Here is a 72,089-nt window from a genome sequence, read left to right on the forward strand (position 1 = left end):
TCTTGATGCCATGGTGAAGAAGGTGAAGATTGGGATTGCCAAGAGTCAACCCAAGTACAAGTGCTATCGTCTTGATGACAAGGTTACTCTATTCTTCGAGGATCACATTGTTGTGCCCAAAGGTGACCTTCATAAAGTCATTATGAACGAGGCTCACAATTCACTCCTCTCTATTCACCTTGGAAGTACAAAGATGTACCAGGACCTCAAGCAGTCATATTGGTGGACTCGAATGAAGCGCGAGATTGCTCAGTTCATGAATGAATGTGATGTCTGTAGAAGAGTGAAAGCAGAACACCAACAACCAGCTTGTCTCCTCCAACCTCTTGCCATTCCAGAATGGATGTTTGACCATATTGAGATGGACTTCGTGACTGTATTTCCAAAGTCCAAGCGTGGCAATGATGCTATCTTTGTTGTCATCGACAAGCTCACCAAAGTGGCTCATTTTCTTCCTATCAAAGAATCTATCACAGCAGCTCAGTTGGCAAAGCTATATACCTCCAGGATTGTCTCTCTGCACGACATTCCACAGCTGATATCTTCAGATTGTGGAAGCATCTTTACCTCTAAGTTCTGGGATTCGTTTCAGAAGGCCATGGGCACCAACATTCGCTTCAGCACAGCCTTTCATCCTCAAACCAGTGGCCAAGTCGAGAGGGTCAATCAAATTCTTGAAGATATGCTCAGGGCATGTGTCATCTCTTTCGGTATGAAGTGGGAAGATTGTCTTACATATGCCAAGTTCTCCTACAACAACAGCTTTCAAGCAAGTTCGGGCAAGGCCCATTCGAGATTCTCTATGGCAGGAAGTGTCGTACTCCTCTTAACTGGTCAGAGACTAGTGAACGCCAGCTTCTTGGAAATGACTTGATCACAGAGGCTGAAGAAATGTGCAAACTCATTCGTGAAAATCTCAAAACCGCGCAATCGCGCCAGAAGAGTTACTTTGATAGCAAGCATCGTGACTTGGCTTTCGAGATCGGAGACCATGTCTACCTCCGCGTCTCTCCAATGAAAGGTACTCGTTGCTTCGGTATCAAAGGGAAGCTTGCCCCTAGATACGTGAGTCCTTTCAAGATCATTGGCAAAAGAGGCGATCTCGCCTATCAACTTGAGCTTCCATCCAACTTTGCAAATGTGCATCACGTGTTCCACGTGTCTCAACTCCGCAAGTGTCTCAAGACTCCTGACCGCACCATCAACTTTGAAGAGATTGATCTCCAGGAAGACATGTCTTATCGTGAGCACCCCATTGCTATTCTTGAAGAAACTGAGCGCAAGACTCGCAACAAATCTATCAAAGTCCTGAAAGTCAAGTGGTCACATCATTCCGACTGTGAAGCCACCTGGGAACGCGAGGACCTCCTCCATTCTGAGTACCCGGAGTTTTTCCAGTCCTAGATATCGGGACGAGATCCTTTCGTAGTGGTGGAGTGTTGTAACACCCCGTATGTAACCTTGCCATATTTGTATTCCAACTCTTGCCATTTCCGGCACTAAGTTATGTTATTTCCTCGTTGTCTGGTTTTTGTCTTCGTGTTGTTTTGTCTTTGTCATGCATCTCATATCATGTCATCATGTGCATTGCATTTGCATACGTGTTCCTCTCATGCATCCGAGCATTTTCCCTGTTGTCCGTTTTGCGTTCCGGCGCTCCTATGTCCTCCGGTGTCCCTTTCTACCTCTTTTCGTGTGCGGGTGTTAAACGTTTTTGAATTGGACCAAGACTTTCCATGCGGCCTTGGTTTACCACCGGTAGACCACCTGTCAAGTTTCGTGCCATTTGGACTTCGTTCGATACTCCAACAGTTAACCGAGGGACCGAAAAGGCCCCGTGTGTGTTGCAGCCCAACACCTCTCCAAAGTGGCCCAAAACCCACCTAAATATCCTCCATCATCTAGGCCGTTCGATCACGATCACATGGCCGCAAACCGTGCTCAATTTGGAGCCTCCTAGCTCCTCCTACCTATAAAAAGGCCCCTTCCCCGAAAATTCCGGATCATTTCGCACCCTAACCCTAGCTCCTCTTCCTCCTGTCGCGCCGGACACGTCCGGTCCAGCCGGACAAAGTCGCCACCGCTGCCCGCAGCCACTGAGGGCCCGCCACGTGTCCCGACCGGCCTCCCCACCGCTGCGGCCCGCAAAGCCCGCGGGAAGCCCTCCCGGTCCGCGCGCCTCGCCGCCCAGCTTCCTCGTCCCCGCCGCCCGAGAGCTTCGTCGTGCCGCAGCCCCGCTGCCTCGACGCGCGCCCTGCCGCCGCCGCCGTCGACCGCCTCGCCGCGTGCTCGCCGCCCCGCCGGCGACCTCCGACGCCGTGCCGCCTCGCGTATCCGGCCCGGAGCCGCCGCGCCAGCGCCGCGCCGGCCACCTCGTCGGCCTCCCAGTCCTCATCGCCGGCGTCCCGACATTCCCCCGCACCGGCGAGCTCCATCCCACTGTTCCGGCGAGTACTCCGGCGAGCACCTCGGGAAGCGTGCAGAGCTGGATCCGGTTGACCTTTTGCCCTAACCCTAGTTTTTATGCACTTTTCATCATGTTATATCTCTGCAACCGTGGTTCCGTCTTGGGCGTCTAGCATATCAAATTGTTCGTCTCGACGAGTACTTCATTTCATCTCATTGCATCATGTTCATTTGAGCTCATCTTGATGCCCTAAATGCTGTTGCAAGAGTGCTAGTTTCTGTTAGTTTCAGATTCATATCAGTAATTGGACTTTTGTCATTTTTGCCATGATTAATGTGTGCCTCCTATGAACTTGAGCCCTACATGTGTTTTGAAGTATGCCATGCCATCTTACAGGGGTGTATGCCATGTATTTTTTTGATCTCTATGGTGACTACCACAAGCATGCAAAGTAGCCCTCGTAATGTTGCTGATTTCAGGGACTTCAAAATATTCTGTCTTTGCCCTGATTATATTTTTATGACATGTATTCATGTTGATACAGAGTGATCCATGCCTCTTTTGAGCACGATCAATAAGCGTGTTTTGTAGAAATTGTTGTTCTCTATCCATCCTTGTCACTGTTTGCAATTATGGAGCACCCTAGCTTGAGTCAATCGAGCTCTACTTTTGCTATAAAATGTTCCTGGCAAAATGTTTACGTGTTAAGCATTTTTGCCGAGGTTGTTGTAGTTGATCCATGCATGCTATGTTGATGTTCTTTCCATGTTTACTTGTATGCCATGTCTACTTGCTGGGTATATGCTTAGTTTGTCATGCAATGCCTTGTGGTGAGTGCATCAAGCTCGTAAACATGCCTACTTGATATTTGTTTTGCCATGTTCCAGTTTTCTACTAAGGCTTAATCTGTTAACGATAATTGCTATGTTCACATGGTTGCCATTGTATTTTGACTTATGGTCAGTAAGGGACTTTTGTTGTATGCTTTGAGTAGCTTCATTCCATGCCTTGTTTTTCCATGATATGTTCCTGTAGCATGTTGTTATCTTGCTCTAAACATTGCTTCCTGATGTTAAATTCCTGACTTGTTATTTTCACTAAGTCTGTAACCTGATATCTTTTGCACTTTTGCCATGCTTGTTTGAGCGTGCTATTGAGTGAATTAGTCGTAGCTCAGTGTTCATCTTTTGTCAAGCATCTTGAGTGGATCCCTGCCATGTGTTTTGTTGCTATGTTAGAGTGCTGTAGCATGTTGTTCTTGATGCATTTAGATGGTCTCGTGCTGTTAATCGTAGATCGGTGCCATATTTGTTTTGCTTGTCATTTGCAAAATGTGCATCCGATTCCGGTGATCTTTATATCGATTTCGACCGAAATCAACTCCCCTTTCTAGTGGCACTCTTGGTTTTACAAGTTAAGGCCAGGTTCAATCATTCCTTTCTGAATCATGCATATGCACCGCATATCTCATCCCGCATATCATGCCATGTTTTGCATCATGTTGTTTGTGCATTGCACGTGGTTGATTGTGTCTCCCTTTGCTTGTGTTCTTGCTTTGGGTAGATCCGGGAGACGAGTACGTGATCGAGGATCCCGTTGAGTACGCTTACGAGGATCAACCTAACATCAACTAGGAGAACTTTGCAGGCAAGATGAACATACCCTCGAAATCACTTCTATCTTTGCTTGCTAGATGCTCGCTCTTTTGCTATGCCTATGCCACGACCTACCACTTGCTTATCATGCCTCCCATATTTCCATATCAAACCTCTAACCCACCTTGTCCTAGCAAACCGTTGTTTGGCTATGTTACGGCTTTGCTCAGCCCCTCTTATAGCGTTGCTAGTTGCAGGTGAAGATTGGAGTTTGTTCCTTATTGGAACATGTTTATTGTTGGGATATCATTATTATATCTTGTCTATCTAAATGCATCTATATACTTGGTAAAGGGTGGAAGGCTCAGCCTTATGCCTGGTGTTTTGTTCCACTCTTGGCGCCCTAGTTTCCGTCTTACCGGTGTTATGTTCCTTGATTTTGCGTTCCTTACACGGTTGGGTTATAATGGGAACCCCTTGACAGTTCGTCTTGAATAAAACTCCTCTAGCATGGCCCAACCTTGGTTTTACCATTCGCCACCTTGCCTTTTCCCTTGGGTTTCGTGGACTCAAGGGTCATCTTTATTTTAAACCCCCGGGCCAGTGCTCCTCTGAGTGTTGGTCCAAACTGAGCTGCCTGCGAGGCCACCTCGGGGAAACTTGAGGGTTGGTTTTACTCGTAGCTAGTCTCATCCGTTGTGCCCTGAGAACGAGATATGTGCAGCTCCTATCGAGATTTGTCGGCACATTCGGGTGGCTTTGCTGGTTTAGTTTTACCATTGTCGAGATGTCTTGTAACCGGGATTCCGAGTCTGATCAGATTGTCTTGGGAGAAGTAATATCCTTCGTTGACCATGAGTGCTTGTGATGGGCTAAGTTGGGAGTCCCCTGCAGGGATTTGAACTTTCGAAAGCCGTCCCCGTGGTTATGGGCGGATGGGAATTTGTTAATGTCTGGTTGTAGATAACCTAAAGCTTAACTTAATTAAAATGAATCAACAGAGTGTGTGGACATGATGGTCTCTTTTCAGCGGAGTCCGGAAAGAGAACACGGTCTCGGGTTATGCTTGAACATAGGTTGTTCTAGGATCACTTCTTGATCATAGTTTTCTCGACCGTGCCTTTTCCTTCTCTTCTCGCTCTCTTTTGCGTATGTTAGCCACCAAATATGCTAGTTGCTTGCTGCAGCTCCACCTCATACCTTTTACCCTTCCTATAAGCTTAAATAGTCTTGATCGCGAGGGTGTGAGATTGTTGAGTCCCCGTGACTCACGGATTACTTCCAAAACCAGATGCAGGGACCGATGATACCGCTCCAGGAGATTCGACTAAGCTCAAGTGAGAGTTTGATGAGGACTCAGGATGATACTACGTTTCCTTTCCAGACGATCAGTAGTGGTGCCAAGTTGGGGCGATCGGGGACTTTGTCGCATTTGGGGTTGTTTTTTATTTTGGTTATGTAGTCGGACCTTGATTGTATCTGGATGAATGTAATGATATTTATGCTATTGTGTGACGTGGCGAGTGTAAGCCAACTATGTACCTCTTTTCCTTATTCATTACATGGGTTGTTGTGAAGATTACCTCACTTGCGACATTGCTTACAATGCGGTTATGCCTCTAAGTCGTGCTTCGACACGTGGGAGATATAGCCGCATCATGGGCATTACAGCCTGCTAGGGGAAACTTGTTTACTTAAAACTAAAAAGGCGTTCTGCCTCGGCATGGACATATTACATGCACAAGTCCCCGATAAGGTTAATATTTTTCATTAATATGCTAATCAAACAAGTACTGACCTTACAGGACACAAACGAGGATTCAATAGATTACATAATTTGAACTAAAATTTGGCAAGTGCCTACAGGTTTAAGATTTAAAAAAGATAAGTGCCTTGTGATGTCCTTTCTTGTCCCTCTCCTCCTAGGCACTGCGGCAAGAGGTGAAGAGGGCAAAAAGATTGCCTGGGCAGAAGCCCAGCATGACCCTGTCGGGCTCCAAGAAAGGTAGCCTGGCAGGGGAAGGAGGGCACAGACAAAGGCGATGGTGAAGAGATCAGCGGAGGCGACCCGTCAACTACCACCACCAGGGCCAGCAGGGTGCGGCAGGGCTAACGGATCTACAGCCTGTGAGGAAGCCTGCTGGGGTCCAGCTGGAAGGCTGTTGGAGGAGCCGGAGGCACCACCTCCACCCCTGCTCCCAACTCCCCGACAAATCACCTTGCCAGAGAGGAGGTGCAGATGCAGATGGTGTTGCCGCCGCCTGACGGTGATGGACTGACTGATGCTCAGTTGGAGTCAGAGGCATCGCTCTCCCGGCCGCTGCCGTCGTCATCGCCATCATTGTCCTCCTCGTCGCTATCACTAAAGGAGGAGCTTTCATCATCGACCAATCTCTCCGCACAACACCCTAAGTGAGCACCCGAGCTCCCAAAAAATTTGACGGAAAGGAAACCGTCCTCCATTAACTTAAAATGGAGGACTGATGACCCACAAGTATAGGGGATCTATCGTAGTCCTTTCGATAAGTAAGAGTGTCGAACCCAACGAGGAGCAGAAGGAAATGATAAGCGGTTTTCAGCAAGGTATTCTCTGCAAGCACTGAAATTATAAGTCACAGATAGTTTTGTGATAAGATAATTGGTAACGAGCAACAAGTAACAAAAGTAAATAAAGTGCAGCAAGGTGGCCCAATCCTTTTCGTAGCAAAGGACAAGCCTGGACAAACTCTTATATGATGTAAAGCGCTCCCGAGGACACATGGGAATATCGTCAAGCTAGGTTTCATCACTATCATATGATTCGCGTTCGGGACTTTGATAATTTGGTATGTGGGTGGACCGGTGCTTGGGTACTGCCCTTACTTGGGAAAGCATCCCACTTATGATTAACCTCTATTGCAAGCATCTGCAACTACAACAAAAGTATTAAGGCAAACCTAACCATAGCATGAAACATATGGATCCAGATCAGCCCCTTACGAAGCAACGCATAAACTAGGGTTTAAGCTTCTGTCACTCTAGCAACCCATCATCTACTTATTACTTCCCAATGCCTTCCTCTAGGCTCAAATAATGGTGAAGTGTCATGTAGTCGACGTTCACATAACACCACTTGAGGAGAGACAACATACATCTCATCAAAATATCGAACGAATACCAAATTCACATGGCTACTAATAGCAAGACTTCTCCCACGTCCTCAGGAACAAACATAACTACTCACAAAGCATATTCATGTTCATAATCAGAGGGGTATTAATATGCATATAGGATCTGAACATATGATCTTCCACCAAATAAACCAACTAGCATCAACTACAAGGAGTAATTAACACTACTAGCAACCCACAGGTACCAATCCCGGACATGGAGGCAAGAATTGGATACAAGAGATGAACTAGGGTTTGAGAGGAGATGGTGCTGGTGAAGATGTCTCGTCTGGAAAGATGGCTTATCATTTTTTCCTCATCGAAAGACTCCATATAGCAGAAGATGGGCATCTGAGGGCCACCAGGGGGGCCACGAGGTAGGGGGCGTGCCCAGGGGGGTAGGGTGCGCCTCCCACCCTCGTGGGCAGGGTGTGCCCCCCTGGTGAACTTCTTGCGCTCAGTATTTTTTCTATATTTTGAAAATGACTTCTGTGATGTTTCTGGACTTTTGGAGCTGTGTAGAATAGGTCTCTAATATTTGCTCCTTTTCCAGCCCAGAATCCCAGTTGTCGGCATTCTCCCTCTTTATGTAAACCTTGTAAAATAAGAGAGAATAGGCATAAGTATTGTGACATAATGTGTAATAACAGCCCACAATGCAATAAATATTTATATAAAAGCATGATGCAAAATGGACGTATCAACTCCCCCAAGCTTAGACCTCGCTTGTCCTCAAGCGAAAGCCGAAATCGAAAAATATGTCCACATGTTTAGAGATAGAGGTGTCGATAAAAATAAAATACGGACATGAGGGCATCATGTTCATTCTTAGAACATAAACTTGTATAATTCTTGTCATATGATCTCTTATGCTAGAGTAATAATTCAATCACAATTTCAAGTATGAATCATAAACTTCATTGAAAACTAACAAACTATAATCTCAGTCATTGGAGAAATTGCAATTTGTCATAACATAGGAAAGAGTCAATATAAGAGATTTTTAGTAAGCCCACATACTCAACTATAATATAGTCTTTCACAATTGCTAATACTCACACAATACTTATGTGTATGGAGTTTTAATCGGATACAGAGAAAGATAGGGGCTTAAAGTTTTGCCTCCCAACGTTTTACCTCAAGGGTAATCTCAACAATAATAGTTCATGAAAACTCACATCCAATTAGCCATATATACCAGGATCTTTCCAACATGTTGTACTTGCCAAAAGAAAAAATGTAAAAAGGAAGGGTGAAGATCACCATGACTCTTATGTAAGGTGGGAGATAAAAGTAAAAGATAGGCCCTTAGCAGAGGGAAGCAGCAGTTGTCATGTGCTTTTATGGTTGGCTGCACAAAATCTTAATGCGAAAGAACGTCACTTTATATTGCCACTTGTGATATGGACCTTTATTATGCAGTCTGTCGCTTTTATTTCTTCCATATCACACGATCGTATAAAGCTTATTTTCTCCCACACTAATAAGTCATACATATTTAAAGAGCAATTTTTATTGCCTGCACCGATGACAACTTACTTGAGGGATCTTACTCAATCCATCGGTAGGTATGGTGGACTCTCATGGCAAAACTGGTTTAAGGGTGTTTGGAAGCACAAGTAGTATCTCTACTTGGTGCGATGAATTTGGCTAGCATGAGGGGGAAAGGCAAGCTCAATCATGTTGGATGATCCAAGACAATATAATTTATCTCAGATGCAAGAAAACACAACCCATTACGTTGTCTTCCTTGTCCAACGTCAACTCTTTAGCATGTCATATTTTAATGAGTGCTCACAATCATAAAAGATGTCCAAGATAGTATATTTATATGTGAAGACCTCCCTTTCTTTATTACTTCCTATTAATTGCAACGAGAACCAAAACCATGTTTGTCAACTCTCAACAACTTTTATTCATCACACTCTTTCTATGTGAGCTCATTACTCTCCATAAGATCCATATGATCTCTTTTATTCTTTCTCTTTTCTTTTATTCACTCAAGATCATGGAAAAATAATCAAGCCCTTGACTCAACATTAATCTCTATTATATAGCTCACGGACTCGATTACATAGAATGATCATAAAGCAAAACTCACAACTAGATCATACTAAAAACTTTATACTACTAGATCAAGATATTACCAAAAGGATCGAACTAAGAAAAACGGTAAAGATAAAAGTGATGGTAATACGATACCGGGGCACTCCCCCAAGCTTGGCAGTTTCCAAGGGGAGTGCCCATACCTATGTGATTATATCTCTTTTGTTGGTGAAGAATATGGTGGTGATGATGGATAGTCGCACATCGAGCGTAGGAGGTCTTCTAACTTGCGGATAATGCCTTTGAGTGCGATGATATGCTCCTTCAACAAAATATTTTTATGTTTGAGATACTTATTTTGTATACGAGCTAACTCAATCATCTTGAAAGCTTCGATCTTAGTTGGGGTAAGAAGATTTTGAACAAGTTGAAGGATGTCTTCTGTTGCCAGAACTTGGTCCTCCGTGGTCTTCTTGACCCCTTCATCCTTGTTGATCTCCATGGTTTCTTCTCTCTTCAGCTCTATCTTCATTAGCCAAGCATCGTTTCCCTCATTGTTGGAGGAGGAGGAAGACACCATGATGCTTGGCTTTGACAACCCTGGCAGAAAACCGCTCGAAACAAGAACAGGAGATTTTTGCGTGATACGGGAGTCAAAACCTTCGGGAAGTTATATAATGAATTTGTACCGACCAAAATACATGTCGTGTACGAAAACAGAGTCCGGAGAGCACACGAGGTGCCCACGAGGTAGAGGGGCGCGCCCAGGGGGGTAGGGCGCGCCCTCCACCCTCGTGGAGTCCTCGTGTCCTTCCCGGACTGCTTCTTATTTTTCTATTTTTCTGAATATTCCAAAACGGAAGATAATTGCCATTAGAACTGTTTTGGAGTCGGTTTACTTACCGTACCACATACCTATTCCTTTTCGGACTCTGAAACATTGCGGAAAGTGTCCCTTATGTATTCCTCCGGGGTTACGGTTTCAATAACATTGGTTTCAACATTTATAGGATTACCTGAGATATAATGTTTAATTCTTTGACTGTTTACCACCTTCGGATTTGTGCCTTCAAAGTTGTTGATTTTTATGGCACTGGAACGATAGATCTCCTCGATAACACAAGGACCTTCCCATTTAGAGAGAAGTTTTCCTACAAAAAATCTTAAACGAGAGTTGTATAACAATACATAATCACCTACATTAAACGCACGCTTTTGTATCATTTTTCATGCCATCTTTTAACTTTTTCTTTAAATAATTTGGCATTCTCATAGGCTTGGGTTCTCCATTCACCAAGGGAGCTAATGTCAAATAACCTCTTCTCAGCGGCAAGTTTGAAATCATAATTGAGATCTTTAATAGCCCAATAAGCCTTATGTTCTAGTTCGAGAGGTAAGTGACATGCTTTTCCATAAACCATTTTATACGGAGACATGCCCATAGGATTTTTATATGCAGTTCTATAGGCCCATAATGCATCATCAAGTTTCCTGGACCAATTCTTTCTAGATCTATTAACAGTCTTTTGAAAAATTAATTTGAGTTCTCTATTGCTCAATTCTACTTGACCACTAGATTGTGGGTGATAAGGAGATGCAATTCTATGATTAACATCATATTTAGCAAGCATTTTACGGAAAGCACCATGAATAAAATGTGAACCACCATCAGTCATTAAATATCTAGGGACTCCAAAACTTGGAAAAATAACTTCTTTAAGCATTTTAATAGAGGTGTTATGATCAGCACTACTAGTTGGAATAGCTTCTATCCACTTAGTAACGTAATCAATAGCAACTAAAATATGTGTATATCCATTAGAGGCACGAAAAGGTCCTGTATAATCAAAGCCCCAAACATCAAATGGTTCAATAACAAGTGATTAATTCATAGGCATTTCTTGACGTCTACTAATATTACCAATTCTTTGACATTCATCACAAGATACAACAAACTTACGGGCATCCTTGAAGAGAGTAGGCTAATAAAAACCGGATTGCAATACCTTATGTGCAGTTCTATCTCCAGCGTGGTGTCATCCATAAGCTTCGGAGTGACACTTGCATAGGATCTGTTCATGTTCATGCTCAGGTACACAACGTCTAATAACACCATCTACTCCTTCTTGATAAAGATGTGGGTCTTCCCAAAAGTAATGTCTTGAGTCATAGAAAAACTTTTTCTTTTGCTGGTATGTGAAACTAGGTGGTATAAGTTTAGCAACAATGTAATTAGCATAATCAGCATACCATGGAGCAGCATGAGAATAATTTATGACATTTAATGGTTCATCAGGAAAGCTATCATCAATAGGTAGTGGGTCATCAAGAACATTCTCTAGCCTAGACAAGTTGTCTGCAATGGGGTTCTAAGTGCCCTTTCTATCAATAATATGCAAATCAAATTCTTGTAGTAAGAGAAACCATCTAATAAGTCTAGGTTTAGTATCTTTCTTTTCCATAAGATATTTTATAGCAGCATGATCCGTGTGAATAGTTACTTTAGAGTCAACAATATAAGGTCTGAACTTATCACAAGCGAATACAACTGCCAAAAATTCTTTTTCAGTAGTAGCATAATTCCTCTGAGCATTGTCCAGAGTTTTACTAGCATATTGAATAACACTTAATTTATTATCAACTCTTTGCCCTAGAACAACACCTACAACATAATCACTAGCATCACACATAATTTCAAAGAGTAAATTCCAATCAGCTGGCTGAACAATAGGTGCAGAGATCAGTGCTTTCTTAAGTATTTCAAATGCTTCTACGCAATCATCATCAAAAACAAATGGTATATCTTTTTGTAAGAAATTAGTCAGAGGCCGAGAAATTTTTGAGAATTCCTTAATGAACCTCCTATAAAAACTGGCATGACCAAGGAAACTTCTTATATCTTTGATGTCCTTGGGACATGGCATCTTTTCAATAGGATCAACCTTAGCTTTATCAACTTCAATACCTCTTTTAGAAACTTTATGCCCCAAGACAATACCTTCATTAACCATAAAGTGGCACTTCTCCCAATTCAAGACAAGGTTAGTTTCTTCACATCTCTGCAAAACTCAATCAAGGTTGCTTAAGCAATAATCAAAAGAGGATCTATAGACGGAGAAATCGTCCATGAAAACCTCACAAATCTTTTCACAAAAGTCACAGAATATAGCCATCATGCATCTTTGGAAGGTAGCAGGTGCATTACATAAACCAAAAGGCATACGTATATAAGCAAAAGTACCAAAAGGGCAAGTAAAAGTGGTCTTAGATTGATCATCAGCTAACACAGGTATTTGAGAGAAACCAGAATAACCATCTAGAGAGCCAAAATGTGTATGTGGATAATATTACTAGCATTCGATCAATAGAAGGTAAGGGGTAATGATGTTTTTTAGTAGCCTTATTTAATTTGCAGAATTCAATTACCATCCTATAACCTGTAATAATTCTTTGAGGAATCAATTCATCTTTATCATTAGAAATGATGGTAATACCTCTCTTTTTAGGGACACAATGGACAGGACTTACCCACTGACTATCAGAAAGGGGATAAATTATACCTGCCTCAAGGAGCTTTAGTATTTCCTTTCTTACCACTTCTTTCATCTTAGGATTCAGCAGTCGTTGGTGATCACGAACTGGGTTGGCATCTTTCTCCAAATTTATTTTGTGTTGACATAGTGTGGGACTAATGCCCTTAAGGTCGTCAAGAGTATATCCAATAGCAGCACGATGCTTCTTCAGAGTTTTCAATAATCTCTCGTCTTCATGCTCAGAAAGGTTAGCACTAATAATAACATGATATATCTTTTTCTCATCAAGATAAGCATATTTAAGAGTATCAGGTAATGGTTTGAGCTCAAACACAGGATCACCCTTGGGTGGAGGAGGATCCCCTAGGATTTCAATAGGCAAATTGTGTTTCAGGATGGGTTCCTATTTAAAGAATACTTCATCAATTTCCCTTCTTTCCTTCATAAACATATCATTTTCATGGTGTAGCAAATATTGTTCTAAAGGGATCACTAGGAGGTACGACAATAGAAGCAAGACCAATAATTTCATCTTTACTAGGCAATTCCTCTTCACGGTGTTGTCTAGGAAATTTAGAGAAATTAAATTCATGAGACATATCACCTAAACCAATAGTAACAACATCCTTTTCGCAATCTATATTAGCATTAACTGTGTTCAAGAAGGGTCTACCAAATATAATGGGACAAAATCTATCTTGTGGGGAACCAAGAACAAGAAACTCAGCAGGATATTTAGTTTTCCCACACAGGACTTCAACATCTCTAACAATTCCAATTGGTGAAATAGTATCTCTATTGGCAAGTTTAATTGTGACATCAATATCTTCTATCTCAGCAGGTGCAATATCATGCAAAATTTCTTTGTATAAGTCATGAGGAATAGCACTAGCACTAGCACCCATATCACATAAGCCATGATAACAATGTTCTCCTATTTTAACAGAAATAACAGGCATGCCTACCAAAGATCTAGGTTTATCTTTAGCACAAGGTTTAGCAATTCTAGAAGTCTCATCATGGAAATGAATAACATGCCCATCAATATTGTCAGACAAGAGATCTTTAACAATAGCAATATTAGGTTCAACTTTAATTTGCTCAGGAGGTGTATAGGTTCTACTATTGCTTTTACGAACCACAGTTGAAGCTTTAGCAGGAAAAGGTTGTTTCTCAACATAAGAAGTAGGAACAATAGGATCATTATAAGTGACAATCTTTTCTTCAACTTTAATAGGTGCAGCTACTTTTACATCTATGGGAGGATGATAATTAAACCACTTCTCCCTAGGGAGATCAACATGAGTAGCAAAAGATTCACAAAAAGAAGCTACTATTTCAGAGTCAAGTCCATATTTAGTGCTAAATTTATGGAAAACATCAGTATCCATAAAAGATTTAACACAATCAAACTTAGGTTTCATACCTGACTCCTTACCTTCGTCGAGGTCCCAATCTTCAGAGTTGCGTTTAATTCTTTCCAATAAATCCCATTTGAATTCAATAGACTTCATCATAAAAGAGCCAGCATAAGAAGTATCGAGCATGGTGCGATTGCTATCAGAAAGCCGAGCATATAAATTTTGAATAATTATTTCTCTTGAGAGCTCATGATTGGGGAATGAATATAACATTGATTTAAGCCTCCCCCAAGCTTGAGCGATGCTTTCTCCTTCACGAGGCCAAAAATTATATATATAATTGTGATCACGATGAACAAGATGCATAGGATAAAACTTCTGATGAAATTCCAATTTCAATCGTTTGTAGTTCCATGATCCCATATCATCACATAGCCTATACCATGTCAATGGATCTCCCTTCAAAGATAAAGGGAAGACCTTCTTCTTAATAACATCCTCGGGCACACCTGCAAGCTTAAATAATCCACAAACTTCATCCACATATATTAGGTGCTCATCAGGATGCATTGTTCCATCTCCTGTAAAAGGATTAGCTAGTAGTTTTTCTATCATACCCGAAGGAATTTCAAAGTAGACATTTTCATTTTCATTTTCATTTTCAGTAGGTTCGGTAGGTTGAGGAGCAACTCTTTGCTCTACTGGTCGAGGTGAAGAAACCCCGAACAAGCCCCTCAAAGGATTACTTTCCATAGTAACAAGTGAAAGTAAATTTCAACACACTATATAAATTTTTCCTTACCAAATTCCACCTACCAAAGGCGCTTCACTCCTCGGCAATGGCGCCAAAAAAGAGTCTTGATGACCCACAAGTATAGGGGATCTAGCATCGTCCTATCGATAAGTAAGAGTGCCGAACCCAATGAGGAGCAGAAGGAAATGATAAGCGGTTTTCAGCAAGGTATTCTCTGCAAGCACTAAAATTATAAGTAACAGATAGTTTTGTGATAAGATAATTGGTAACGAGCAACAAGTAACAAAAGTAAATAAAGTGCAGCAAGGTGGCCCAATCCTTTTTGTAGCAAAGGACAAGCCTGGACAAACTCTTATATGATGTAAAGCTCTCCCGAGGACACATGGGAATATCGTCAAGCTAGGTTTCCTCACGATCATATGATTCGCGTTCGGTACTTTGATAATTTGGTATGTGGGTGGACCGGTGCTTGGGTACTGCCCTTACTTGGACAAGCATCCCACTTATGATTAACCTCTATTGCAAGCATCCCCAACTACAACAAAAGTATTAAGGCAAACCTAACCATAGCATGAAACATATGGATCCAAATCAGCCCCTTACATAGCAACGCATAAACTAGGGTTTAAGCTTTTGTCACTCTAGCAACCCATCATCTACTTATTACTTACCAATGCCTTCCTCTAGGCCCAAATAATGGTGAAGTGTCATGTAGTCGATGTTCACATAACACCACTAGAGGAGAGACAACATACATCTCATCAAAATATCGAACGAATACCAAATTCAGATGACTACTAATAGCAAGACTTCTCCCACGTCCTCAGGAACAAACGTAACTACTCACAAAGCATATTCATGTTCATAATCAGAGGGGTATTAATATGCATATAGTATCTTAACATATGATCTTCCACCAAGTAAACCAACTAGCATCAACTATAAGGAGTAATTAACACTACTAACAACCCACAGGTACCAATCCCGGACTTGGGGGCAAGAATTGGATACAAGAGATGAACTAGGGTTTGAGAGGAGATGGTGCTGGTGAAGATGTTGATGGACATTGACCCCCTCCCGATGAGAGGATCGTTGGTGATGACGATGGCGATGATTTTCCCCTCCCGGAGGGAAGTTTCCCTGGCAGAACAGCTCCGTCGGAGCCCTAGATTGGTTCCGCCAAGGTTCCGCGTCGTGGCGGCGGAGTCTCGTCTGGAAAGATGGCTTATCATTTTTTCCTCATCAAAAGACTCCATATAGCATAATATGGGCATCAGAGGGCCACCAGGGGGCCCACGAGGTAGGGGGCGCGCCCAGGGGGGAGGGCGCGCCCCCCACCCTCGTGGGCAGGGTGTGGCCCCCTGGTGAACTTCTTGCGCTCAGTATTTTTTCTATATTCTGAAAATGACTTCTGTCAAGTTTCAGTACTTTTGGAGCTGTGCAGAATAGGTCTCTAATATTTGTTCCTTTTCCAGCCCAGAATCCCAGCTGCCGTCATTCTCCCTCTTTATGTAAACCTTGTAAAATAAGAGAGAATAGGAGTAAGTATTGTGACATAATGTGTAATAACAACCCATAATGCAATAAATATTGGTATAAAAGCATGATGCAAAATGGACGTATCAAGGACGTGCCCTTCCTACAAGCTATGGGAACGAGCAAAAGTCTTCCAGACTCGACGGAAGTACATGACATGAGGGGCGGGGAAATCTAAATCCACCCGTATGCTGCCATTTCGGTAGCCCCTCATGTGCAGCCTCAATGCTCGCGGTTGTTCGAGCTCCATAACCCATGCGAATGGAGTAGGGAGGCGGAGGCGGCTGTGCAGAGGCTTATATAGCCTGATGACGAACTCCAGAGGCTGGTCTCCAATGTGGCCCTCCAATGGAGGAGGAGCGTCTGCCGGGGGCATGATCAGGGCACCTCCATGTCTTCCTCCCCCTCGGGCACCATGGAGACCGCGACCTTGTCCTCTCCCTCCCCCTCTCATGGCGGGTTCCTCCCCCGCATTATCAGGAGGATGAGGGATATGCTATCGAGCAGAAGCTCTCGTCGCCGCCATTGGAGCACCACCATGTCCTTGTCCTCTCGCCATGGAGAGCGCAGAAAGTTCGACGAAAGGGAGAAGGAGAGTGTGTGAAAAAACACACCGCCCCCTTTTATAGAGGGATAAGGCAGGGGCTGGCTTCTCATTTAGGAAGCAACTGCACCGCTCCCCCGATATGGCTTCCCTGCGCCTTCAAGAGCTCAGAGAATCAAACCTTCTGTGCCAACCAATGACGCATGGTTTTCTGCCATGGCACCCATCCCCGCACCCTCTGCATCCACCACCTACCCTACATAATGCATGCGGTACAGATGTCGGATGCACCCGGGGCGGGAGGCAAGTGGGATGGCAGTTTCTGCCCCGTGATCGTGGGGCGTGGGTGATCCACGGGTCATGATCTAGATTTTCCCATAACGTTCAGCACGACATGCGGGAAAAATGGAAACTGGCCCGGGCTCAAGTTAACGAAGCAAGCAAGATCTCAACGGGCCAGCCACTTCTATGCCCTGCATGTGGACTGGTTAGGGCCTACCCTGACGATGCCCGGCAGCACATTCGGGCAGGCCCGGGGGCTCCTGTGGTGCAATGAAACCTGGGTCCATTGCCCATACTGTGCATAGGCCCAAGAATAAGATTATAGCACCAAGATCAGATCAAAGTGCAAGGGATCAGTTCTTTGAACGATCAAAGTGCAGATCAAGAAGACCAAGACTAGCCAGAGAGACAAGATACCACTACAAGAAGAACCTCCCTTGTCAGGCAGGCGAGCCTAGCGAGGTTGGGGTTACCCTGGAAGCGAACCTCCAAAAATGCCTCGGCAGGCCTGCCTAGGCTCACGGAGGCAAACCACTTCACAACACCACCTCACAGCGACGCACGTCGTCGATCAGTGCAGTGTCAAGCTCCTAAGTGACTAAGTGGTTGTTGCCGGCCACATGGCAGCCACTTCCTCCAGAAAATACCTCCAAGAGACACCCATCCAGAGATGTGTCAAGCAAGAAGGCGCGAAGCTAGCAAAACAGCCCGGCAGGGCCTGCCGGGCGAGCTGTGATGTGACATTGAGCGGTGCATTTAAGGCGCTCTGTCAGCCTGTAGAGTTAGGTATGATAGCACTGTTTGCTATCTATTCAGTATGTAAAGACTGATTTACCACTATGGTGACCCCTTGACCTATAAAACGAGGCCCATGGCAACCGTAGAAAGGATTCGGACCCCCACACATTCATACACGCGTAGCCACTCTTGCCCCGAGGCAACCCTACCGGGTAAGAGCGCTGCGTTTATCCACCATTTTCCACCATCAATCCACCAAAGCAGGAGGAGGGGTTTACGCCTCGCGGCGGCCTGAACCTGGGTAAAACTGCCTGTGTGATCTTTGTCGTGCTGTGTTGCGCTTCACTGCTCTTTGTGAAACCCGCCCATCCCCTTGCCAAACCAAAATGGGGTCATGGCCCCATAGGTAGCTATGGTTTCCCATGACACCCAAGAGGCCAAGCGGCAGCGAGAGGAAGCCAATGTCCACTAGAGGGCACTCTAGGAGCAAGCCACCCTTCGGGAGCGTAGGCTCCAGATGCGGGAGGAAGATGTGGAAGCCCACAAGGGTCGACTCTCGTCCCGTGAGGCGAAACTCCAGAGGCCCGAGGAGGAGGTCTGGAAACGCCTGGAGGCAGCCGCCACCCATGAGGTGAAGACTGAGACTCGAGAGTGTGAACTTGCATCGATTGCTTCTGAGTAAGAGGCCGAGCGGGAGCACCTGCGGGCGAAGGACCATGAGCTAGCGGCCGCCTAGTCCACTCGTGACGAGTAGGAGCATGTTTCTGCGAGGCGAAATAAGCTCTAGGTCAAAGTTGAAGACCTCAAGAGGCAACTACTAGATGTGGATGCTACCATCGAGGTGGCGTGTTGTGACCTACTGCCCCAGGCGACGACGCGGCTTTTCAGCAACCTTCTCCGCCTGGAAGGCTGCTTCGACCTTTGCTAGGTTGTGGCCCCCGTCTCGGCGGACCTATGCAAGGGCCTCGAAGAGGAAGTGAGGGATCACATGGCCAGCTTCGTCTAGCTGTACGCTTTTGAGGACGAGGCCAGCGGCGCCGGCCATGGGCTACCTAACACCGACAGTAGGGGCGGCAACGGCTCCTCATCCGCCTAGGTCCTCCTCATTTTATATGTGTAATAGGGTAGATGTAGCCCCGCGCGGGCATGAAGACATTTGCACGACACTTTTTCTCTAAGTACTTGATGCTTAATGTGTTCTTGTTTTCCACCCAAGGCCTTTATTTCCCTTTTACATTACCTTTGTGCCTTGTGTCACTGGGACCCAGCCCCCAAGGTGGGCTACAACCGTCGTTGGTATGCCTGGAGCGTGTGCTCAACAATCCCGGAGCATGTAGGGCTCTTAGGGATGGTAGGAGTCCCTCATGCATGATGCTCAGCCCCCCTCCTTGAGGCGCACGCGGCTCGTGCTAGGGAAATCAAGACGCGAAGAGAGAGAAACAAGAGGAAGAGACCCCGAGGAGTGCTTTAGACTTAGCTACTTCGAGGTGCACGGCTTGGAGCGAGTCCCCCGTATGGTGCGACTCGTGTTGCGTAGCCCCTCATGAAGCCTTCTGCCCTCTGGCGCCGCTCACGAGGCCTCCCGTAGGGGGCTCCTCAGGCCTTTGATATCCTACACCGGGGAAATTGCCAAGTTTTCGCAAGTAGTGCAGCAGGGCATGCTCGCGAGGTCGCCTATGGGTGTTATGCAAAGAGAGAGAATCACGAAGGAACTGGTGAGGTGACGTACATGGGAGCAGGCCCGCGAGGCCGAGTACGGTCACTTGGATTTTTGTAGTGCTGTTGGGACAGACCCTAGCACAGACACCATGCCCAGGGGGAGATTACGATCGCACGACCCTACTGAGGCACACAAAGGTGCAAGCACACAGGGTTCTGGAGGAAATAAGCTTTATTGATGCATGAAGTGGGTTCATTGCATATTAGAAAGACACATGCTGTTATGTTCTACATGGGTCAGCTTAATGATGTGACAGTCGATGGCCTCTCAGGTAAGTAGGATGCCATCCCTAAGCATGGTGCATCCACCAGCGCTGAGCATGGGGCTTCCACGAGAATGGGAAGGAGCTCCCGCGTGCCGATGGCACCACTGGTAGAGAGAGCTTCGGAGCATTTACAACTCCATCTCGCTCGTATCCATGGAGGCATGGACAGAACTTACAATGATGGTGGGTGTTCCATATGTTTTGCACCAGAACACCCACCTCCATCACAAGTGGGGCGACGGCGGGCCAGGGAGTGCATGTGAACCACTGCGATGTGGGACTCCAGGCACATGAGCATCAGCCTTGCAAAGGTGGCCGCGGAACCCTCCAGGCCGAAAGGCATGCGCATGGGCCCGGACGAGCCCGTGGTCTGGTTGATCCGTGGGGGAGGGAAGGGGCTCGTGGGGCGAGCCTAGTTGAGGGCAATGAAGTCAATGCACATGCGCGGCTTGGTGACGTGGGTGCGGTTGACGATCCACTTGGGGTAGGTAGTTTCATGGGTGATTCCAGCCTCCATGAGCTTGTTGACCTCCTGGGTGATGACTTCCTGCTTCTCGGGCACATGATGCCTTTCCTTGTTCTTGACAGGCTGCATGCCTTGGCACACGGCTAAGTGATGCTTGACCACCTCCCTCAGTAGACTGGGCATGCTTGATGATGTCCTAGTCGACACATCAAGGCTTGCCTGAAGGAAGGTAATGAGTGTGCCTTCCTATTTTGGCGAAGGACCACCGCTAACGGCGAGGGAGGGGGCTGGTTCGCCCCCATCCGGCTACGCCTTCTTGGACTTGGCTTGCTCCTGAGAGAGTAGGGGCTTCTTCTTCACTGGTGCCTCCTGGGCAGGCTTGGGCATGTCCTTAATGGCCGGGTACGTGGTCGAGGCAGCATTGTAGGCATGCTCGAGGGTGTGCATTGAGTCCTTCTCATCGCAGCGGACAGTGAGGAGTGCCGCTGCAGCCAGGCATCTTGACAAGGTCATAGGCGTAGTGGGTCACGACCATGAACTTGGAGAGAGTCAGGTAGCCTAAGATGGCATTATTGGGCAGGCTGATTTGAGCCATATCAAACACGATGAGCTTCGTAAGGTAGTTCTTGCGGGTGCTGAAGGTGAAGGGAAGGCGCACCTATCAAAAGCGGACAGTGGAGCCGTCGGTGACCGATACGTCTCCAAAGTATCTATAATTGGTGATTGTTCCATGTTGTTATATTATCATTCTTGGATGTTTTACAATTATTTTATAGCAACTTTATATCATTTTTTGGGACTAACCTATTGACATAGTGCCCAATGCTAGTTACTATTTTTTGCTTGTTTTTTACTTCGTAGAAAATCAATACCAAACGGAGTCCAAATGCAGCAAAACTTTTTGGAGAATTTTTCTGGGCCAGAAAACACAGGACGGGCCAAACAAGTACTAGAGTGGTGCCCCGAGGGGGGCACAACCCACCTGGGCACGCCTGGGGCCCAGGTGTGCCTTGGTGGGTTGTGCCCACCTCGGTGGCCTCCCGCACCACCTCTTTGCTCTATAAATACCCCAATATTCCAACAATCCTAGGGAGGTGACGAAACACAATTCTAGCTGCCGCAAGTTCCAGAAACCACAGATCCAATCTAGACACTGATACGTCTCCAACGTATCTATAATTTTTTATTGTTCCATGCTATTATATTATCTGTTTTGGATGTTTTATATCCATTAATATGCTATTTTATATTATTTGTGGGACTAACCTATTGACCTCGAGCCTAGTGTTAGTTTCTGTTTTTACCTTGCTTTTGTGTTTCGCAGAAAATGAATACCAAACGGTGTCCAAACGGAATGAAACCTTCGCAATGATTTTTCTTGGACCAAAAGACACTTGTTGGACTTGGGGTCCAAGTTAGAAGAGCTTGGAGTAGACGACAAGCCACAGGGGCGAGCCCTAGGGGGTTGCCCCCTGCCTTGTGGCCTACTCCAACACCTCCTGACCTAATTCTTCGTCCTATATATTCACATATATCCCCAAACCTCTAGAGGCATCCACCAAAGCACTTTTCCACCGCTGCAACGTTCTGTAACCATGATATTCCATCTAGGGATCTTTTTCGGCGTCCTATCGGAGGGGGATTCAATCATGGAGGGCTTCTACATCAACACCATTGCTTCTCTGTTGAAGCGTGAGTAGTTTACATAGACCTACGGGTCCATAGCTAGTAGCTAGATGGCTTTTTCTCTCTCTCTCTTTGATTCTCAATACAAAGTTCTCCCTGATGTTCGTGGAGATCTATTCAATGTAATACTTTTTTGCGGTGTGTTTGCCGAGATCTGATGAATTGTGGATTTATGATCAGCTTATCTATGAATATTCTTTGCATCTCCTTTGAATTCTTATATGCTTGATTTGATATCTATGCAAGTCTCTTCGAACTATCGATTTGGTTTGGCCAACTAGATTGGTTTTTCTTGCAATGTGAGAAGTGCTTAGCTTTGGGTTCAATCTTGCACTACTCGATCCTAGTGACAGACGGGGAACCGACACGTATTGTATTGTTGCCATCGAGGATAAAAAGATGGGGGTTTCCTCATATTGTTTGAGTTAATTCCTCTACATCATATCATCTTTCTTAATGCATTACTATGTTCTTTACGAACTTAATACTCTAGATGCATGCTGGATAGCCGTCGATGTGTGGAGTAATAGCAGTAGATGCAGAATTGTTTGGGTCTACTTGACACAGACGTGATGCCTATATTCATGATCATTGCCTTAGATATCGTCATAACTTTGCACATTTCTATCAATTGCTCGGCAGTAATTTGTTCACCCACCGTATTTTTTGCTATCATGAGTGAAGCCTCTAGTGAAACCTATGGCCCCCAGGTCTATTTTCCATCATACAAGTTTCCGATCTACAATATTAGTTTCCGATCTACTATTTTCGCAATCTTTTACTCTCCGATCTATAAACCAAAAATATTTACCTTACCGTTTATTTATCTCCATCATATCTCACTTCTGCAAGTAACCATGAAGGGATTTAAAACCCCTTTATCGTGTTGGGTGCAAGTTGGTTGATTGTTTGTGCAGGTATTAGGTGATTTGTGCGTTGTCTCCTACTGGATTGACACCTTGGTTCTCAAACTAAGGGAAATACTTATCTCTACATTGCTGCATCACCATTTCCTCTTCAAGGGAAAAACTAACGCAAGCTCAAGAAGTAACGGGAAGAATTTTTGGCACCGTTCTCGGGGAGATCTACGCCAAGTCAAGACATACCAAGTAGCCATCATAAACTCTCATCACTTGCATTACATTATTCACCATTCGCCTCTCATTTTCCTCTCCCCCACTTCTAAAATGATTTTCAAAAAGATTTGCCTTTTCTTCGCCCCTCTTCCATTCTTCTTCTTCGTTCTCTTTCGGTTTGCTCGTTTGCTAGATTGGGTTGTTGCCATAATGTCTGAAATTGGTGAGGTTATCACTAAAAAAGATAGTAGTAATGATGGGGAAAAATTTATGCTTTTGCTAATACCAATCCTCATGAAGAATCTACTATTTTACACACTAAAAAACTTTACACAGGTAGCGGCAATATTTTTGGAAATGGTTTTATTCAAGATTTCTTTACTTGTGCCGGTGCGCTTCCCACTTTAGGTGGATCTATTCTCCATAAAACTTGTAGTCTTGCGGATTCTATATCTTTGCTTGTGGTTGAACTTGAAAGACAATTTGTTCATATGCATCCATCCGTCCAAAGGATTTTTCTAGAGTTTTCTAATATTGAGCATTCTTCTGTTAAGCGTGCCGCCACTATATTTCTAGCCCATGAGTTTAGATTATTATGAAAGAAGCTAGTGAAATTTTCGCCCATTATAAAGTAGATGCTGGTCTTCCTCCCATTGAGGGAATTCTCTTTAACCAAGCACTACTAGGAAACGGCCTACTAGTGGCGCACCAGTTTTGCCTACTAATGGCGCACTACTGGTGCGCCACTAGTACCACGCCACTGGTATTTTTTACTAATGGCGCACCACTGGTGCGCCATTAGTATACTAGATACTAATGGCGCACCTGTAGTGCGCCATTAGTATGCCTAGAGGTGCGCCATTACTATCTGACTTAGTAATGGTGCACCACATAGAAGTGCGCCATTAGTAATATTTTTTTTCAATTTTTTTATTTTAAAAAAAACGCACCACTGGTGCGCCATTAGTATACTAGATACTAATGGCACTGGTGCGCCATTAGTATACTAGATACTAATGGCGCACCTGTAGTGCGTCATTAGTATGCCTAGAGGTGCGCCATTACTATCTGACTTAGTAATGGTGCACCACATAGAAGTGCGCCATTAGTAATATTTTTTTCAATTTTTTTATTTTAAAAAAAAAAATCAATTTTTTTATTTTTGTCCTTAATCTCGGGTAACTATGGCTTAATCTCGGGTCAATATGCTTCATCTCAGGTCAAATCACACTCCATGGTCAAACTTCCCAAAAGGTCACCCATCCTAACACTACTCTAGCCCATAGAAGTGCGCCATTAGTAATATTTTTTTCAATTTTTTTATTTAAAAAAAACGCACCACTGGTGCGCCATTAGTATCCTAGATACTAATGGCGCACCTGTAGTGCGTCATTAGTATGCCTAGAGGTGCGCCATTACTATCTGACTTAGTAATGGTGCACCACATAGAAGTGCGCCATTAGTAATATTGTTTTCAATTTTTTTATTTTAAAAAAAAATCAATTTTTTTATTTTTTTTCCTTAATCTCGGGTAACTATGGCTTAATCTCGGGTCAATATGCTTCATCTCAGGTCAAATCGCACTCCATGGTCAAACTTCCCAAAAGGCCACCCATCCTCACACTACTCTAGCCCAAGCACGCTTAACTTCAAAGTTCTATCCAACCCCAGCACCAGCTCACTTCACACACACTTGTTCATATATCTAGCATATCAATCCTATTAAACCTTGTTGATGTTTAGGACTTTGTTCATATTCATGAGTGTGATGAAATTTTGAAAAAATATTTCAAACTTCAGTTCATATTACGTATCATATTTTGAAAAAAAAACCCGAAAAAAATCGAAACTAATTTTTTTTCTGTTACTAGTGGCGCACCTAGCATACGGTGCGCCACTAGTAAGTTTGAAATTTTTTGAATGTTTTTGCCTCTAGATCTTAAAAGCCCCGTAACTTTTTTTCTGTTAGGTTTTTGAGGATTTTGAAAATGTTTAACGGGGTTCCCCCATGTTAAATTCGGATGTAACTTTTCGAGTTGATGATTTTTCATATAGAAAACTTTTTAATCCGAGTTCGTATTCAAAAGTTATGCCCATTTTACAAATTCCAGAGAGATTTTGGAAATAAAGTCGAAATTCATATTTGTAAATTTTCCCAGCAACTAGACCACATATCACATGGGAAACTTATTTTTTTTTTTGACATTTCCATCATTTTCTTTTATTTTTTTAAAGTGAAAAGGCGGCCCGGGGGGGTGTGTGTGCATGCGAGGGAATTTTTGGGACAAGTTAGTAATGGCGCACCGTGGGAGTGGTGCGCCAAGTAATGGCGCACCACTCCCACGGTGCTCCATTATAGTTTTCAAAAAATATAAAAAAATTGGAAAAAATTGGAAAAAAATTACTAGTGGCGCACCATGGATGTGGTGCGCCATTACTAGTTTAACTAGTAATGGCGCACTATCCCCTGGTGCGCCATTACTAGTTTTGAAATAAAAAATAAAAAAATTGAAAAAAATTTACTAATGGCGCACCATGGATGTGGTGCGCCATTACTAGTTTAACTAGTAATGGTGCACTATCCTGTGGTGCGCCATTACTAGTTTTGAAAAAAAAAACTTGTTACTAATGGCGCACCTTGGATGTGGTGCGCCATTAGTATTTGGACACTAATGGCGCACCAACACATGGTGCGCCATTAGTATATAGTAGTGGCGCACCACATGTCTGTTGCGCCATTAGTGTCAATTTCATCTATAGCCCTTTTCCTAGTAGTGAAGAGGACATAATGCGTTTACGATCTCTAGATCATGTTGCTTACAATGAAAATTTAAGAAAGAGGGTCCCTACCGATGTTTTAGTTGATAAGATCTCTAAACTTAATGATAATTTTGCTCTAAAAATAACGGATTGGGCTTCTCTGTTGGACACAAGCTCATGACTTTTTTCCAAAAGAACGCTTATAATGATGAGTTGGTCATACAATATGAGGGGTCGAATGAGGAACCAATTCCTCCTGAGCTTGATCTTGGGGATTCTTACCCCATTAAATCTAGCCCTTTTGATTACTTTTGCTTACCACAAAGAAAACTTGCTGCTAAACGAAGGAAGTATGAGATGAGTTTTCGAGATTTGCCTTAACATTACTACGAGTATACCTAGATCTATTCGTGCTTTTATGCCTAGCTAAGGGTGTTAAACAATAGCGCTTATTGGGAGGCATCCCAATTTTATTGTTGTTGTTGCTTTTAGTTCCTGTTTTGCAATAAGTAATTCATCTAGCCTCTGCTTAGATGTGGTGTTGTGTTTTAATTAGTGTTTGTGCCAAGTAAGACCTTTAGGATGGCTTACAATGACAGTTGATTTGATCTTGCTGAAAAACAGAAACTTTTGCGCTCAGGAAAACAATTCTCATTTTTAACAGAAGCGTGATAAAATACAGATTCTTTTTGCAGAAGATTAATAAATAAATTGCTTAGGTTGTCCTAATGTTTCAGAATTTTTGGAGTTACAGAAGTATTCGAGAGTTACAGATTACTACAGACTATTCTATTTTTGACAAATTCTGTTTTCTATGTGTTGTTTACGTATTTTGATGAATCTATGGGTAGTATTGGTGGCTATGAACTATGGAAAAGTTAGAATACAGTAGATATTCCACCAATATAAATAAATAATGAGTTCACAATAGTACTAAAAGTGGTGATTTATTTTCTTATACTAACGGAGCTTATGAGATTTTCTGTTGAGTTTTGTGTTGTGAAGTTTTCAAGTTTTGGGTAAGGATTTGATGGACTATGGAATAAGGAGTGGCAAGAGCCTAAGCTTGGGGATTCCCAAGGCACCCCAAGGTAATATTCAAGGACAAACAAGAGCCTAAGCTTGGGGATGCCTCGGAAGGCATCCCCTCTTTCGTCTTCGTCTATCGGTAACTTTACTTGAGGCTATATTTTCATTCACCACATGATATGTGTTTTGCTTGGAGCATCTTGTATGATATGAGTGTTTGCTTTTTAATTTGCAACAATCATCCTTGCTGTACACACCTTTTGAGAGGGACACGTGTGAATCGTGATTTATTAGAATACTTTATGTGCTTCACTTATATCTTTTGAGCTAGGCAATTTTCCTCTAGTGCTTCACTTGTATATTTTTAGAGCACGGCGATGGCTTTATTTATAGAAATTGTTCATCTCTCTTGCTTCACTTATATTATTTTTAGAGTCTCTCTAAACAGCATGGTAATTTGCTTTGTTTATGAATTTAGTCCTAATATGATGGCCATCCAAGAGGGATATAATAAAAACTTTCATATAAAGTGCATTGAATATTTTAGAGATTTTTGATTCCTTGTGATTGTTTTGAGATATAAAGATGGTAATATTAGAGTCATTCTAGTGGGTAGTTGTGGATTGGTAGAAATACTTGTGTTAAACTTTGTTATTCCCGTAGCATGCACGTATGGTGAACCGATGTGATGAAGTCGGAGCATCATTTATTTTTTGATTGTCTTCCTTATGAGTGGCGGTCCGGGACGAGCGATGGTCTTTTCCTACCAATCTATCCCCCTAGGAGCAAGCGTCTATTACTTTGTTTCAATAACTAAGAAATTTTTGCAATAAGTATGTGAGTTCTTTATGACTAATGTTGACTCCATCTATTATACGCACTCTCACCCTTCCACAATTGCTAGCCTCTCTAATGCCACACAACTTTCTCCTATACCATACACCCACCATATACCTTCCTCAAAACAGCCACCATACCTACATATTATGGCATATCCATAGCCATTCCAAGATATATTACCATGCAACTTTCCACCATTCCGTTTATTTTGACACGTTCCATCATTGTCATATTGCTTTGCTTGATCATGTAGTTGACATCGTATTTGTGGCAAAGCCACCTTTCATCATTTTTTATACTTGTCGCTCTTGATTCATCGCACATCCCGGTACACCGCTGGAGGCACTCATATAGATTCATATTTTGTTCTAAATATTGAGTTGTAAGTAAATAAAAGTGTGATGATCTTCATTATTAGAGCATTGTCCCATGCGAGGAAAGGATTATGGAGACTATGATTCCCCCACAAGTCGGGATGAGACTCTGGACGAAAAAAGAGGCCAAACAAAAATGAGAGAAGGCCCAATAAAAAATGAGAGAAAAGAGAGAAGGGGCAATGCTACTATCCTTTTACCACACTTGTGCTTCATAGTAGCACCATGATCTTCATGATAGAGAGTCTCCTATGTTGTCACTTTCATGTACTAGTGGGAATCTTTCATTATAGAACTTGGATTGTATATTATAATGATGGGCATCCACAAATTGCCCTAGGTCTTCATGAGAAAGCGAGTTGGACGCACACCCACTTAGTTTCTTTTTGATCTTTCAAAAACTTATAGCTCTAGTGCATCCGTTGTGTTGGATTTCGGGTCCCGCAAACCCTTGAGAGGTTCGAACTCCGGGGTGCGTGCGAAGAACTCGTCCTCCCCAGTCTGTCTACTCGCTATTCTCAGGAATTAGCTTGATGAACCAAATGAACAAGAGACACATCAATTTACCCAGGTTCGGGCCACCTTGCAATGCAAAACCCTACTCCTACTTTGTGGTGGATTGGCCTAGAGGGGCTGAGAATGAACTAGTACAGTGGAGAACAGCATCAGGAGGAGAGGTGTCCTTGAGCTCGATGAGCTGGGGTGTGTGTGGATGATCCAAATGATTTGTCCCCCTCTATGGTGGTGGCTAGGTTCTATTTATAGTGGCCTTGGTCCTCTTCCCAAATGAAGGCGGGAAGGGATCCCATAACAGCCAAATTTGAAGGAAGATAACTAGTACATGCTATCCTCACAAAAGTAGTCTTTGCCTGCAAAAATCCTCTGGTCATGACGCCATGGTGGGCTCGGCGATGACCTTCATTCTGCCGTCCTAGCGGTCTTGGTCTGGTTGCACCGGAATGGAAACCTTTAGTTGATTTCTCGGGACTCCACGCCTGCGCTTGCCTCCTTAGCACCAAAGAGGAAACTGGTACACTACGCCCGCTGGCGCCCGCCTAGCCTTGGTCATCATGGATCACATCATCTGAACCTCGCGAGGTGTACCTTGCGTAGATATCTCCGCTCCTCGAAAACCAGTCTGGGGAGGCCGCCCCGCATGGAGGTCTTGGTGTCGTCCGCCTTGCGAGACTTGGCCCCTTGCGGGGGTCTTGAGTTGTCGATGTTGAAGCTGGGTCGTACCAGGCCATTGATGGAGCCACACCATAGGCCGCAGGCAGGCAAGTCTAGGTACCCCCGTTCCCAGAACACCAACAGTAGCCCTCGGGCCCAAAGCGCGCTCGAACTTGGCTTTGAGGCGAAGCCAAAGGGCAAGTGCGGAGTGCCGCGGGCCCTAGCCGCATGCGGCCTTGGTCAACGTGTGGTGATTGATGGGACGTGGGCGCCTCCGCTTCCCTATGCTGCCTCGGCAACCGTTCGACTTGACGAGACCGTGCTGCATGCAGAGAAACCACCATTGCGTGCGATCGTAGAGGCCGGCGGTTGGCCTCCCTCCAGCTATAAATGAGGAGAGGGGCGGAGCCCCCCGTGTTCATCTCCGTGTTCATGCCGCCTACTTATTCTTCATCCTCTCTGCCTTGCCGTCTTGTTGTAGCTCCCATGGCGCCGACGAGGAAGTTTTCCGCCGCCGAGAACGGGAAGGCCCCCAAGGAGGGACCCGGCTCACCGCCGCCCAAGAGAGGGCTAGGCTGCCCCCGCAAGCATGCGGCGACCCCTGCGGTGGCTCCTCGAAAGTGCCGCCACACTCCTTCGGGGGCCGACGTCACCTTGGGCGGCCGTGGTGACGTTTCTTCCTGCGGTGGAACCTGCCAAGGGCGAGGCAGCCCCTGTGACAAGGGAAGGCGGCCATGGTCACCCGGCCTCCTCGGCCGCACTTCCACTTGGCAGAGGTGCTCCCGGAGTTCGTCGTATGGTCAGAGAGGCCAGTCGGCACCTAGCTCCTACTCCCCCGCTTCTTTGCGGGTGAGCCGCCGGCCACGGGGCTCGACGGCTTCTCTCTGCAGGCTGACGGCTGCTGTAGCAAGGATTCGTGGGTTGGGGTCGAGATCACCGCCGGAGGTAGCGTAACCTTGACTAGCGGTTGGCAAGCATTCACCCCTGCACGAGGCCTGAACGGGAGGTTTCTCCCTCCACTCGTGGTACGATGGCTTCGCAACCCTTTACAAGAGGTTTCTCCCTCCACGCCGGGTGCTGCCTCGAGGATGGAAGCAGCGATGAGGAGCTTGTCCTTGGGGACGGCCGTGACGACGACGAGGGCGAGCTTGCCCTTGGTGACGGTCGTGCCTCTCCTAGTGGCCTAGGCTCCTCCTTCGACGAGAGCACCCGCAGCGGCGGCTATGTTCACCCGCCCTGTCGCCGGGCTAGGATTGGGGAAGGCTCTGGATGAGCACGCGGCTGACGGTCCTGGCTCGGGATCTACTGCGGCCGCGCGGGCCACTTTTGTTTAACCTTTCCTTTTCCCTACATTTTGAGAAAAGTAGATGGCCCTGCTGGGGTGTGTAACGAATTGCGGCGTTTATGCCACTATGCTATGCTTGTTATCTTGATGTTATGCCATGTTATCTATGCTCCGAATAGACATGGTTTGGGTAACTTAGCTTGGCATGCTCGTGGTAGTATAGTTTTTCGTCTGGCGAGGGCGCGCACTTTTGGCATCTGGTGAAGCTCCCTTCCCGACGACTCGGGAGCCATCGGCCTCTGGACACATTGTATAGCTACAGAGATGTTAGAAAACTTGGCGGGGTGCCTTGTTCTTCCTTCCGCAAGCCCCCAGGAGCCCTCAGGCGTGAGTTAGCTTTGGCTTAGTGCATCGCATCCCGCTGCCCGAGGTGCACGGACTTAGAGTGTGCTCACACCCACAAGCTCATTCGAGAGCACCTCGCAAGGATCAAGGCAGCCGAAGCTCTGGAAGCCGAGGTTGTGGGGTGACAAGGCTTTGGTGAAGTATGTTTGCGGTGCGGGCGAACCCAGCGCGCACACACACATGCCCAGCCCCGCGCGCGAGGAGGAGCGATGGGAAACTACTGCTCCCCTGAGCCAAGACTGAAAGGCGAGAGAAGTAAAAAGGGGAGAATCAAACTTGCTAAGAACACATGCGAAAAAAACATGAGAACTCCAAATTCCATTAAGAAGTTGCAAACTAGCTACAGAAAGCAAGCAAATGAACAGCAGCGTCCAGCACCTAGTCTAGTGTTCTCACCAGCGCGGAGCTAAGTGCTGCCACTAGGACGTGGGAGGGAGCCCCCATGGCCCGAGGGCGGCACTCCAGAGACTCCGGGGCAGGTATGGCCCCACTCATTATTACGTGAGAGTGTCACGAGCGGAGACCTTCATCGGCACGGGCTTTGCTTCATGGGTAGAACATCTGGAGGTGCTGGATGTTCTAGGCATTCTGGATGGGGATCCCGTCCAGCGTCTCCATGCTTGCGGCACCAGGCCTGGAGACACGGGCGATCCTGAATGGGCCCTCCCACATGGGTGAAAGCTTATGCAGCTCCTCCCTGGAGAGCACCCACCTTAGGACAAGATCACCCACCTCGAGCGTCCTGGAGTGGACGCTACGGTAGTGGTACTGCCGCAGCGTCTGCTGGTACATTGCTGCTCGGAGTGCGGCTTGACAGTGATGTTCTTGCCCTTGCGCGAGGTCCATCCCCCGCGAGGCGTCCTGGCGTGCCTCGTCAAACGCCAAGACCCGCACAGAGCGATGCCTGACCTCGTGAGGGAGAACCACTTCTGCTCCATAGATGAGGAAGAATGGAGTCTCGCTTATTGGCTAGGTCGCGGTGGTGCGGATGGACCATCGCACTGACTGGAGCTCGTCCAACCATCCCCTGCCGCAGTACTCAAGCTTTTTCTTGAAGGTTCTGGCCTTGAGGCCTCTCAGGACTTCCGTGTTGGCGTGTTCGGCCTGGCCGTTGCTCCTGGGGTGTGCCACTGAGGCGTAGCATATCTGCGTTCCAAGGTTAGAGCAATATGTTGTAAAAAGGTTACTAGTGAACTACGAGCCCTTGTCAGTGATGACGCGATTCGGAACCCCGAATCGGCTCACGAGGCCCTTGACGAACTTGACTGCCGAGCCAGTCGGGATAGTGCGGACAGCCTCCACCTCCGCCCATTTGGTGTATTTGTCGATGGCGACATAGAGGTAGTGGTAGCCCTCGGGCAACCTAGGGAATGGCCCCAAGATGTCCAGCCCCCAGACCGCGAACAGCCATGAGAGTGGGATGGTCTGGAGGCCTTGAGATGGCTGGTGGATCTGCTTCGCATGGAATTGGCACGCTTCACAAGATCTCACCAGCTCGGTGGCATCATTGAGCGTCGTGGGCCAGTAGAACCCGCTGCGGAATGCCTTGCCCATGAGGGTGCGTGATGACGAGTGATGCCCGCAGTCCCCACTGTGTATGTCGGCCAACAGCTCATGTCCCTGCTCCCTAGAGATGCATCATAAAGGAACATCATTTGGCCATTTCCTATATAGCTCACCATCCCGGATGCAGTAGGCAGTGGCCTGTCGAGCCACACACTCCATGTCCTCCTCCTTCTTCGGCAGGGTCCCCTAAAGCAAGTATGCTTTTAATTCTTCAGTCTAGCACCCCTCCTGAGGCTTGAGCGCAAGGAGTAGGCACGCTCCCAAGGTTGGGCCACAAGCGGGGGCTCCCAAGAGGGGTGCTGGTGGGAGCTCCTCCTGAGGTTGTTTTGGTTCTGCAGCAGGAGGTGCTGCTGATGGTTTGAAGAGCTGCTCCTCAAAGACGCCAGGCTCCTGGGGCAAGTGCCGGGACGCCCTCTTGGTGATGCTGTCAGGTTCCTTGTTCATGCCGCGTGGCACATGCTGCAGTTCCAGGCCCAAGAATAGTTTCTCAATTTTTCGTACCTCCACAAGGTATGCCACCATATGCTCATCCTTCGGCTCATATAGTTTGTTGGAGAAGTTGACAAGGAGCTAGGAGTCCCCCTTCATGATGAGGCGCTTCACTCCCAAGGCTGCCGCAACCTTGAGACCGGTGATCAAGCCTTCGTACTCCGTGATGTTGTTGGAGACCTTCTCGCCCTGCTGAAAGCAGAGCTGCACGGAGTAGTAAAGCTTGTCCTAGGTGGGCGAGATGAGCATGGCGCCAGCCCCCACGCCTTGACGCGCGAAGGCACCCTCGAAGTACATGACCCATCCATCTGGTGCCTCGCTTCCTGGTGAGAGGGATCGGTCCTCCCCTGCTTTGGGGTTGGGGGTGTCGGTCCACTCTGCCACGAAGTGGACGAGTGCGGCGCCCTTGATTACCCTCAGGGTGCTCAATTCCAACTGGAATTCCTGCATTTTGGTGTTCCATTCTACCACCCTTCCTGCCGCATTGGGACTCCTAAGCACCCTCTCCAGCGGGTAAGCTGAGATGACCTTGATGGTGTGGCCTTGAAAGTAGTGGTGCAACTTGTGCGAGGCGACGAAGAGTGCGAGCTGGAGCTTTTGCAGCATGGGGTAACGCGCTCGTGCATCGTGCAGCACCATGCTGAAGAAGTACGCCGGGTGCTCAACGAGGGTGGGAGTGTGGGTGGCGCCTTGCGCCTCCTGAGGCCCGAAGGCCTCAGGAGGCTGGTGGCCGGTCGAGGCAACCGGGGCCTCAGGAGTTCCGTCCTGAGGGGTTGGTCTTCTCCTGGGGTGGCCGAGGCCTCGGGAGCGCCATCCTGGAACCGGTGCATTCCAGCCAACTGCGGGGGGTTGCTTTTAGAGTCCATGGTCGGGTGTTCCTCCCGGACCGCGACCAGCGCTGCGCTGGCCGAGTGTGGGGTGGCAGCCAGGTAGAGCCCCAGTGGCTTGAGGGGGCGTGGTGCCACCATCACATGTGGGCTGGTGAGGTACTACTTGAGGTCTTTGAACGCCGCGTCGGCCTCCGGAGTCCACTCGAATGGTCCCTTCTTTTTCATCACCTTGAAGTATGGGAGGGCACGCAAGGTCCCTCCCATTCGGTCCAACCGGTCCTCGTAGAGGTCATCGACCGGGCGGTAGCGCAAGAGCTCGCGTGCCATGAGCAGCGCGGCCTGCGCGTCCGTGGATGCGCGGCGAGCGTGGGACGATGAGATGGCCGGAGTCAGCGACGGGGTGGCGGTGTGACCCTCTCGCTGCACAGAGGGATGCAGTGAAGACGCTTGCTACTCGTTTGCCGCTGGGCCGGTGGCGGCATTGGCGGCGGGTGACGGAGAACGACGGGAGGTCCGCCGACACGGGCTGTCTGAGCGACACGGGTGGCGAGAGCGGCCCGGCGCTCAGCGCGGGCCCGGCGAGGGTCGGCCATGAACTTGGCGGAGTGGTGAAGCATGGATCGACGAAGAGGAAAGTTTCGGCACACCCCTACCTGGCGCCCCAAATGTCGGATTTCTGGTTTCGGCAAAACCCTTGAGGTTGAACACTAGGGTGCGCGCAAAGATCTCTCCCCTCCCTAGCTCACACACTCTACGATCTCATGGCCTAGCTCGTCGAACCCAAAGAACATGAGACACAAGATTTATATAGGTTCGGGCCACCGTTGTGGTGTAATACCCTACTCCAGTGTGGTGTGGTGGATTGCCTCTTGGGCTGAGGATGAACAGTTACAAGGGAAGAGCAGCCTCGCGAGGAGAGGTGTTCTTGTGCTTGGTGAACTTGTCTGGTGGCCTAGGTGTAATGGATCTAGTCCAAAATGAGATTGATCCCTACGGTGGTGGCTAGTCCTATTTATAGAGGCCCTGGTACTCTTCCCAAATATTGAGTGGGAAGGGATCCCACAACGGCCAAATTCGAAGGGAGACAACTAGTACAAGCTATCCTGACAAAAGTAGTCTTCGCTTGCCAAAGGCTCTGGTGGTGATGCCGTCTTGGGCTCCACGGTGACCTCCGTCCTGCCGTCCTGTTGGTTTTGGTCTTGTTGCACCAATATGGAAACCTTTGCCTGATGCCTCGGGACTCCTCGTCTGCGCTTGCCTCTTTAGCACCAAAGAGGAAACGAGGACATTGCACGCGCTGGCGCCCGCTTGGTTCCAGTCATCATGGCTTGCGTCACAGAAACCTCGCGAGGTGCCCCTCGCCTTGATCCCTCCACCCCTCGCGAGCCAGCCTGGTGAGGCTCCCCCTGAGGAGGTCTTGCATCGTCCGCCTTGCGAGGCTTGGCCCCTCGCGAGGGTCTTGAATGTTTGCTGCTAAAGATGGGTCGTACAGGGTCGCTGGTGGCGCCACGCTGTGGGCCGCAAGCAGGCAAGTCTGGGGGCCCCCGTTCCCAGAACACCGATAGTAGCCCCCAGGTCCAAGGCGCACTCGGGCTTGGCTCCGAGGCGAAGCCATAGGGCAAACGCGGAGCGCCGTGGGCCCCATCAGCCTGCAGCTACAGTTGGCGCGTGGCGACTGATTGGACGTGGACGTCTCCGCTTCCCCGCGCTGCCTCCACAACTGCCCGACTTGATGGGTCCTTGTTGCATGCAGAAAAAGATCATTATTACCTTAGATCGTGGAGGCCAGCGGTTGGCCTCCCCTTGGCTATAAATGGGAGGGGCGGAGCCCCCGTCACCCGTCTCCTCCTTGCTCCTCCCGCTTCTTCTTTCTTGCTCCACTCCTTGCTGATGCAGTCAGGGTGCTGATACGGAGGTTCTCGGCCGCAGAGAAGGGCAAGACTCCCCTCAACGAGCCTGAGCTACTCCCGCCGAAGAAGAGGCGGTCCCATCGTCGCGAGATGGTCGTGAGGCCGGTAGTGTCGCGGCCGTGGTACGAGAGGCCACCTCCTAGGTACCCGTTGCCCTTGCACGCTCACGCCGAGGGTTCCGGAGGGAGGAACGATGAGCGCCGTCGCCCACGCCAGGGCCGTGGCCGCCGTGCCGCGGAGACGCACGCCGTCGCCCCAGGGGTCCATGCCGCGGACTCCTCGCGCGAGTTTGTGCTGTGGGCGGCAATGCCTCCGAGCACTTGCATTCGCCTCCTGCCATTCTTCACCGCCGAGATGCCGCCAAGGGTCCCTCTCGAGCTTTGGCTGTAGCACACCGACTGCAACGCCCCGGCGACTGGAGCGGAGGTTGAAGTCATCGCCTCCGGGAGGATCTTCATGACCCGAGGCTGGGGTGAGGTCACCCGAGTCTGCCGCGCGGAAGGCGCCCTCGCCATCCACTTCGAGTTTGATGGCGCCTCCACGCTGTTCTTCAAGGTCTTCGACGAGGAAGGCCGCCGCTTGGAGTGGTGCCCTGAAGGGGGTCGCCAGGACGACACAGCGGTTGGCGCCGGGCCTACCTCTTGCCTCGCCCGCAGCTCCTCCAGCGACAGCAGTGACTCCTGGTGGTGCAGCGACTCTCCCGAGCTCACCGAGTCTCCGGAGACGAGCGATGACAGCTACGTGCCCCCAAGCTCCCGCCGGGCCTGAAGCAAGGCCACCGCGTCTGGCCGCCGCCATCACTGATCTGGATGGGGTTGGCGCCGGCCTCTCGTGGCCCACTGTTGATGGTGGCGTCGGCGACGTCCAGTGCATGTAGATAGATCTCCTAGGAATTCCCTTCTTTCCGTCCCCTGCAAGGAATCAAAACGGACCCCGCGGGGGTGTGTAAAGCGTTTGTAATGTCTTTTGTCGATATTATCCTTATTGTGAAAATTTGCAAGCACACGTCCTGCTGAGGCTCGGTCTCCCCTTTCCAATCCCGCAGCAGCTTGGTGCTCTACGCTGACAGGTCTCGGTCCCCAGGCAGGCTACAGCCGTCGCTGGTATGTCAGGTCGCGATGCCGTGGTCAAGGCCAGGAGGTGAGCGGCCCGAGGTCTAGTAAGAGCTCCTGAGGCGCGATGCTCAAGAGGTCCCCTTTAGCGCGCAAGCAGCTACCTGAGGATGGGAAAGGGAGGAGACATTGCCGCAACAGGGCAGCGAAAAGGCGAGAATCATATGCCATAGCGCTGGGTTGGTCCAGGTACAAGACTTATCTTTGGCGTTCTGGAGCCGGTTTCTCGTGTCGCACCAGACTTGAGCGTCGGCCGCTATTGGGTAGCTAGGTTAGGCCTGTGCGGGCCTCCCCCTCTTGTCCAGGCTCTTCCTAGTTTTCTACATCCTCAGGTCCCAGCCTTCAAGCGAGCTGAGCTGTCGCTGGTATGCCAGGTCGCGTTGCCGTGGTCAAGGCCAGGGCGTGAGGGCTGGAGAGCCAGTAAGATCTCCTGAGTCACGATGCTCAGGAGCCCCCCTTTTAACGCGCAAGCAAATTTCATGGGGGAAGAGAGAGAGTCCGTAGTACCACCCGCTGTAGTCCTCAGGAAGTTCCTGCAGGTTAGCGCGAGGAGGGCCGCAAATCGCCATGGTGATTTCTGGTCCGTCGTTGGCGCGTGGGAGGGGACTCCCTACTATGGAGAGCCCCCAGGGTGTGTCTGGGCACTCATGAGCCAGCGCAGGACTCACGAGGCCCTACCCCAAGGCGGGTTGCGCCTGGTCTTGGCTCTTAATGGTTGAAGTGTTCTTGCGAGATGCATGCTTAGACAACCTGCGCCGAGTGGATTTCCTTAGGCTATCGCACGAGAAGGCCAAGCACCAACGACCCCAGGAGGTGACGTGAACGGGGCCAACCCACTAGACAGAGCTCAGCCATTGGATTTATCGACGCTGCAGGGGCATGTCCGACCTCAGATGCCATCCTATGCAAAGGATCCCGAAGAAAGACAATCGGCGCATAGCTCCCTTGGTGGGTGACGATTAGGCAAGTGATATCCATGGATAGGTTATGCATGAAAAGCAACTAGCTTAGGTAAATGCGAGAATGATACATGCCACTGGGTTCAACCCGAGCGTCCTAGGGTTAATGCAGCCCGAGGGGTGCTCCCAGCAGAGTGAACTAAAGATGCAAACGGATACATGCCACAGGGACGGACCCACACGGCCTGGGGAAGATCCAGCCCAGGGGGCACTCCCAGCTGAAATGAACTCGAAAAGATGTCACCTGGTTTGGTTGCCGAAGGAGTGTTGGGGTAGCTGAAGACACGTAGCTAAGAAGTCGCTTCTCAGGAGCCACCGAGGCCATGATCCTTGGGAGGCTCTCGAGGCTCAGGTGGCCTCCGGAGGACCATCTCCATCTCTGCCAGGACCGCGTGGTGCCTGGCCTCCTGACCTGCCAGGATGCTCCGTAGATTACGCTGGAAGGCGGCAGCCACACTCAGCAGGCCGAACGGCATGCGAACGTAGCTGTGAGGCAGGCCCTCACACCGGCCAGCACGCGAAGGCCTGAAGCGCTCCTGAGATGCGGCCCTGTTGAGCCCTGGGATGTCGATGCAGACGCGCAGCTCGCCACCCTCACCTGGGTGGGGAGCAATGTGATGACCCACAAGTATAGGGGATCTATCGTAGTCCTTTTGATAAATAAGAGTGTCGAACCCAACGAGGAGCAGAAGGAAATGATAATAGGTTTCCAGCAAGGTATTCTCTGCAAGTACTGAAATAAGTGGTAACAGATAGTTTTGTGATAGGATAATTTGTAACGAGCAACAAGTAACAAAAGTAAATAAAGTGCAGCAAGGTGGCCCAATCCTTTTTGTAGCAAAGGACAAGCTTGGACAAACTCTTATATAGAGAAAAGCGCTCCCGAGGACACATGGGAATATTACCAAGCTAGTTTTCATCATGCTCATATGATTCGCGTTCGGTACTTTGATAATTTGGTATGTGGGTGGACCGGTGCTTGGCTACTGCCCTTACTTGGACAAGCATCCTAGTTATGATTAACCTCTATTGCAAGCATCCGCAACTACAACAAAACTATTAAGGTAAACCTAACAATAGCATGAAACATATGGATCCAAATCATCCCCTTACAAAGCAACACATAAACTAGGGTTTAAGCTTTTGTCACTCTAGCAACCCATCATCTACTTATTACTTCCCAATGCCTTCCTCTAGGCCCAAATAATGGTGAAGTGTCATGTAGTCGACGTTCAAATAACACCACTAGAGGAGAGACAACATACATCTCATCAAAATATCAAACAAATACCAAATTCACATGACTACTAATAGAAAGACTTCTCCCATGTCCTTAGGAACAAACGTAACTACTCACAAAGCATAAACATGTTCATAATCAGAGGGGTATTAATATGCATATAGGATCTGAACATATGATCTTCCACCAATTAAACCAACTAGCATCAACTACAAGGAGTAATTAACACTACTAGCAACCTACTAGCACCAATCCTGGACTTGGAGACAAGAATTGGATACAAGAGATGAACTAGGGTTTTGAGAGGAGATGCTGCTGATGAAGATGTTGATGGAGATTGCCCTCTCCCGATGAGAGGAGTGTTGGTGATGATGATGGTGATGATTTCCCCCTCCGGGAGGGAAGTTTCCCCGGCAGAACAGCTCCGACAGAGCCCTAGATTGGTTCCGCCAAGGTTCCGCCTCATGGCGGCGGAGTTTCGTCCGGGAAGGTGGCTTATTATTTTTTCCCATTGAAAGACTTCATATAGAAGAAGATGGCCACCAGAGGGCCACCGGGGGGCCCATGAGGTAGGGGGCGCCCAGGGGGGGTAGGGCACGCCCCCACCCTCGTGGGCAGGGTGTGGCCCCCTGGTGAATCTCTTCGGCTGAGTATTTTTTATATATTCTGAAAACGTCTTACGTGAAGTTTTGGGACTTTTGGAGCTGTGCAAAATAGGTCTCTAATATTTGCTCCTTTTCGAGCCCAGAATCCCAGCTGCCGGCATTCTCCCTCTTCATGTAAACCTTATAAAATAAAAGAGAATAGGCATAAGTATTGTGACATAATGTGTAATAACAACCCATAATGCAATAAATATCGATATAAAAACATGATGCAAATGGACGTATCAACTCCCCCAAGCTTAGACCTCGCTTGTCCTCAAGCGAAAATCTGAAATCGAAAAATATGTCCACTTGTTTAGAGATAGAGGTGTCGATAAAAATAAAATACGGACACGAGGGAATCATGATCATCTTAGAACAACAACTTATATAATTCTTGTCATATGGTTTCTTATGATAGAGTAATAATTCAATCACAATTTCAAGTATGAATCGTAAACTTCATTGAAAACTAAAAAACAATAATATCAGTCATTGGAGCAATTGCAATTTATCATAACATAGGAAAGAGTCAATGTATAAGAGCTTTTCAGCAAGTCCACATACTCAACAATCATATAGTCTTTCACAATTGTTGACACTCACGCAATACTTATGGGTATGGAGTTTTAATCGGACATAGAGAAAGATAGGGGCTTATAATTTTGCCTCCCAACATTTTACCTCTAGGGTAATGTCAGCAATAATAGTTCATGAAAACTCACATCCAATTAGCCATATATACCAGGATCTTTCCAACATACTATGCTTGCCAAAGGATAAAATGTAAAAAGGAAGCGTGAAGATCACCATGACTCTTATGCAAGGTAGGAGGTAAAAGTAAAAGATAGGCCATTCGCAGAGGGAAGCAGAGGTTGTCATGCGCTTTGTAGTTGGATGCACAAAATCTTAATGCGAAAGAACATCACTTTATATTGCCACTTGTGATATGGACCTTTATTATGCAGTCTATCGCTTTTATTTCTTCCGTATCACACGATCGTATAAAGCTTATTTCTCCCACACTAATAAGTCATACATATTTCGAGAGCAATTTTTATTGCTTGCACCGATGACAACTTACTTGGAGGATCTTACTCAATCCGTAGGTAGGTAAGGTGGACTCTCATGGCAAAACTGGTTTAAGGGTATTTGGAAGCACAAGTAGTATCTGTACTTGGTGCGATGAATTTGGCTAGCATGGGGGAGAAAGGCAAGCTCAACATGTTGGAGGGTCCATGACAATATAATTTATCTCAGATGTAAGAAAACATAACCCATTACGTTGTCTTCCTTGTCCAACGTCAACTCTTTAGCATATCATATTTTAATGAGTGCTCACAATCATAAAAGATGTCCAAGATAGTATATCTATATGTGAAGACCTCTCTTTCTTCATTACTTCCTATTAATTGCAACGATGACCAAAACTATGTTTGTCAACCCTCAACAACTTTTATTCATCATACCTTTTCTATGTGAGCTCATTACACTCCACAAGACTCACATGATCTCTTTGTTTCTTTTTATTTCTTTCTCTTTTCTTTTATTCCCTTAGAATCATGGAAAAATAATCATCCCTTGACTCAACACAAATCTTTATTATATAACTCACGGACTCGATTACATAGAAGGATCATAAAGCAAAACTCACAACAAGATCATACTAAGAACTTTTTATTCTACTAGATCAAGATATTACCAAAAGGATCGAACTAAGAAAAACGGTAAAGATAAAAGTGATGGTGATACGATACCGGGGCACTCCCCCAAGTTTGGCAGTTGCCAAGGGGAGTGCCCATACCAGATACTCAATTCTTCTTTGTTGGTGAAGAAGGTGGAGTTGTTGATGATGGATAGTTGCACATCGAGCGTAGGAGGTCTTCTAACTTGCGGATAATGCCCTTGAGTGCGATGATATGCTCCTTCAACAAAATATTTTCACGTGTGAGATACTTATTTTGTGTACGAGCTAACTCAATCATCTTGAAAGCTTTGATCTCTGTTGGAGTAAGAAGATTGTGATCAAGCTGAAGGGTGTCTTCTGTTGCCGGAACTTGGTCCTCCATGGCCTTCTTGATCCCTTCATCCTTGTTGATCTCCATGGTTTCTTCTCTCTTCAGCTCTATCTTCATTAGCCAAGCATCGTTGCCCTCATGGTTGGAGGAGGAGGGAGACGACATAGTGCTTGGCCTTGACAACCCTGACAGAAAACAGCTCGAAACAAAGACAGGATATTTTTGCGTGATACAGGAGTCAAAACCTTCGGGAGATTATGTAATGAATTTTTACCGACCAAAATACGTGTCGTGTACGAAAACGGAGTCCGGAGAGCACACGAGGTGCCCATGAGGTAGGGGGCGCACCCAGGGGGTAGGGCGCACCCTCCACCCTCGTGGAGCTCTCGTGTCCTTCTCGTACTGCTTCTTATTTTTCTATTTTTCTAAATATTCCAAAACAGAGAAATATTGCCTTAAAAGTTGTTTTGGAGTCGGTTTACTTACCATACCACATACCTATTACTTTTCAGAGTCTGAAATGTTCCGGAAAGTGTCCCTTATGTATTCCTCCGGGGTTATGGTTTCAATAACATTGGTTTCAACATTTATGGGATTACCTGAGATATAATGTTTGATTCTTTGGCCGTTCACCACCTTCGGATTTGTGCCTTCGAAGTTGTTGATTTTTATGGCACCGGAACGGTAGACCTCCTCGATAACGTAAGGACCATACCACTTAGAGAGAAGTTTCCCTGCAAAAAATCTTAAACAAGAGTTGTATAACAATACATAGTCACCTACATTAAACTCACACTTTTGTATCCTTTTATCATGCCATCTTTTAACTTTTTCTTTAAACAACTTGGCATTTTCATAGGCTTGGATTCTCCATTAATCAAGTGAGCTAATATCAAATAACCTCTTCTCACCGGCAAGTTTGAAATCATAATTGAGTTCTTTAATAGCCCAATATGCCTTGTGTTCTAGTTCGAGAGGTAAGTGACATGCTTTTCCATAAACCATTTTAGACGGAGACATGCCCATATGATTTTTATATGCAGTTCTATAGGCCCATAATGCATCATCAAGTTTCTTGGACCAATTCTTTCTAGACCTATTGACGGTCTTTTGCAAAATTAATTTGAGCTCTCTATTACTCAATTCTACTTGATCACTAGACTGAGGATGATAAGGAGATGCAATTCTATGATTAACATCATATGTAGCAAGCATTTTACGGAAAGCACCATGAATAAACTGTGAACCACGATTAGTCATTAAATATCTAGGGACTCCAAATCTTGGAAAAATAACTTCTTTAACCATTTTAATAGAAGTGTTATGATTAGCACTACTAGTTGGAATTGCTTCTACCCAATTAGTAACGTAATCAACAGCAACTAAAATATGTGTATATCCATTAGAGGAAGGAAAGGGTCCCATATAGTCAAAGCCCCAAACATTAAATGGTTCAATAACAAGTGAATAATTCATAGGCATTTCTTGATGTCTACTAATATTACCAATTCTTTGACATTCATCACAAGATAAGACAAACTTATGGGCATCCTTGAAGAGAGTAGGCCAATAAAAACCAGATTGCAATACCTTATGTGCAGTTCTATCTCCAGCATGGTGTCCTCCATAAGCTTCGGAGTGACACTTGCGTAGGATTTGTTCCTTTTCATGCTCAGGTACACAACGTCTAACACCATCTACTCCTTCTTTATAAAGATGTGGGTCATCCCAAAAGTAATGCCTCAAATCATAGAAGAACTTTTTCTTTTGCTGGTATGTGAAACTAGGTGGTATAAACTTAGCAACAATGTAATTAGCATAATCAGCATACCATGGAGCAGTATAACAAGCATTTATGACATTTAATTGCTCATCGGGAAAGCTATCATGAATAGGAAGTGGGTCATCAAGCACATTTTCTAACCTAGACAAGTTGTCTGCAATGGGGTTCTCAGCTCCCTTTCTATCAACGATATGTAAGTCAAATTCTTGTAGCAAGAGAACCCATCTAATAAGTCTAGGTTTAGCATCTTTCTTTTCCATAAGATATTTAATAGCAGCATGATCAGTGTGAGTAGTTACTTTAGAATCAACAATATAAGGTCTGAACTTATCACAAGCAAATACAACTGCTGAGAATTCTTTTTCAGTAGTAGCATAATTTCTTTGAGCATTGTCTAGGGTTTTACTAGCAAATTGAATAACATTTAATTTCTTATCAACTCTTTGCCCTGGAACAGCACCTACAGCATAATCACTAGCATCACACATAATTTCGAAGGGTAAATTCCAATCAGGTGGCTGGACAATAGGTGCAGAGATCAATGCTTTCTTAAGTATTTCAAATGCTTCTACACAATCATCATCAAAGACAAATGGTATATATTTTTGTAATAAATTAGTCAGAGGCCGAGAAATTTTTGAGAAGTCCTTAATGAAGCTGCTATAAAATCCGGCATGACCAAGGAAACTTATTATACCTTTGTTGTCCTTGGGACATGGCATCTTCTCAATAGCATCAACCTCGGCTTTATCAACCTCAATACCTCTTTCAGAAACTTTGTGCCCCAAGACAATACCTTCACTAACCATAAAGTGGCACTTTTCCCAATTCAAGACAAGATTAGTTTTTCACATCTCTGCAAAACTCGATCAAGGTTGCTCAAGCAATCATCAAAATAAGATCCATAGACGGAGAAATCGTCCATGAGAACCTCGCAAATCTTTTCACAAAAGACAAAGAATATAGCCATCATGCATCTTTGAAAGGTAGCAGGTGCATCACATAAACCAAAAGGCATACGTCTATAAGAAAAAGTACCAAAAGGGCAAGTAAAAGTAGTCTTTGATTGATCTTTGGCTGACACAGGTATTTGAGAGAAACCAGAATAACCATCTAGAAAGCAAAAAATGTGTATGTTTGGATAATCTTTCTAGCATTTGATCGATAAAAGGTAAGGGGTAATGATCCTTTTTAGTGCCTTATTTAATTTGCGGAAATCAATTACCATCCAATAACCTGTAATAATTCTTTGAGGAATCAATTCATCTTTATCATTAGGAATGACAGTAATACCTCCCTTCTTAGGGACACAATGGACAGGACTTACCCACTGACTATCAGCAACGGGATAAATTATACCTGCCTCAAGGAGCTTTAGTATTTCTTTTCTTACCACTTCTTTCATTTTAGGATTCAGCCGTCGTTGATGATCACAAACTGGTTTGGCATCTTCTTCCAAATTAATTTTATGTTGACATAGAGTGGGACTAATGCCCTTAAGCTCATCAAGAGTATACCCAATAGCAGCACGGTGCTTCTTCAGAGTTTTCAATAATCTCTCTTCCTCATGCTCTGAAAGGTTAGCACTAATAATAACATGATATATCTTTTTCTCATCAAGATAAGCATATTTAAGAGTATCATGTAACAGTTTAAGCTCAAACACGGGATCACCCTTGGGTGGAGGAGGATCCCCTAGGATTTCAATAGGAAAATTGTTTTTCAGAATAGGTTCCTATTTAAAGAATACTTCATCTATTTCCCTTCTTTCATTCATAAACATGTTATTTTCATGGTCTAGCAAATATTGTTCTAAAGGATCACTAGGAGGTACAGCAATAGAAGTAAGACCAATAATTTCATCCTTACTAGGTAATTCTTCTTCACGGTTTTGTCTACTAAATTTAGAGAAATTAAATTCATGAGTCATATCATCTAAACCAATAGTAACAACATCCCTTTTGCAATCTATGATAGCATTAACAGTGTTTTAGAAGGGTCTACCAAATATAATGGGACAAAAGCTATCTTGTGGGGAACCAAGAACAAGAGAATCAGCAGGATATTTAGTTTTCCCACACAAGACTTCAACATCTCTAACAATTCCCATTGGTGAAATAGTATCTCTATTGGCAAGTTTAATTGTGACATGAATATCTTCTATCTTAGCAGGTGCAATATCATGCATAATTTCATTGTATAAGGAATAAGGTATTGCGCTAGCACTAGCACCCATGTCACATAAGCCATGATAACAATGATCTCCTATTTTAACAAAAATAACATGCATGCCTACCACAGGTCTGTTTTTATCTTTGGCACAAGGTTTAGCAATTTTAGTAGTCCCATCAAGGAAATGAATAGCATGCCCATCAATATTATCAGACAAGACATCTTTAACAATAGCAATATCAGGTTCAACTTTAATTTGCTCATGACGTGTATAAGTTTTAATATTGCTTTTACGAACCACAGTTGAAGCTTTAGCATGATCCTTTATCCTAACAAGAAAAGGTGGTTTCTCAACATAAGAAGTAGGAACAATAGGATCATTATAAGTGACAATCTTTTCTTCAACTTTAATAGATGCAACCACTTTTACTTCTATGGGAGGATGATATTTAAACCATTTCTCCTTGGGGAGAACAACATAAGTAGCAAAAGATTCACAGAAAGAAGCTACTATCTTAGAGTCAAGTCCATATTTAGTGCTAAATTTACGGAAAACATCGATATCCATAAAAGATTTAACACAATCAAACCTAGGTGTCATACCTGACTCCTTACCATTGTCGAGGTCCCAATCTTCAGAGTTGCGTTTAATTCTTTCCAATAAATCCCATTTGAATTCAATAGTCTTCATCATAAAAGAGCCAGCACAAGAAGTATCAAGCATGGTGCGATTGTTGTCAGAAAGCCGATCATAAAAAAATTGAATAATCATTTTTCTTGAGAGCTCATGATTGGGGCATGAATATAACATTGATTTAAGCCTCCCCCAAGCTTGAGCGATGCTTTCTCCTTCGCGAGGCCAAAAATTATATATATAATTGCGATCACGATGAACAAGATGCATAGGATAAAACTTCTGATGAAATTCCAATTTCAATCGTTTGTAATTCCAAGACCCCATATCATCACATAGCCTATACCATGTCGATGCATCTCCCTTCAAAGATAAAGGGAAGACATTCTTCTTAACAACATCTTCGGGTACACCTGCAAGCTTAAATAATCCACAAACTTCATCGACATATATTAGATGCTCATCAGGATGTTTTGTTCCATCTCCTAAAAAGGGATTAGCTAGCAGTTTTTCTATCATACCCGAAGGAATTTCAAAGCAGAAATTTTCATTTTCAGTAGGTTCAGTAGGTTGAGGAGCAACTCTTTGCTCTACTGGTCGGGGTGAAGATACCCCGAACAAGCCTCTCAGAGGATTACTTTCCATAGTAACAAGTGACAGTAAATTTCAGCACACTATATAAATTTTTCCTTACCAAATTCCACCTACCAAAGGCGCTTCACTCCCCGGAAACGGCGCCAGAAAAGAGTCTTGATGACCCACAAGTATAGGGGATCTATCGTAGTCCTTTCAATAAGTAAGAGTGTCGAACCCAACGAGGAGCAGAAGGAAATGATAAGCGGCTTCCAGCAAGGTATTCTCTGCAAGTACTGAAATAAGTGGTAACAGATAGTTTTGTGATAGGATAATTTGTAACGAGCAACAAGTAAAAAAAGTAAATAAAGTGCAGCAAGGTGGCCCAATCCTTTTTGTAGCAAAGGACAAGCCTGGACAAACTCTTACATAGAGAAAACCGCACCCGAGGACACATGGGAATATCATCAAGCTAGTTTTCATCACGCTCATATGATTCGCGTTCAGTACTTTGATAATTTGGTATGTGGGTGGACCAGTACTTAGGTACTTCCCTTACTTGGACAAGCATCCCACTTATGATTAACCTCTATTGCAAGCATCCGCAACTACAACAAAAGTATTAAGGTAAAACTAACCATAGCATGAAACATATGGATCCAAATCAACCCCTTACGAAGAAACGCATAAACTAGGGTTTAAGCTTCTGTCATTCTAGCAACCCATCATCTACTTATTACTTCCCAATGCCTTCCTCTAGGCCCAAATAATGGTGAAGTGCCATGTAGTCGACGTTCAAATAACACCACTAGAGGAGAGACAACATACATCTCATCAAAATACCGAACGAATACCAAATTCACATGACTACTAATAGCAAGACTTCTCCCATGTCCTCAGGAACAAACGTAACTACTCACAAAGCATAAACATGTTCATAATCAGAGGGGTATTAGTATGCATATAGGATCTGAACATATGATCTTCCACCAATTAAACCAACTAGCATCAACTACAAGGAGTAATTAACACTACTAGCAACCTACTAGTACCAATCCCGGACTTGGAGACAAGAATTGGATACAAGAGATGAACTAGGGTTTTGAGAGGAGATGGTGCTGATGAAGATGTTGATGGAGATTGCCCTCTCCCGATGAGAGGAGCGTTGGTGATGATGATGGCGATGATTTCCCCCTCCGGGAGGGAAGTTTCCCTGGCAGAACAGCTCCGCCAGAGCCCTAGATTGGTTCGGCCAAGGTTCCGCCTCGTGGCGGCGGAGTTTCATCCGAGAAGATGGCTTATTATTTTTTCCCATCGAAATACTTCATATAGCATAAGATGGCCACCGGAGGGCCACCAGGGGGCTCACGAGGTAGGGGGCGCGCCCAGGGGGTAGGGGGGCGCCCCCACCCTCGTGGGCACGGTGTGGCCCCCTGGTGAATCTCTTCCGCTGAGTATTTTTTCTATATTCTGAAAACGTCTTCCGTGAAGTTTCAGGACTTTTGGAGCTGTGCAGAATAGGTCTCTAATATTTGCTCCTTTTCCAGCCCAGAATCCCAGCTGCCGGCATTCTCCCTCTTCATGTAAACCTTATAAAATAAGAGAGAATAAGCATAAGTATTGTGACATAATGTGTAATAACAGCCCATGATGCAATAAATATCATTATAAAAACATGATGCAAAATGGACGTATCACAATGCCAGGAGGGCGGAAGCTCCTGAGATGCCTTGGTGGTGAACTCCTGAGCGCCGGGTGCTCCTCGCCCAGCGTCCTCCTGAGGGAAGCGTGTCGCGAAGCACACTTCGACATGGTGCCCGAGCACCTCCCTCATGACATTGGCCAGGTTCGAGGCCCTCTAGAAGATCCCGAGGAGGGCGCCAAGCGCCTCCCTATGCAAGGGAGGGAGGCGCCGAAGGCGCTGGCGCGGGTCCCTAAGTGGCTCCGCTGGAGGTTGCGCTCCCTTGAGGCCTAGTGCGGAGTAGCTGCTTCTTCTTCTTGGGGTTGGCCTCAGGAGGGTACTGCGCACCCGCGCTGGCAGGGTCTTCGATTGATGCATCTTGGAAGGTGTGCTCAAGGGAGCACACCGCGTCTCTTTCATCGCAAGGGACCATGATGATTTCGCTGCTTCCCGGCATCTTGAGGACATTGTAGCCATAGTGGGTGACTACCCTGAATTTGGCCTGTGCTGGGTATTCGAGGATGGCATTGTACGGCAGGCGAATGTGGGCGACATCAAAGTCGATGAGCTCGGTGTGTTATTTGTCCCGCTGACCGAAAGTGACAGGGAGGCAAACTTGCCCTATCATGGTGGTGGAGCCGTCTGTCACTCCTGAGAAAGGCTTGGTGGGCTGGAGCTGATCGTATGGTACTTGGAGGCTGTCAAACGTTTCGACGGATAGGACATTGAGTCCTGCGCCACCGTCGATGAGGGTTTTGGTGACTTGGACATTGCTGATGATGGATGAACAGGGCATTCGGGAGGACGCCAGCGGTTGCCGCGCATTTGAGCTGGTCCGTTGAGCTAAAGGTGATGGCGTACTTGGACCACCTGAGCGGGCGTGTAGCCTCGAGCTTGGGGAGGGCTGCATTCACTTCGCGGGAGAACTGCTTGAAGATGCGCTGGCACGCTGGGGCCTGAGCGCCACCCAAGATGCAGGCGATGGCGCGCGGCTCCTAGAAGCCCCCGGCCCCTTTGTCCTGTTGATGGCCGTCGTTCGTTGGCGGCGGCAGTGGAGGGAGACCAGGTTTGCCCTCAGGGAGATCCTCACGAGGCTGGTCCCTCCAGGCGCCCTCATGAGGCTAGTCCTGCCAACGATCCTCGCGAGGCTGGTCGCGCCACTCTTGGCGGGGCCCTCGGTCGTCCCAACGTCCTTCACCTCGTCCAGCTCCTCAGTCGTAGTCTCGTTCATTGCGCTCGGGGCGTCGACCGAAGCGTCCATCTTGAATGGCCCTGAGCTCTTGACAATCGTTGATGTTGTGCATGCGTACGTTGTGGAAGGCGCAGAATGTGTGGCCGCCCTTGGACGACTTGGGAAGATCTCGGCCGCGCTTGATGTCCAGTTCTGCCGCGAGTACGGCCACTCCTTTGCGCTTCACATCCTTGAATTTGGCCTTCTTCTCCTCTTGATCTATAGCAGGGAGCTCGAGGAGGGAGAGACGCCCCTCCTCAGCCCTTGCACACTTGGTTGCTATGTTGAACAGCTCCAAGGTAGTGCACAGCTCCACATGGATGTCGAGCTCCTCCTTCATCTTGACGTCAAGGACGCTATCAGAAAACACTGAGATGATGGCCACGTCCGTCACCTTGGGGATCTTGATACATGCGTTGTTGAAGCGCTAGATGTACTTCTGCAAGGTTTCTCCCAGTTGTTTCTTGATGCGGTGCAGGTCACCCACGACCGGGGGGCGGTCGCGAGTGCCCTGGAAGTTGGCGATGAAGTGGTTGTGCATCTCCTCCCAGGAGGATGGGGGAGGGTTCAGGAGCCATGAGTGGGCGCCGTCCTTGAGAGCCATGGGAAACCAGTTCGCCATGACCTTTTCGTCGCCGTTGGCCGCTTTGATGCTCAACTTGTAGAGCTGCAGAAACTCCGCAGGGTCGGGGGTTCCCTCGTAGCGAGGAGGCAGATCTGGCTTGAACTTGCCCGGCCAGACGATGCTACGCAGCTTAGGAGTGAAGGTGCGGCAGCCCGCCGTGGCCACCGGGGCCCATCATGGAGGCGGAGCTTGACCTTGGCGTCCCTGCGCTGCCACGGCAAGCGGCACATCGCCCTACCACAACAAGCGATCCTGACATGGTGGTGCTGAAAGCGGTGGAGCATCTTCTTGCGGATGGGGAACCTCCTGGCAACTTCCTTCCTTGTGCGCGGGCACACGGCGCAGCGGATCACGCCGCTGGGCCGCGCATCTTGGAGCGAGGATGCCGTCTTGACGCGGGGGAGGCTGAGGCGCTCCATGAGTCGCGCGCCTCGGTGCAAGGGTGCCATCTTGGTGCTGAGGGAGCAAAGGCGCTCCATGAGCCACATCACCCGCAGCCGGGGCCGGGTGAGGCAACGAGAGGGATAGTGCAGGAGAGCCCCCGTGGCGCTGACAAGCTCGGCGATTCGGTCCAACCAGTCCTCGTAGAGGTCGTCGACTGGGCGGTAGCGCAGGAGCTCGCGTGCCATGAGCAGCGCAGCCTGTGCGTCCATGGGTACGCGGCGAGCGTGAGACGATGAGACGGCTGGAGTCAGTGACGAGGTGGCGGTGTGACCGTCTCACTGCACAGAGGGGTGCAGTGAAGACGCTTGCTACTCATTTGCCATCGGGCCGGTGGCGGCGTTGGCGGTGGGTGATGGAGAATGACGGGGAGGTCTGCCGATAGGGGCTATCTGAGCGACACAGGTGGCGAGAGCGGCCGGCGCTCAGCGCGGGCCCGTCGAGGGTCGGCCATGAACTTGGCGGAGTGGTGAAGCATAGATCGACGAAGAGGAAAGTTTCGGCGCACCCCTACATGGCACGCCAAATGTCGAATTTTGGGTTCCAGCAAAACCCTTGAGGTTCAAACACTGCGGTGCGCGCAAAGATCTCTCCCCCTGCCTAGCTCGCACACTCTACGATCTCACGGCCTAGCTCGTCGAACCTAAAGAACATGAGACACAAGATTTATATAGGTTCGGGCCACCGTTGTGGTGTAATACCCTACTCCAGTGTGGTTTGGTGGATTGCCTCTTGGGCTGAGGATGAACAGTTACAAGGGAAGAACAGCCTCGGGAGGAGAGGTGTTCTTGTGCTTGGTGAACATGTCTGGTGGCCTAGGTGGAATGGATCTAGTCCAAAATGAGATCGATCCCTACGGTGGTGGCTAGTCCTATTTATGGAGGCCCTGGTCCTCTTCCCAAATATTGAGTGGGAAGGGATCCCACAATGACCAAATTCGAAGGGAGACAACTAGTACAAGCTATCCTGACAAAAGTAGTCTTCGCCTGCCAAAGGCTCTCGTGGTGACGCCGTCTTGGGCTCCACGGTGACCTTCGTCCTGCGGTCCTGCTGGTCTTGGTCTTGTTGCACCGATATGGAAACCTTTGCCTGATGCCTCGGGACTCCTTGTCTGCGCTTGCCCCTTTAGCACCAAAGAGGAAACGAGGACACTACGCGCTGGTGCCTGCCTGGCGCCCGCCTCGCTCCAGCCGTCATGGCTTGCGTCATAGAAACCTCGCGAGGTGCCCCTAGCCTTGATCTCTCTGACCCTCGCAAGCCATCCTAATGAGGCTGCCCCTGAGGAGGTCTTGTGTCGTCCGCCTCGCGAGCGTCTTGAATGTTTGCTGGTGAATATGGGTCGTACAGGGCCGCTGGTGGCACCATGCTGTGGGCCGCAGGCAGGTAAGTCTAGGGACCTCATTCCCAGAACGCCGACATGCGCAGCCCGAACGGCATGCAGGTGTCAAAATACACCCCGCATGGGGTCAGGAAAGCCGTCTTCTCGACATCTTGCACTGCCATCTTAATCTGGTGATAGCCTGAGAAGGTGTCTAGGAAACACAACAGGTCGCACTCGGCGGTGGAGTCGACAATCTGATCGATGCACGGAAGTGGGAAGGGGTCTTGGGGGGCAATCCTTGTTGAGGTTGGTGAAGTGGACGCACATGCGTTCCTTCCCGCCCTTATTGGGGACGACAACCGGATTTTCCAGCCATTCCGAGTACCACACCTCTCGAATAATGCCGGCTTCTAGCAGTTTGCGAGTCTCCTAGACCATGAACGACTGCTTATCTGTGGACTACCGCTGCGCCTTTTGCTTCATTGGGCGCATGTTAGGGCATACTTTTAGGTGATGCTTGATTATTCCCCTCAGGATTCCGACCAGACCCTTAGGCTCCCATGCGAACACATCCTTGTTCTTGCATAGGAAGCTGACCGACGCCTCCTCTTAATCTGAAGGGAGGCCAGCACCTATGGTGAAGGTGGCGCCCAACGCCCCATCCTGATCAATTGATACTTGCTTTATCTCAGCGCGATCTTGGGAGAACAGCTACTTCTTCTTTGCTGGAGCAGCCCCCGGAGCCCTAGGGGCTCCTTCCTCCCCAGGCCGGGCGGTAGTCGTGGTCCTAAAGGCAAGCTTGAGGGTCGACAAGGCTTCCTTGGTGTCCCCGGCCACAGTGAAGATGCTGCTGCTCCCCGGCATCTTCATGAGGTTGTAGGCAGGGTGGGTAGCTGCCATGAACTGGGCCAAGGCTGGTTACCCGAGGATGGAGTTGTAAGGGAGAATAATGCGGGCGATGTCGAAGTCAATGAGCTTGTGTGGTAGTTGTCACAGGTGCCGAAGGTGACAGGGATGTGGATCTGCCCTAGGGGCTGGTGGAGCTATCGACAACCCCAGAGAAGGGCTTGGTTGGGCGGAGCCGGCCATGCGGCACATGAAGCAAGCCGAAAGCTTCCAGGGAGAGCACATTGAGGCCAGATCCGCTGTCGATGAGGGTCTTGGTGACCACCACATTGTAGATGGTGGGGGTGCAAAGCATCGGGAGCACGCCGGTGCCCGTGGTGGTCGCGGGGTGATCTCTCGATTTGAAGGTGAGGTCGGATTTGGGCGCTGCCATCCTGGAGGAGCTCCCTGCTGCATGTGGCCGGCACCCACCTGGCGAAAGAACTTCTTGACATGGTGGTCCGAGGGTGCGAGCCACTGAGGAGGGCTGCGACGGTGTAGGGTGCTGGTGCCGCGAAGTGCGCGATGAAGAGGTCACGTAACTCCTCTCAAGATGCCACAGAAGACCCTGCCAAGTTGAGAAGCCAGGCTCGTGGTGCACCTGCCAGGGCCATGGGGAGCCAGTTCGCTATGACCTTGGCGTCGCCGCCGGCCGCCCAAACAGCCTCCTCATACGCCTGGAGGAAGCCTGCCGGGTCCGCTGCACCGTCGTATCAGGGCGGCAGCCCCGGCCTGAACTTGGGTGGCCACTACACCCACCGCGGGGCGGGGGTAAAAGCTCAGAGGCCCTCGACCTCGCTGAAAGCGTGCGCAGATCCGGTCGATGGAGGGGCGTCCGCCATGAGAACCGACGATGGAGCACAGCAGATCTTCGACGTACCCCTAGCTGGTGCACCAAATGTTGGATTTTGGGTTCCGCAAACCCTTGAGAGGTTCGAACTCTGGGGTGCGTGCAAAGAACTCTTCCTCCCAAGTCTGCCTACTCGCTAATCTCACGACTTAGCTCGACGAACCGAATGAACAAGAGACACACCAATTTACCCAGGTTTGGGCCACCTTGCGGTATAAAACCCTACTCCTGCTTTGTGGTGGAATGGCCTCGAGGGGCTGAGGATGAACTAGTACAGTGGAGAACAGCCTCATGAGGAGAGGTGTCCTTGAGCTCGATGAGTTGGCGTGTGTGTGGATGATCGGAATGATCCGTCCCCCTCTATGATGGTGGCTAGGTCCTATTTATAGTGGCCTTGGTCTTCTTCCCAAATGAAGGCGGGAAGGGATCCCACAACAGCCAAATTTGAAGGGAGACAACTAGTACATGTTGTCCTAACAAAAGTAGCCTTCGCCTGCAAAAAGCCTCTGGTCGTGACGCCATGGTGGGCTCAGCGATGATCTTCATTCTAATGTCCTGGCGGTCTTGGTCTTGTTGCACCGGAATGGAAACATTTGCTTGATTCCTTGGGACTCCGCGCCTGCGTTTGCCTCCTTAGCACCAAAGAGGAAACTGGTACACTGCGCCCGCTGGCGCCCGTCTGGCCTTGGTCGTCATGGCTCACGTCATTTGAACATCACGAGGTGCACCTTGCATAGATATCCCCGCTCCTTAGGAGCTAGCCTGGGAAGGCCACCCCACGTGGAGGTCTTGGTGTCGTCCGCCTTGCGAGGGTCTTGAGTTGTCAATGTTGAAGCTGGGCCGTACCAGGCTGTTGATGGAGCCACGCCATGGGTCGCAGGCAGGCAAGTTTGGGTACCCCTGTTCCCAGAACGCCGATACGTTGCATGGCAATCCCTACTCACTCACATTGATATCTATTGACGGGCATCTCCATAGCCCGTTGATACGCCTAGTTGATGTGAGACTATCTCCCTCTTTTTGTTTTCTCCACAACCACCTTCTATTCCACCTATAGTGATATGTCCATGGCTCATGCTCATGTATTGCGTGAAAGTTGAAAAATTTTGAGAACATCAAAAGTATGAAAAATTGCTTGGCTTGTCATCGGGGTTGTGCATGGTCTGAATATTTTGTGTGATGAAGATGGAGCATAGCCAGACTATATGATTTTGTAGGGATAAGCTTTCTTTGGCCATGTTATTTCGAGAAGACATAATTGCCTTGTTAGTATGCTTGAAGTATTATCATTTTTATGTCAATATTAAACTTTTGTTTTGAATCTTATGGATCTGAACATTCATGCCACAATAAAGAGAATTACATGGATAAATGTGTTAGGTAGCATTCCACATCAAAAATTCTATTCTTATCATTGACCTACTCGAGGACGAGCAGGAATTAAGCTTGGGGATGGTTGATACGTCTCCAACATATCTATAATTTTTTATTGTTCCATGCTATTATATTATCTATTTTGCATGTTCTATATGCATTAATATGCTATTTTATATTATTTTTAGGACTAACCTATTAACCTAGAGCCTAGTGCCAGTTTCTGTTTTTTCCTTGTTTTTGAGTTTTGCGGAAAAGGAATACCAAACGGAATGAAACCTTCGCGGTGATTTTTCTTGGACCAGAAGACACCTATTGGACTTGGATTACAAGTCAAAAGAGCTTGGAGTAGACGACGAGCCACAGGGGGGCACCCTAGGGGGGCGCCCCCTGCCTTGCGGCCTACTCCAACACCTCCTAACCTAATCCTTTGTCCTATATATTCACATATATTCCCAAACCTCTAGAGGCATACACGAAAACACTTTTCCACTGCCGCAACCTTCTGTACCCATGAGATCCCATCTACGGACCTTTTCCGACACCCTGTCGGAGGAGGTTTCGATCATGGAGGGCTTCTACATCAATTCTATTGCCCTTCTGATGAAGCGTGGGTAGTTTACGTCAAACCTATGGGTACATAGCTAGTAGCTGGATGGATTCTTCTCTCTCTTTGATTCTCAATATCATGTTCTCCTTGATGTTCTAGGAGATCTATCCAATGTAATATTCTTTTGCGGTGTGTTTGCCGAGATCCGATGAATTGCGGATTTATGATCATCTTATCTATGAATATTATTTGAATCTTCTTTGAATTCTTATATGCATGATTTGGTGTCTTTGTAATTCTCTTCAAACTATTAGTTTAGTTTGTCCAACTAGATTGGTTTTTCTTGCTATGGGAGAAGTGCTTAGCTTTGGGTTGAATCTTGCGGTGTCCTTTCCCAGTGACGGTAGGGGCAGCAAGGCACGTACTGTATTGTTGCCATTGAGGATAAAAAGAAGGGGTTTTCATCATATTGCTTGAGTTAATTCCTCTACATCATGTCATATTACTTAATGTGTTACTCTATTCTTCATGAACTTAATACTCAAGATGTAGGCAGGAGTCGGTCGATGTGTGGAGTACTAGTAGTAGATGCAGAATTGTTTCGGTCTACTTGACACGGACGTGATGCCGATATTCATGATCATTGCCTTAGATATCCACTGTATTAATTGCTATCATGATAGAAGCCTCTAGTGAAACCTATGGCCCCCGGGTCTATTTTCCATCATACAAGTTTCCGATCTACAATATTAGTTTCCGATATACTATTTTTGCAATCTTTTACTTTCTGATCTATAAACCAAAAATACCAAAAATATCTACCTTACTGTTTATTTATTTCCATCAGATCTCACTTTTGCAAGTAACCCTGAAGGGATTGACAACCCCTTTATCGCGTTGGGTGCAAGTTGTTTGATTGTTTCTATAGGTATTAGGTGATTCGTGCGTTGTCTCCAACTGGATTGAGACCTTGTTTCTCAAACTGAGGGAAATACTTATCTCTACTTTGCTACATCACCCTTTCCTCTTCAAGGGAAAACCAACGCAAGCTCAAGAAGTAGCAGACACCATCATGGAGGGGTTCATCATCCTCATTGGTGCCTCTCCGATGATGTGTGAGTTGTTCATTGTGGACCTACGGGTCTGTAGTTTGTAGATAGACGGCTTCCTCTCTCTCTCTTTTGATCCTCAATACAATGGTCTCTTGTAGATCTATTTGATGTAACTCTTTTTCGGTGTGTTTGTTGGGATCGGATGAACTTTGAGTTTATGATCAGATCTATGTTTTTATCCATGGAAGTTATTTGATTCTTTTGATCTCTTATATGCATCATTACTTATAGCCTCATATTTCTTCTTCGAATCTTTCGTTTAGTTAGGTCGACTAGATCGATTTTTCTTGCCATGGGAAGATGTGCTTTGTCATGGGTTCAATCTTATGATGCTCAATCCAAGTGACAGAAGGGGAAATGACACATATGTATCGTTTCGATTAAGGATAACAAGATGGGGTATATTCCTACATGAATAGATCTTGTCTACATCATGTCATCGTTCTTATTGCAGTACTCCGTTTCTCCATGAACTTAATACACTAGATGCATGCTGGATAGCGGGCGGTGTGTGGAGTAATAGCAGTAGATGCAGGCAGGAGTCGGTCTACTAATCTTGGACGTGATGGCTATATAATGAACATTGCCTGGATATCATCATAATTATTTGACGTTCTATCAATTGCCAAACAGCAATTTGTTTACCCACTGTATGCTATTTTTCTCGAGAGAAGCCACTAGTGAAATCTATGCCCCCACCCCCAGGGTCTCTTCTTTATCATATTTTACTTAGAGATCTATTTTTATTCACATTTATTTTCAGATCTATTAATCCAAAAACCCAAAAATACCTTGCTGCAATTTTTATTCATTTATTTTATCTCGTGTTCCCGCGTGATATATTTATTCAATCTACTAAAATTTTATCTATCTTTTTACCCGGGAGGGATGGACAACCCCTCTTTTGTGTTGGGTTGCAAGTATTTGTTCTTTGTGTGCAGGTGTCGTTCACGTAGTGTTGCGTGGTTCTCCTACTGGTTCGATAACCTTGGTCTCATCACTGAGGGAAATACCTATCATAGTTGTGTTGCATCATCCCTTCCTCTTTGGGGAAATATAGACGTAGTTCAAGTTGCATCAGTGACGCCCGAGAAGGGCCTAGTGGGCATCAGACGCTAGTAGGGCACTTGGAGCGTCTTGAAGGTCTCTACTAAGAGTACATTGAGGCCCGCACCACCATCTATGAGCATCTTGGTGACGGCCACATTGCAAATGCTGCGTGTACACAGCAGGGGAACGACACCCACGGCCTTCATGGAATTGGGGTGGTCACTGACGTCAAAGGCGATGGGGAACTCATACCACTTGAGGCGGCTGGCGGACTCGAGCGCCAGGAGGGCTGCGTTGACCTCCCAAGAGAAGTTCTTGAAGTGGCGATTGGACAGAAGGGCCTGGGCCCCACCGAGGATGCAGGCCTCCGTGCAGGGCTCTTGGTAGCACCCAGCATTCTCAATGGGAGGGGAGTCGTTGGCACGTGACGGGGCGGCCTTGGATTGGGGGTCGGCCTGCCATGGATGGTTCTGCCAGTCCTGACGGTTGTTTTCCTCGGTGTCATTGTTGTTGTCGCCCCAGCGACCACCTCCCATTGCCGCCACTGCGGCTATTGCTGTGCTCCTTGCGGTTGCCACGATGCTTGATGCGACCCTCGTGAAGCAGCTTGAGCTTGTGGCAGTCTTAAGTGTTGTGGGAGTACATGTTGTGGTAGGCGCAGAAACGATGGTCGTCCTTCTTGGCCTTGCCGTAGTCGTGGCCGCGCTTGTAGTCTGGCTCCGCCGCGAGCATGGTAGGGCCCTTGCACCTAGTGTCCTTACCCTTGGCCTTTGTCGCGCCAGGCTCAATGTAAGGGTCGTTGTGGAGGAAAAGGTGTGCTTCTTTGACCTTGGCGCAACGGTCGGCGAGGACAAATAGCTCTTTTGCGGAGTCGAGCTCATCCCTGATGGAGAGATTTTCGCACATCTTCGCATTCGTGGTGCCGTTTGTGAAAGCGGAGACACTCGCGGTGTCGGAAGCCTTCAGGATCCTATTGCGCACCTGGCTGAAGAGCTGAATGAACTTGTAGAGGGATTCGCCAAGGTGCTGGCGCATGGCTCATAGGTTGGTGAACATGAGGGGGCGGTCGCTCGTGCCTGTGAAGTTGGCGATGAACTACTTGCACAGGTCCTCCCACGAGGAGATGGACTCCTTGGGGAGGTTCATGAGCCAAATGCGGGCGGCATCTTGGAGGGCCATGGGAAACCAGTTCGCCTTGACCTGATCATCCCCCTTCGCGGCCTGGATGTTGATGGTGTAAAGCATGAGGAACTCTGTGGGGTTGGCATTGCCGTCATAGCAGGAGGGAGCTCTGGCTTGAACTTGCCAGGCCACAACACACAGTGTAGCCCAGGGGCGAGGGCCAGGTAGCCCCAAGTGCTGACGATGCCTTCGTCAAGGGCCACGTAGTTTTGGCGCACAACGGTGGAAACGTCATGGAGGACACGGTCCTAACGGTAGCACGCCTTCTCAGGGATTACGAGCGCGTCTGGGGGGACGCGGTGGCCGGCGCAGACAACCCGTGGGATGTCTTCGGAGCGCCGTTGCAGGACGCCTCTCAGCCGCAGCACGGACAGGGGGAGGAGGATGAGGTGCATCACGCCCACCCGGTTGTCACAGGGCATCAGAGCAGGTAGGGCGTGGGAGGGCGCCTGGCTGTCAGGCATACCGTCGACAAGCTCGATGATGCGCCCGAGCCAGGCATCGTAGCCGTCCTCGGTGGGGTGGTAGCATTGCAGCTCCTATGCCATGAGCATGGCGGCGTGCAAAGCGGGAGGGTTGCGATGCGCGAGCGGGAAGGCGGTGGCGGAGTGGCCATGTGCCTGCTCATTCACTGATTGGTGGACGGAGGAGGCAACTCGCTCCCCAATGGGCTCGATGGTGGCGCAAGGGTGCCGCCCAGGGGCACCTCGGGTGGCAGGCATCGCTTGGACCCTGGTGGTAGCCCGGTGAGCTACGGCTTCATCCATGTTGGGGTTGACATTGATTTCAAAGGTGCAAATACGACAAGTCCCCTACATGGAGTGCCAAATGTCGAAGTCTGGGATCTACGTCCAAGAAACTTCTCCAAGAACTAGGGTTCGAACTCTGTGGGCTTTGCTTGGCAACCTAAGACACTACGACGACTATGGCTGGACTGTGATGGGCATGCTGGCTCTCACTAGACATGAAGGGGACGTGTGAGCTACCCAGGTTTGGGCCACCATGATGGTGTAATACCCTACTCTTGCCTATGTTGGGTTGCTCTATAATGAAGACCTTGTGGCTCGAGGTACACGAGAGGTGGGGAGAATGGCTCGATCCCCTTACATGGAGGCGACTCTGCCCCTTTTCTATTGCCTTGGTCCTCTTTCCCGAAAATATCAGCGGGAAAGGGTGGCCACACGGCAGCAATTCAAAGGGGGGCAGGCGCCCAGGCTTATCCTGACTAAAGGCGGTCTCCGCCTAGTAAAGTAGTCTTGATGTCGTGCTGGTGGGCTCGGCGATGACCTCTGCCCTGGTGTGCCGATTCGTCCTAATCTTCTTTCACCAAAGAGCAAATGCTTTGGGACTTGCTTCGGGGGAGATAGACGTCGCTGCTCCCTTATCACCAGAATGGAAATTGGCTTGGTCATGCCCTGTCATCCTTATCCTGACAGCAGAACATAATCCATGTGATGCGCGCGGAGCCCTGCGGTCGGCACCGTACGACCTGCCTCATGAGGCGGCCTTGATACATCTCCAACGTATCTATAATGATTGTTGCATCCTATTATATTATTTGTTTTGGATGTTTCATATGCATTAATATGCTATTTTACATTATTTTTGGGCCTAACCTATTAATCTAGAGCCCAGTGCTAGTTTTTTTTTGCTTGTTTTTGAGTTTTTACAGAAAAGGAATATCAAACTGAGTCCAAACGAGCTGAAAATTTACTGTGATTTTTTATGGACCAAAAGAAGCCCACGGAAAATCAGAGATGGACCAAAGGAGTCCCGAGGCAACCACAAAGGTGGAGGGCGTGCCCCTACCTTGTGGGTCCCTCGGGAACCCCCCTAACATGAGACCGACACCAAAATTCCTATAAATCACGAAACCCCCAAAAAGAAACCTAGATCGGAAGTTCCGCCACCGCAAGCCTCTGTAGCCATGAAAAACCAATCGGGAGCCCGTTCCAGCACCCTTCTGGAGGGGGAAACCATCACCGGTGGCCATCTTCATCATCTCGGCAGTCTCCATGATGAGGAGGGAGTAGTTCACCCTCGGGGCTAAGGGTATGTACCAGTAGCTATGTGTTTGATCTCTCTCTCTCTCTCTCTCTCTCGTGTTCTTGATATGGCACGATCTTGATGTACCGTGAGCTTTGTTACTATAGTTGGATCATATGGTGTTTTCCCCCCTCTACCTTCTTGTGATGAATTGAGTTTTACCTTTGAGGTTTCACTATTATCAGATTGAATACTATTATGGATTTGAGAACACTTAATATATGTCTTGCGTGGGATACCAGTGGTGACAATGGGGTGTTCTATTGATTCAGTTGACGTATGTAATGGCACTCAACTCATGGATTCCCTAGGTGACATTGGGGTAATCTATGCATAGGGGTTGATGCACGTTTTCGTCCTTGTTTCTCTGGTAGGAATCTTGGGGCAGTCTTTGAGTTTCTTTATGTTGGATTGAATATTATGGATCTGAAGTTGTTTGATGCATATCGTATAATTGACCCACGGATACTTGTGGTGACATTAGGGTTGATTGATGTATCATATGGTGTTATTTTACTATGAACTTTAGGGATGTTTGAGACACTTATAGGAATAGCTCAATGGATTGATTGGAAAGAATGATTTTGAGGTGGTTACGTACCCTACAAACTATTTCATCTTATGTTCTCCGCGATAGGAACTTTGGAGTTCCTCTTTGTTGCATTATGAGGGATTGTTATATGATCTAATTATGTTATCAATGTTGAGAGAACTTGCACTAGTGAAAGTATGAACCCTAGGCCTTGTTTTCAAGCATAGCAATACAATATTTGCTCGCTTTTGTTACTTGCTACCTTGCTGTTTTTATATTTTCATATAACAAAAACCTATATCTACCATCCATATTACACTTGTATCACCGTCTCTTTGCCGAACTAGTGCACCTATACAATTTACCATTGTATTGGGTGTGTTGAGGACACAAGAGACTCTTTGTTATTTGGTTGCAGGGTTGTTTGAGAGAGACCATCTTCATCCTATGCCTCCCATGGATTGATAAACCTTAGGTCATCCACCTGAGGGAAATTTGCTACTGTCCTACAAAACTCTGCGATTGGATGCCCAACACAAGTCTACAAGAAGAAGGTTGCGTAGTAGACATCAAGCCTTGCGCGGGGAGCCTCACGAGGCAGTCCGGTGCTTGGTGGCCTCGGCAGGGCTCTACCTGGCGGCAAGGGGCTCATGAGGTTTGCCCCTCGCGAGGCAACTCCTTGCGGAGCAGCCGGAGCAAGGCCACCTGCCATGGGCCGGCCCAACTATTGTCCTTTGGGCCAGAGACAAATGGGCCATGGTACCCTCATTCCCACTGGGTGAACAGCTTCTGCGTCGGCAATGTGACCATTGTCTTCACTGCTGAAGACTGACTTGGTGACAAACGCCGAAGCTAGAGCCAGGCTTGCAACACCTCAATCAGACTCCTCCTCCAACTCCAACTCCGCCTCCTCAAAACCAGAATCCTCCTCTCAATCCATTTCCTTGCCAGCGAAGGCATCAGTTTTGCCATCAGTTGACAATCCACCATCAACATGTATTTTGCAAAAACCTTCAGTTGGTTGCTTCCACAGTGGAGCATTAGTTCGAATAGTTCTTCAAGGAGGCGAAGGGGGATTGATCACCTTGACAGAATCAAATTCACTAATGAAGCGTCCAATGAACAAATGAGTAGCCATCGGACTTTGAAATATATTTTCATGTATTGCCTTTCTTCTAGCTATCCATATTGCCCATAAAGTCACAGTAGATTTTTTTGAGGGGTGAAGGACACTTTATTGATTAATTAGGACATTCAAAGGAATACAAAAAGGGTCACGTGGATAGCCCAGCCACAAGTGGCGACCCTGGTTAAGAGAAACTGAAAATTTAACCAAGCTATTAGCTTCTTTGTTTGTGTCCCTACCTTCGAAGATGATATCACATGCTTCAAAAAGTTGTTGATTAGCATTGTTCTCTTGAACTATTGCACCGTTCTTCCCTCGTGAGCCATGCTTTATATGATTGACAACACTCTCACTATCACATGAGGTGATGATTCTTCCTAGATTTAGATCTTGGGAAAGTGCTTGCACTTCTCTACATGCTTGTGTTTCAAGACATGCTGGGTCATTAATGCCTAGGAAAACCATCACCGAGGACCGTAAGAGAAGGCCATTGTCATCATGGCATACAACAGAGGATGCGCACATGAAGCCATCTCAGGAGAGCCCTTCGTCCACATTGATCTTAAACATCCCTGCTGGAGGAGGCATCCAAACCTGGTGCAGCCGAACATTTGAAAAGGGAGTAGGTCTCTTTGGTCTAGGGACATTTTTGATGCTCTCCAATTCAGCAATGAAGAGTTGAATGAACATATGTGTGGCCAGAGGACTTTGAAAAATAGACTCATGGATGGCCTTCCGCCTTGCTGTCCATATAGCCTAGAGAGTCATTATGAGGGTGACAAATTTATCATGTGATAAAGTATCCATCATCCCAAAGAGCCAATGTTTTGTGCTTGGGTCCGTTGTAGCAATTAAGTGCTCAGCTAGGTCGCCATCAACCAAAGCCTAGAGACACATCAACGTCGTGCACTCGAGTAGGGAATGACGCCATGAATTTGTCGCTCCACACAACTGACAACTATCAAATCGTGACATATGCCGATGATGCCGGATGTATTCAGTCGGACGTCCACCTACCAGAGCTGCTTCCATCCATTCTCCCCGGTTCCATAACTGGAGGAGCTCGCGCGCCCATCGACCCAATCCTCCCGCTGGCACTATGTGTGGGTGAGCATTCGGTACGCCGACCTCACTGTGAACAAACTGTTCTTCTTGAAATTCCATGCCCAAATATCCTCATTATTTATTGTACAAAGTGGTATGCTCAATATCGCATCCACATTGGCGGGGAGAAAAGTTTGTTGTAATACCTCCTTATTCCATGAGTCATGAACATGATTTATGAGCTCACTAACCAGGCAGGGCCGGTCCTGAGATTTTGGGGGCCCGGGGCGAAACTAAAACTCGGGGCCCCTTAGAGTATAATTATCGTAACAATAATAATCAATATCTTTACGGTATCTGCCATCCTCCATTTCTGACCATCCGAAATGTGAGGTAGATTATGGTAATGCAAAAAAGATCGGATCCACAATTTGCAGGAATATCCCTTATTCTCTCCAAGCCAGCTACAACCCTTCCCCATATCATACAAACAAATAAAGGGAATATACACTGGGTGAAACCTAACATATTTTTAGTAATATCTAACAAAACTAGGGGGAATCTTTTTAAGTTTTTGAACAAGTATCAGTTAAAATTGGATCCATAGCAATACACAGGACACTTTTCTAGCACATGTATATATATAAATTTTATTCCATCCAAAGCCAATTCATATGAAATAATTTACACCCACAAATACACGTAATGGTGAAAATAAAAATACATCATACGTTGAGCAGTGCGCAATCTAAGCATCATGTATGCAATAAATTACTTAATTAGCTGATAGGTAAAAGTAATTAAAACCTGGGATATGTCGGAGGATGCGGTCTGGATTGGATGTACGTCTACGCTTGGTGACGACGGATGACATCTCCAGTGGAGATTGGGGAGCGGAGGTCGCCGATAAAACGGAGACTCGCGATTAGGATCACTCGCGATCAGATCTGACCATCTTGGAAGGGAATAATTAGGCATCCAAACAGGCGTGCGTTCAAAGCTACAACTACGAGCTACTACATCGGATGAGGAGCCGAGGAACGAGCCGCTGTGTGCTAGGCTAGACACAGCCTGCGTCTCCTTGTTCAGCCCATGTCCCAGTGCGTAGTGGGCTTAGCCTAGCTGGCTAATGTATACGTACCCTGGGGTGGGGGCCCCTACATCCTGGGGGCCCGGGGCGGCCGCCCCCTCTGCCCCCCCTTAGGGCCGGCCCTGTAACCAGGGTGGGGCGGACCGCCGAGAGGCACACAATCGGTATCATGTTTTCATCTCTAGGGATCCAGTTGTCCGACCAAATATCAATCGAAGAACTGTCCCCAACTCTTCAAATCAATCCTTGGCGTAGCACATCTCTTCCTTCAATTATTGCTCGCCATATTTGTGAAGGATGGTTCCCAACTTCGGCTAACAAAATATTATGAGCAAGGAAATAAATAGCTTTCAGCATCATGGGACAAAGAGTGTTAGGATATTATAGAATGCGCCACGCCTGTTTAGCAAGCAGCACTAGGTTGAAGAGCTCGAAATCCCTGAATCACAATCCACCCAGAAACTTTGGTTGGGTCATGTCCTTCCAAGAAACCCATGAAGGCTTCCTTTGGCCTTCCTTGCTTCCCCACCAGAATTGTCGTATAAGTTTATTCAGGTGCTCACATAAGCCTCTCGGTAATTTGAAACACGACATAGAGTAATCTGGAACCGCTTGAGCCACTGACTTGATCAAAACCTCTTTGCCAGCTGAAGAGAAAAGTTTTGTCATCAATCTTTTTACTTTGTTCCATACCTTGTCCTTTAAATATTTGAAAGCCCCCTGTTTGGAAGAGCCTACATGTCGTGGCAAACCATTACCACCTATGGGGCTACGAGCCCCTTCTGGTTCGGCAAGGGACGACAACGTTGCACAAAGAGCGGAAAGAGCATCACACAGCACGACAGAAATCACACGGGCGATTTTACCCAGGTTCAGGCCACCGCGAGGCATAAAACCCTACTCCTGCTTTGGTGCATTGATGGTGGATTGTGGTGGAAAAGTGGCGCTCTTTCCCGGCAGGGTTGCCTCAGGGCGAGTGTGGCTACACGCGTATGAGTGTACAAGGGTCAGAATCCCTTTTTATGGTTGCCATGGGCCTCCTTTTATAGATCAAGGGGCTACCACAATGGCAAATCAGTCATTGCACACTGATTAGATAGAAAACAGAGCTATGATACCTAACTACGTAGGCGGGGCAGAGCGCATTAAATGCTCCGCTTAGTGTCACATCACGGTGTGCCTGGCAAGCCTTGTCATGCTGCTTTTGCCTGCTTCTCACCTGCCTCCATGCCACATCTTTGGATGGGTGTCATTTGGGGATGATTTCCATAGGGAGTTGCTGCCATGTGGCAAAAAACAGCCACCTAGTCACCTTGGGGCTTGACACCGCACCGATCGATGACTTGCGTCGCTGTGAGGTGGAGCGGTGAAGCCTTGGCGAGGTACTTTGCCTTCGTTAAGTCCGGCAAGCCTGCCAGGGGAGTTTGGAGACTTATTCTTCAGGGCCACCTCGATCTCGCCAGGCTCGCCTGCCCGGCAAGGGAGGTTTTCCCTTGGTGACATCTTGCTTCTCATGGCTTAACTTGGTCTTCTTGATCCGCCCTCTTGATTCTTCAAAGAGCTGATCTCTTTGGCTTGGTCTGGTCTTGAAGGTTGCAATCTTGATATTAGGCCTGTGCACAGTCTGTGCAATAGACCTAGGGTTTTTTGCACCGACAGGAGCCCTCGGGCCTGGCCCGAACATGCCGTTGGGCGTCGTCGGGGTAGGTCCTAACCATTGCATAGACAAGAGAGTAGTAGCTGCTCGTCGTTTGAGATCTTCTTTGCTTCTTCATTAACTTGAATCAAGGTTAGTTTCTGGTTCTCCCGTGTATAGCGTAACGCCAATTGCAGTGGGGCCACCCTTGTAATGGCCCGTGAATGACTTTAATGCATGGGTGAGTAGCTTTCAATTCACTCTTCCCACCACGTTCTTATCATTGGCCACGTATGCTGCATGCATTGAGTGGGGTACGTAACGGAGGAGCGTGGTGTGGGGGAGCGTCAAGGCGTGGACCTGGCCTTCTTGGATTGGCGAAGGAGGATGGAGGTTACCCGCCGAGGAACCAGCAACCAGCCTCGATCGGCCTATAAAGCAGGGGCGGGGGAGAGGTAGGAGTGTTCGTCCACACATCCCTCCTCATCCACCCCTTGTCTTCTTTTGGTTATGCTGAAGATGAGAGGTCGGGGCCAGGCCCCGGGCTCCAGCTTGGGGTTGATGGTGCTGAACCTCGCATCGATGCTTGGGGAGTGAGTCTAGTCCGGGCCTTGAGGAGATGCAACGGGCGAGCCGCTCGTAGTGCGGGAGATATCAAGCTTTCCCATTATGGAGGAATGCTTGTCTCCTCTACTCGGGTCGGCTGTCTGGTGGGAAACGTTGGATCTTGCCATGATCAGCCGCAGTTCGTCAGCCTGACGACCAGTTTCTTGGGGCTTCCGACGCCCGTCCAGGATGTAGGGCTCGGGGTCGTTGGTAATCCCAGCAATGCTTGTTCCGGCAGAGCTGGAGTTGACGCTGAAGAGAGGAGCACCCTCCTACACACTGAGGTGGGGAACGGTGCTCCGTGTGTGCCCTGACCGTCTTGGCTGTCGGCTACTTCTCCAGGGAAGTTAATGGGCTGGAGGTCCGGCGCCACCCTGGAGTGGTGGTGGTGGAGAGAAACTGAGGGAAGACGAAGAAGGCGGGTGGCAGGGCGTCAGGTCGGAGTATGATGGCACCAACGCCTTCATCTCGTTTTGGTGACCTGCCGCCTCGTCTTTCTGCTCTTCCCATCCTTCCCCGGCACCATCATCGTCGGCCTCTTGGTTGCTGGGGAGGGGGCCGCTCTCTTGGTTCCTTCACCTCCTCCAGCAGTCTTCCAGCTCAGCTCCAGTAGTTCCCCCTGCCGGTGCTTCCGCTGGGGCTTCCTACTGGTCCTGGAGGTGGTGACCAGGGCACCACCGAGCTGCTCCTTCCGCCCTCCTCCTTCGCTGCCTCGCCACTCCGAATCTTGTCAGGCTGTGCCCAGCAAGCCCCTGATGGGATCAGGTTGGGCATTTGCTCGGGCAGTCCTGCTGCCCCCTTCACTTCCTGCTGCAATACCAAGGGAAGAGAGGCAGGAAAACGGGATTACGGGGCACTTATATTTTTTCAATCTAAAAATTGTAGGCACTTGCCAAATTTTAGCTCAAATTATGTAATCTCTTTTATCCGTGTTTGTGTTCTATAAGGTCTATACTTGTTGATCAGCATATTAAAGAAAAAGATAAACCTTGTCGGGCACTTGTGCATGTAAACAAGTTTTCCCCAAGCAAGCTATCCTACCGGTACCCTCAGTTTGCCTCTATACACCAAAGTAAACAAGTTTTCCCCAAGCAAGCTATCCTACCGGTACCCTCAGTTTGTTGCCGCAGAGCTAGGTCTACTGGGCATAAATCGTAAAGAGGGACCAGCCTCCCGCTAAACCCTTTCGCCAAAGGCCACTGCGACCACCCTGATCGAAGCAATGTTTGAGTCAAGGGATGGGAGCACCTAAGTTTCAAAGGTAGCGAGGTTTTCTTATGCACAAGCTTTTACTTATAGAACACGTATGGATAAGAGAGAGAACTTATCTGTTTTGGCTTGCTGGGGATCACAATGTAGGCTTATCTTCTCTTATCCTCTTTGGGACCAAGTCCACGGTAGGAGCCTGCAGTTTTATGCAGATGAAAATGATGCCACATGCGATCTTATCTACATGAACATGAAACGCTCATGATATGCTTATGCATGCATGCAATTTGTCGGGGCCCCCATGTAACAACCCGAGACTGACGCTCCAGATGCCTTCCATGTATTTCGAGTTTCATCGTGTGATTTATTTCTTTGTTGCATTCAGCATCACATCATCCGCTTTGCATCCGCATATTTTCATAAAACTCGTAGTCGTTCGTATGGCCGCTTCTCTCTTTGTCTTCGTTGATCTTTTGTCAAGCCCTTTGTCTATGTCTACCTCTCTCATACCCCCTCGCACGCGTCCGGAAACTGTCCGGGACTCGACCCGGGTAGTCGTTACCAAAGTGTTTGAATCATCCCCAAACATCCCTAAAATATCTTTGTTTTATTCATTGGACTCCCTAGCATTTTATTCTCGGCCGTCGAATTTCGATCGGATGATCCAACTACTCTCTTTTCCATATATATAGTCCACCCCTAGTCTAATTTTAGACCAAACCCTAAAACCTAGGGCACTTGTCCCATCCATCCTCCTTCCCGCCGCCACGCTCTCCTTGGGATCCCCTCCCGATCCACCAACCACAGCCTTCTCGTTTTCCTCCACCACCCAACCGGACGCCACCTCTCGATCCCCCCCACCAACCATAGTAGCCAGCCCCGCTCCTCGTGCCCGGGGCATCCCGATCCGCTCCTCGCCGGCAACCAGCAGACCTCTCCTCTGCTTCCTCATGTTTCCCTTCTTTCGGTATCTCTCTCTCTCACCTCGCAGTCTCTCTCTCTCTTTCTTCAGGGCCAACATGAGTTGTGCTCGACACCATGGATGGCTGCCGCCCCGGGGGGCGCGAGGAACCTCCTCGTCGACGTGATCCCGTGAATCTGCGTCGCCCGTGCTCCACCACTTCCCCTCGAGCTCCTCCAGTCCGCATGAGTGTCAACGCCCCGCTCCCGCGTCTCCCTGCCTCGCGCCGTCCGAACAACAGCAGCCACACCAGCGTCGATCTCCACCACCGCTGCCCTGATCCGGTCGCTCCGCCTTGGATCCGGCCGGTTCCGTGTCGTCTCCCCATGCCCGAGAGCCCGCGCCGGCCATCTTCCTCGCCTGGCTGCCCCGCCAAGTTCCTCTGCTTCTAGCATCGTATGCACACAGAGTCCTCTGTTGCGACCTCTGTTCTTCTGCAACAAACAGTAGCAGGTCATTCGAGCATTGACCGCGCCCAGCCAGTCACTTTGCCTCGATGCCCTGGGCCACTTCTTGAGCCAAGGCCCGGCTCCGGCCAGCTTCTCCATCGAACGGGCCAAGCCCATGGGTGATCTCCCCACAACCTTCGCTATTTAGCGCCATGTGCATGTGATAGTGATGTTGCACCTGTTACCCTGTTGGGCCTCTGCTTAGATTCGGCCCATAATGTGTTTTTTCCAGATCTGCGATTTTAGATATCTTTCCAGGGACTGCAATTTTACAAAAAAAAAAACCATTGCACTTCATGCAGATAAAAACTCAACAACCGTGCATCGGATGAAAATGGTTTATATATGTAAAATGCTTAGAATTTCATGTACTCTCACAATATGCCACTTTCATCTATGTTTAAAATGTTTAAAATGCTGCTTGGTTAAATTTCCTCAAAGAACATGTTAAAATGGTTTATTTCATAACTAAATAATCGTAGCTCCAAATTTAATAATCTTTAACGTAAATGGGGTAGAAAAAAGCATAGATTAACATGGTGGCATTACTTTGCATGTTTAACAACTCTAAAATATGGTTTAGGGCAGAATAGTACCAAATTCATAATATGCATATGGGGATTTTTTGGAATTGTTGTTTGTTATTTCCGGCCTCATTTAAACTTGCCTAAATAGTTAGTTTACTTATGCCTCACCTCTTGCCATGTTAACCAACATTTAATATTGTTGAGTACCTAAATAGGAGTGAACTAAATAATCGAATGTGGGGTTTTGTCAATATGTAAATTGTTACATATTGAGCTCCACTTAACTTGTAGTGTTGTTTGTGCACTTTGCCATGCCTTGCCTCATTAAACCAGACATGCATCATACTTGGTTGTGCATCATGTCATGCTTATGATTGTTGGTTTACCATGTTGTTTGCTTCTTTCCGGTTGTGCTACTTCTCGATAGTTCTCGGTATCATTGCGATTGTGAGGATCCGTTCGACTATGTTGGTTCGTCTTCTTCATGTATTCTGTCGTGGAATTGTCACGGCAGATGTCCTAGCAAAAGGACTTAGTCGTAGGGCCATCACAACTAGGAAGCTTAAAGGGGATAATCGGGACAAAGGACATGAGAGATTTTATACTAGTTCGGCCCCTTACGATGAAGGTAAAAGCCTACGTCTAGTTGTGTTGATATTGCTGGGGTTTCGATCGCCAAGAGGCTAGTTCGCCGGCTTGGTTATCGATCTCTTGTTTCTTGCCCTAAGCCGCCACCGGGTCGTCCTCTTATATACACAGGTTGACGCCTGGTGGCCTACAGAGTCCCGGCCGGCTCATAAAATGTGTCCGGCTCGGTGACTTTTTTACATGCCTTTCCTTACAAGTCTTCCCTTATATACGACGATTTAAAATATTGGGCCTTAAGCCGTCTTCGGGCCTTTAGGCCTTCTATAAGGTTTAATAAACTATCGTCTTGAGTGTTTACTGGGCTTCCTTTGTGACCCGCCATTGGGGTTGACCCGGCCCCTCCTGGGCGGGTCATAACTGATAATTATATCCCCAACATTAGGCCCCAGGTTGACTTCGAACTTCGTTCTTTGTCAATCTTCAATACTTAGACAAAATCCATCTTCTTATTCTCGCAGAGGTTTTTGTAACCCGCCATGACGTCATCTCTGGAAAACACGAAAATCTTTTATGACGTCATCTCCTAACGGATCTTCATTTTAATGCTTTCCGAGAATTGAGGCATCCTTCTAGTTAGATAACCATTATTCGGCTCTTCCTCGATTTTCGCGCCCACTTACCATCCTCCTTCTTATAAATAGGCACGACTGGCCTTTCTTCATTCTCCCCTGTTTCCATCATCTTCTTCCTTTCTCGCAACCCTTCTATCGCTCGAGCTCCGCCGCCACCTCAGCACTCATCGTTGTCCTCAAGCTCAGCCGCTGCATCACCCTAAACTGTCTAGAGAAACGGCGCTGACCCTCCGCAACAAATCCGCATCCATAAGTTCTTGCCTTCCCAAACCTTCAGATCTGCATTAGGGTTCGTGAGTTCATCGGTGTTCTTCACTGTTCATCATGAATCTTTCTGGTAGTTCTTCCTCCACAGCCTCTCTTGATCAAAAAGGAACACCTAACTCATGT

The sequence above is a fragment of the Triticum aestivum genome, chromosome 4A (assembly GCF_018294505.1).
Source record: "Triticum aestivum cultivar Chinese Spring chromosome 4A, IWGSC CS RefSeq v2.1, whole genome shotgun sequence".
Taxonomy (NCBI): domain Eukaryota; kingdom Viridiplantae; phylum Streptophyta; class Magnoliopsida; order Poales; family Poaceae; genus Triticum; species Triticum aestivum.